Source organism: Lucilia sericata, unplaced genomic scaffold, assembly GCF_015586225.1.
Source record: "Lucilia sericata isolate MDLA Ls3-8-SP2 unplaced genomic scaffold, ASM1558622v1 Contig000177F_arrow, whole genome shotgun sequence".
In the NCBI taxonomy this organism is placed as follows: Eukaryota; Metazoa; Arthropoda; class Insecta; order Diptera; family Calliphoridae; genus Lucilia; species Lucilia sericata.
In genome coordinates, this window is record NW_023994205.1 from 488253 (window position 1) to 553846 (window position 65594).

Consider the following 65594-nt stretch of genomic DNA (forward strand, 5'->3'; position numbering starts at 1 on the left):
TTTTACCCAGCTTCAAAAAATCTTTGTTAAGTTTTATAATGGTTCCCAAAATATTTCTAGTCTATCGATGGCCATTCGTGAGCTAAACCGGTTACAAAAAAGTCCCTTTTTAGTTATTTTTTTTAAATTATACAGCATTTCTTAAACAATATATACAGTATGTGGTATCATTTGAAAGGTTTTTTGAAGCCAAGTCTAATTTGCAAAATTGTGCATACATTTTATTTTTCTTAGTGAAAAACCTAACAATTTTAGATATTTTGGAATATGACAATTATAAGCAGACGGTTATTTATGATTAATACATCATTGGACGCTGCTTTAAAATACCTTTTAAACGATACCCCGTATTGGATGTTTTGTTTCAAAACAAACAAAAATTTAAAAAAAATAATTCCAAAATACCTTTTTTTAATTTGGTCCAGCTCACGAACGGTCATCGCTAGACTTAAAATATTTTGGGAATCATCATAAAACAAAGCAAGGTAAATTTTGAGAGGGGTAACAAAAACACGTTTTTGCTTTCCATAGTGAGTGAGTCCGTCTAATGTACATATGTATCAAAAATTTTGAATTATTACCTTATAATAAGATAACTTTCAGGAAATTTGTATTAATATTCCTACTGTTGACTGGTATACTTCCAAAAATTGTAAAACGTTGGACTCTAAAATATTTTTGTAGTGCTTCATAAATTTTATGATCAATCCATCAAATTGTAAGAGTTATGTTTTGGAACGCATTAATCCTTCAACGAAATAAACAAAAATAATGTTATAATAAATATTGAATATACATACTTTTGTATTTATTGAAATTACCTGTTATACTTTAGGAAGCAATAAAAATAGGATTCTCTTATGATCAATACATTTCCCACCGAAATTTAAACGTTCAGATCCATTTTTTACAGATCATTATTTTACAAATAATCGACATTTTTAATGGAACCGCGTGATGAAATAAGATGAAAATATATAACTTACCAGATCCCATTTTTATATTTTAATTCGGTTAGAAGTATTTTAATAGGGGGTACAATATTAGCTACTGCTTTCTAAAAAAAAAAATAAAATAATTAAAAATTAATTAATTTATTTATTTATTGTTTTGAATCAATAAAACGTTGCCTTTCATGAACATTTTTTAAATAACTTGGAATTAATTAAACCGTCTATAAAGATCTGAAATTACTAAGTCATGGATTATTTTTAAAATTATTTACATTTACTAACGATAGAAACACCTTAACGACCCTAAACGGGATATTGCTTTTGACACTAATACTGCAATACTATTTTTTGTTTGCTCTCTTCTAATTAAGGAGTTATACACTTTCAACAACTTAAGAATATTAGTATCATATAAAGGTCATAGAAAGACCTGGTGTTAATAACTAAAAAAGTACCTATAATTAGAATAATTAAATCCAAAGCTATATGAAAATTAATAAAATTGTATTTAGAAAAGGTGGTTTTTAAAATATTTGATTTTAATATTAAATATCTTATATGGGCAATTTCGTGTCAAGTGACCTGACCCAAGTCAAAAAATAATTTATGTATAAAACAGTAGTATTCATTTGAATATAATGATTCCAGCTAGCGTTTAAATACTTAAGTAAAATTTTAATGTATTTTTTTTTTTTTGTTACGATAATGAAATACAAATAAAATTTTAGCTCAAAGTGATCATACGTAATCTAGAAATAGGACCTAAACGCGCAAATAGTTAAAAAAATATTGAAAGTTAAGATTTAACTCAAATAAATCTAAATAGGTTAAAAATGTAATATTCATCAAATGAAAGCCGAAACGTGCAACTTGAAAGTCTTTAAATGCTTATAACTCCTAAACCAATTAAGAGAGAGACGAAATTTAATATAAAATCATTTTTAATTAAACATACATATTAGACTTCGTTTAAAAATAATGGAAATGGAAGCCGTTTAGAGTTGTTAACTTATTCCTAAAATAGTATTTTAATGTAAAATATGCTCAAAATAAAACTGTACCGATAAAATGACTGCATATTAAGAGTATATGCAAACTGTCAAAGTTTCTCAACAAAAGTTTCCTAGTGTGGACCAGGTCTGAGTTGATTTTGTTTTACAAGTTGAGAAATAATAAAGTAACACATGCTCAAATAAGAAAATACACAAGTAGGACCTGGTCCACACTAGGAAACTTTCGTTGAGAAACTTTTTCTTAATTCTCTTTTGAAGTTTCCTTAATGTCCACACATAGAAACTTTTGTTTCAGAAACTACGTATTAATTGCATTGATTTTTTTTCTTGGACCAGCACTCAGGGGATGACCCCTACTCATGCAGTGCATTGTGCTGGAACTAGGAAAATAGGTTGTGGGAGGGAAGATAGAGGGAGTAGTGTTTGTGGATATTTGATTTAAACCCTTTAACATCGAAAGTGGCGGGGAATATTTCTGCAGGAAGTTTGTTCCACATACGAACAGTGCGGCTGAAGAATGAATTTTCCCTGTAATGTGTTGTGCGGTCCACTGGCCAATCAACCACAAATGGGTGTGTTCTTGAAGACAGTCGTCTGCTACGTCAAAATATACTGGTATCGGGAACGAGTTCCCTAATTTCAGAGGAACACATTCCATTATAGTATCGATAGAACAGTGAAATACACCCCACATTGCGACGGTGCTCCAGTGAATCAAGAGAGTTGGATACCCTACTGTCGCAGATAAGTACCTTCGCCCTCTCTTGTACGCGGTCGAGTAGCTCCAAAATAGACTTCGAAGCTCCGGCCCATACATGGGAGTTGTATTCCATTTTCGGTCGGATATAAGTGGTGTAAATAGTGAGAAGATCAGATGGATTGAAGTATGTCTTACACCGTTTCAAAAAACTGAGACACTTGAACGTTTCTTTCGACAGTTGGAAAATGTGTTTAGTCCATCGGACATCGCACTGTATTTTCATGCCCAGAACATCAAGAGTTTCTGATTCCTTAATATTTACACCACCCATAAATATAGATGGACTAACATTATCTGCCATACGTTTATGTGTTAAAAAACAACATTGAGTCTTGCGGGCGTTAAAATCGACTCTGTTTATACGACCCCATTCAGAGATTTTTATCAAGTCGTGATTAAGCGATTCATTCATATTGTGCCTCATTGCCCCAATCTCTAGAGGGCTTGGCCTATATTTGAATGAATAGGAATGGCAGATATTGCTGTCATCGGCAAAAGAGTAGATAGAGTTGGAAGTAGATCATAGAAGGTCATTTATGAAGATAAGAAATAGGGTAGGAGAAAGAACGGAGCCTTGCGGTACCCCTGAATTAATCTTGAACTCGTTTGAAGCGATCCCATCTATAACAACTCGTATAGTGCGATCACTGAGAAAGTTCGAAATAAATCGAGTGAAGTTATTACCGACACCAAATGCAGTAAGTTTTGATACAAGTGCACCATGCCACACTCTATCAAACGCCTTGGAAATATCTAGAGCCACCACTTTACTTTCGCCAAAATGGTGAATGGAATGACACCATTTTTCCGAAAGGAATGCCAGGAGGTCTCCCGTAGAGCGACCTCTACGAAAGCCATACTGGCGGTCGTTAAGTAAATTGTTGGTCTCTAGATATTTGACAAGATGGAAATTAACCATACTTTCCATAACTTTGGAAAGTGCAGAACAAATTGCACCTTTCGAGCTCGGGCAGTGGTTGATCGCTTTCAGGTAAGCAAGAATTACTTGCGAATAGCTCAGCTAAAAGGTTAGCTTTATCAACCGGGTCGGTGAATGTTTGATCATCCCAGAAAAGCGTCGGAATTGAAGAACTAGCATTATCCTTTACACTTTTAACGAACGACCAAAAGGTTTTGTTGCCTCTAGAAGCAGCAAGAACCTTAGCACGAAAGCGCTGCTCGTATAGAACTTTTTCGCGTCTAAGTACTCTCGCACACGAAGACTTCGCCTTTTTGCGCAGCGTGTCAGTTTGGGCGTTTTTATTATTGCGTCAAATTCTGAAAGCTTCCTCTCTGGATCTGAATGCACTTTTGCACTTCTGATTAAACCAAGACTTTTGCCTAGGTCTAATCGACGATTTTTTTGAGGGAATGAATGTTTTCATTCCCAGCATAATTATATTTTCAACCATTTTCGACATGGCATTGACATTATCGTCTAGGAAACAAAGTTTCCAATTAAATTGCCGAAAGAATTCATTGAGCTTAGCCCAACGAGCCTTTTCGTAGATAAAAATTGAACGTTTCGTAGCTGGTTGTGAGACGTTGCGAAGTTCCGAGAGCGAAAAGGAGGCGGAAATGGTGCAGTGATCCGAATTTCCGAGAGGTGCAAGAACATCCACTTCATACTTGTCAGGGTGTGAAGTGAGGAAAAGATCGAGGGTATTATATTGGTTCCCTTCAACACATGAGATATGCGTTGGTTCATTCACTAATTGCGCAATATGGTTGTGCGCGGCGAATAGTTCAGCATATTGGCCTTCTGGAGTTGTGTGACTTGAATGGCCAAGCCATAAGGAATTGTGAACATTAAAATCACCAGCAACTACAATTTCACTGTTCGGACAACTCTCAAGAATCTTCAGTATGGAATCGGAAAGGGCATCGAAGTTTGATATGGTAGTATCCCTTCCCGTATTTGGACTTCTGTAAAGAAACCCGAAGTGCAAATAGTGTGTCCTGACTTTGAACTTGACCCATAGACAGCAAAATTCGGTGGTTGCTGGCACTGGTACACAACTTCATTGCGGATGTAAATTGCAATGCCCCGATGGAAATTAAAAAGCGATAGGAGGTGATACCCGGGTATATAAAAATCCTGTGGATCAGCATTCTCAGATACCTGGGTTTCACATAAGGCGAAAACATTCGGCCGATGGAGACAAACGTGAGCATATGCAGAGAAAAAATTCGCTCTTAAACCGCGTATATTGCAGAAGTCTATGCGAAAGCGTCCCATCATTACGATGAAAAAAAAAATCAATTGTCTATTTCCTATGATTCAATGTTCCCATATTTGATTGTTGTTGATATATCTGTTTGATGGCCAGTGCTATGCCTTCGCCAACAAAACAGTCATACAACAATCAATATAAGAACACCAATATCACAGGAAAATAAGGGTCAGAGGCTGGGGGAAGGATTTCACAATGACACTAATAATTGGGGCCATAAAAGCCCTGATCTGGTCATTATGGTGGAGAAACGGCCCGATGTGCCAACACTGTTGCTTTGTGCCAGCACTATTAAATTGTTTTGTTTATTTATGTTGTAATTATTGTTGGTGTGATCTAGCGGTTGTTCTTATTCTCGTTTCACTTCTATATTGTGTTTTTGTTGCACTTAATTATTATTTTGTATAAGAGTATTGTTTCTTTTTTTGAGTATATTGTCTTTTTCCTTCTGTATTGTGTTTTGTTTTTGTTACTGTTTTAAGTATTTTGTAATATTATTGTGTTTTTCTTATTGAGTTTTTTTTTATTTAATTTATGTTTGTCAGGCGTGATAGGGAATCGCGATTGTGGGCAACAACGTTTTATGCCATAGTAAAATTACATACATATTTATATAAAAAAGTTTGTTGCGGTGAGGTGAAGTCATTTCATTTCAATTTTTTATATATTTGGCAGCGTCGGGTTTGAGAGAGAATTTTTTTATATGGAGTTTGACAACTTCGGGCTTAATTTTCATGGACAACAAAACAATCAGCTGTTGAAATGACTTCACCTTATTAGTTTCACTATGGTACACACTCTAGAACAGAGCAAAGCATTTCCCATTCACGCGTGATTTTCGGTCGTTACTAAATTTACAACAACGTACTTAAGGTATATTAATTTTATAAGGTAGTGTCATCGGAGAATTCAGAATACCGAGCGAATTGGTTATATTTTTTTATATGTAGTTTGACATTGTGCCTACACTTGAAGGCGAATTGGCTTCAAGTGTAGGCACAACGTCGGCAGAAAAATTGTCAGTTTTTTGCAAGGCGAATTCAGATAAGGTGGTGTTATTTAATCAGCTGATAATTTTTTTTCTTAATTCGCCTGGTTTACGTAGCTGTCAAAGATTGTTATTGTTTACATTTTTATATTTAAAAATGTCCATTAAACGGAGAAAAACTTCGTTAATATTTTGAATTATTTATGTAAAAAATCTAAAAATACCAAGCATCTCGTAAACAAATATCATTTTATTTAAATAATGGCATAATTGGTATGTATACAAATATGTTATTTAGGAAAAATATTTTTTTCTATTAAATGTTAACATATTAAACAATATTGTTTTATATTTTATATTAACATTGTGTAGATAACATGATTAAATAAAAAAATCTCTTCCGGAACACTTTATATAAAGAAACACATATGAAGAATTTAGCCGAACAACGGCAGCTTACTTTTTCATATGGCTTAATTTTGAAATCTATTAAATGTTAACAAATTAAACAATATTGTTTTATATATACACTATGTAGATAAAGTGATTAACTAAAAAAATCTTTTCCGGAACGCTTTATATAACAAAACCCATATGAGGTATTTACCCGGCCGTCGGCTGCTACATTATGGCCAAATATTGAAAATTACTCCGCCGGAGTAGAATTATCCATTCGCAACAAAGATTCATTCATTCGTTATATATATTTTTTCGTGAATATGTACTTTTTTATGTTTATTTTTCACAAAAATTAAGTTTTACTTAACTTTAGGCACTCACTTAAATTTTGCAAATTAATCTGCCGGAATAGAATTTTTCGTTTGAAACAAACATTATTCAATTCAGAATATATTTTCTTCACAAATTTTAATATCTTTATCTTTATTTTTAATAAAATATAATAATTTTACAAAAATTTTTCATGAAATGAATTCGCCGTACTTATGGTTTTTAACATCTACGTAAACCAAATGCAAAAACAAAATACATGTAAAATGTTTTTGTTGCAGAACTTCCACCACCTTATCTGATTTCGCCTTGGTTTTTTGTTTATGTTAATACATAGGGGTAACAAACGTTATAACGCTAATAAATGCCGCCTGTACCTGCTAATTTTTTAACATGATAACAATTTAACATTTAGCATAATAAATATTTGTCTAATATAGACACGGTGTAATGCAATGCATGGCACTATTCATGTAAGAACTAGAGGGGTGACTGACTTCATCACTAAAACAATACAAAACAACATGTATTTTGTTTTTGTACTAGAATTAGCTTACTGTCAAAAATGACATATTAAATGTAAACAAATAGCATTCATAGAATATTTTAACATTTGCTGTGTTTTGTTGCTATTATTGAATGTTAACGCTCAAAGTTAGCAACAAAATGAACATTACCTGACTTGGCATTACTTCAATGAAAAAATCAGCTAAATCTTGAAAATATTTGCAATTTCTTGAAAAATTTTCTTTATTTGTTAATTTTTTGTAATACATATAAATTTTATTTTAAAATATTTTTTTTATTATTTGACATCCACACATTCATATTTGTATTTTTTATTTTTTTGAATTGGTAGCACTTTTATCGAAGTTAAAATTAACTCCTAACGTGTATAAATTTTAAATTTATATGAAATTGCCTTTGAACGTTAGCAACAAAACACAACTATTGGTTTGCTGTTAATTCTATACTATCTAATTTGTTTTTCTCCTAAATTCGTCATATGCGTTCCATGGGATTAAGATCTCGACTCTGAGAATGGTAGGAAGTACTTCGTTGTCACGTAACCATTCACTTAAAATTTTCGACGAGTGGTTTGAGTTGTTATCGTAAACGAACTGAAAATCGTTTCCTATTCCTAATTTTACTGCATTGGCTTCGAAATGTTGTTTATAAATATTTAATTAATTAATTATCCATTGTCTTTCCACGAATATGAAGTTTCCGAAACTTGCTTTATGATTTTTTTAATTCACATGCGACACTTTGTTTACACAATACAAATCTTCGTCTTTTTGATCTGGAAATGTACTTCCATCTGTAACAAAATATAATTTTCCAGTTGTATTTTGCTTTGTTTGAATAATATTGGGATACTCCAAGCATTCTTCACATTATTTACAGAAATAAACACTTTCTTAGGTGGAACACATGCTTTATTTTGATTCAGATGATGAAAATTTTGTATAGTTTGTGCATTTACAGATAAATTTTAATATCTTGTACAACTCTTAGCTATTTCAATGGCACTAACATCGCTCCAACTGAAAATCAATAAATTTTCCGCGGCCCCTATATGTAGACGATTCCATTTTCCCCGGTTATTTTGTACATTTATACGATATATTAAACAGAAGATAGTGGCCTACATACAATTTGAGAATATTTTGTAAAAAACGTTCCTGAATTACTCATTTAAATTATTAATTCTTTGATTTATTTTGGATCTTTCGTACCGGCATTATTCTTACACTTATTTTAAATGTAAACAAAGTAAAAATTTAACCAAAAGACTTTAAAGCAGCCCTGACAACATAATAAATTAGAAAGTACCTCATTTTAATGTACCGTTATATTAAAGAGCTGTATCCTTTAACTGTTGCATTTAAAAAATAATTTACAAAAACATAGAGTATTTCTATTTCTATAAGAACCATTTTTTTTGTAAATCGGACAAATATTTTAAAAAATATTACAAAATATGTTTTTAAATACATGCTGTACGGACAATTGTTTGAGTCAGTGTATATTCTGTGTCCCGTTTCTGTAATTCTCGCATCGAGAAAATCTGTCGAAAAATTCATGATCATCTTGTGTAAAACAGGGTGAATACAAGGAATTTAAAAATTTCTTATTAAATTCTAATGAGTACAGTTTTAAAATAATCAGAGCCACACTGTTAAAAACTGGAAGACTATTATATTTTAAGTTTTTTCACGATTCAAGAAAAATAAAAAAACGAGGTACTGAATCCTTATAGGTAGCGGAGTCGATTAAGCCATGTCAGTCTGTCTGTTGAAATCAATTTTCTGTCAGACATGCATTCAAGAAGTTTCCTATTTTAATAGTTATAAGTCTATTTTGGACTTTTAAGAAATTTTTTAAAGGGGGTTTGTATGGGGTCACATAAGATTCGATCATAACAAAAATCGAAAATGATTTCAATAATTTTCAACAGGCTTGTGGTCCAACTTTTATCAATATATCTTGAAAAGTGGGAACAAGGTTTACATGGTCTTAATCGACTCGAAAGTGATTCTGAGTCGATCGGAATACTTTAAGGTTGGTATAGGACCAATATTTTCGTGCGTTACAAGCATTAGCACAAACGCATTATAACCTCCCCACTATAGTGGTGTAGGGTATAATTAACTTTTTTTTTCATACTCGGTTAACCGACAAACCGGTTTTCCAGAAATACCTAATTTTCGGTTAACCGATAAACCGGTTTCTCCAAAAGTCGTTTTATATAAACTCTAAGTAGCAGAAAATTAAAAACAATAAAAATTTTATTGAAATCAAACACACTAAAATTATTTTTCATTAAATACGATTCTGCATTTGTTTTCTTACTTAAAAAGTATTTGTTTTTGTTTAAGTTTTGCTCATGAACATTAGTATTAGTTTTGTACATTATAGAAACGTTTGCGAAAGGTTTCGTTTGCTTTCATACTCTGCAACGAATACTGGGCGAATGGTGTGAATGTTTTTAGTTTTTTCATGTGGCATTGAATTATTTCGTTGCATGACGTATAAAGGCATAAAAAAGAGATTGTAATAAAGACAGTGATTAAACAAACAACAATGCACCGTTCCCACGACAATTGTATCTTCGCTCCGGAACGACTCGAGTCATACTCGGCCAAAGATTGTCAACCCAGCGACAGCTGTATCAACCGAAAGTTTTTTCCCCAGGTGAGCAAAACATGTCGGCAATTTTGCTCAAACTCCTCTTAATTATAGCCGGCGTTGAACAAAATCCAGGTCCTGATATCTGGTTTTGTTCAATATGTCGTGAACGCATAAAGCGTAACACCACCTCAGTCCAATGCACTGTTTGTAATAACTGGTGTCACCTGAAAAGGTGCTCAGGACTCACCAGCCACCGCGACTGGTCCCCTAGCTTCATTGGAACATGTTGTAGTTCACAGCCCAAAACCCCCGCACTAATCCCCCCACAATTACGATCCCACAATCCCGTGTCCAAACTCCACCACTCGGACTGAATATTGTCCAAACAACATCCCCCGGACCAAATATTGTCCATAATAGAACCCCCGGACACAGCAGATCACAACAATTACGTTGGAGATGTTCTGTCTGTCAGGATGTAATTGGTAGGAACATAACATCAGTTCAGTGCAATGGCTGTAAAGACTGGTGCCATATGAGAAGATGCTCAGGTTTACGCTCGCACAAAGACTGGAGTCATAGCTTTTTAGCTCCCTGTTGCGTAAATAATCCCCCGGCGACAGTTGCCACCCCAGTCACACCTGTGCAAAACACCCCGCGCAGGACTGTGCACACTCACCTGAATCTTCCCCAACTACAACAACAACCCCCGGCAATAACACCATCACAAATGCCTAGTATATTAAATATACCACAACATCGGCACCCCCCCAGGCGGCAGATGCAATTCGGGGATTCCCAACAATCTTTTAAGATCATGCAGTTAAACTGTAATGGTCTTAGGAATAAGGTCGTGGAAATCACCAACTTCATGCATATGAATAACATCTTCATTGTCGCCATTCAAGAAACGAAGCTAACCAGGGATTGTAGACTCTCAGCTTCCAGTGACTACAACATCATAAGGAGAGACAGAGAACGTGATCATGGCGGTGGTCTAGCTTTCATCATAAAGCGAAACATCAACTATACGTTGACATCACCACCCGCCCCCCCCCCCCTCTCCTGACCCCTTCCTGGAAACAATGAGCATCTCAATAAATACTGGAGATATTGAGTTAGAAATCATCAATGTATATATACCGCCCGTTAACAGCATTGGGGCAAGTTATCATCCCAGCATTTCCCATCTTCTGCAAGGAGATAACAGAATAATACTTGGTGATTTTAATGCTCATCACGAGAGTTGGTACTCACAGCTACCAAACGATCCACGCGGTAATTCTATTTCTGACCAGATAGACGAATCGGACTTCGCTGCAATAAATGAAGACTTCTCTACGAGAATAACTCCCCGCTGTTCAAGCTCCCCAGACATTTCTATAGTCTGTATGTCGCATCTTGCCCAGACCACCTGGCAAGCCCAAACAGCTCTAAACTCCGATCATATACCAATCCTGATCACGGTAGAGAAGCCTAGCGACTTTGTGGAGCCAGATAAGCGCACGTTCGTAAACTACAACAAAGCCGACTGGCACGGCTTTACGAACTACATAGATGACTCATTACGTCACTTGCCGCCCCCCACATGTGTCAGAAGGGGTGAACCAATATTTAGGAAAACTGTCCTTCAGGCGGCAAGGCGCTTTATCCCCGCAGGAAGAATTCCGAATAGTAGACCAAACTTTCCATCTCAGGCAGCACGTTTGGCAGAACAACGCGATCACCTTCGTGCATGCAATCCAGCCGACGAGCATATTGAGCTGTTGACAGCACAAATTGACTCAATCGCCGACGAACATCGCCGCAACAAATGGTTAGACCATCTAAACCATTGCTCAATTGACTCTAAATCGCTATGGTCTACTATTAAAAGTCTATCTGGCAACAATAGGAACCAAAACCTCGCTGCTATTGCGTTTAACAATTTGCAGCATACAGATGCCAAAAAATGCACAACACAATTCTGCAGGCAATTTATCGAACACCCCGCCACGCAGAGCCGGGCCAAAAGAGTTATAGTTCGGAGAACTAAGAATCTCACCCGAGACTCTCAGACATACTCCTTCACCCCCCGTGAAGTCGAGAACATAATCTCCAAATCAAAACCATCTAAAGCTCTTGGTCCGGATGGCATCTCTATGTTAATGCTAAAAAAACTCGGTGTAGTAGGTCTGGAATATCTAACCCACCTTCTGGAACTATCTCTTCACCAATTGGTGATTCCTGATATCTGGAAGGTCGCCCGGGTATTCCCTATTCTAAAACCAGACAAGCCCGCTACTCAAGGAGAATCCTACCGCCCTATCTCCTTGTTATCACCTGCAGCAAAGATTTTAGAATCACTACTACTACCAACCCTGAAAGAGCATTTCCCTCTCGCCAATCACCAGCATGGATTCAGGGAAGCGCATAGCACCACAACAGCTCTAACTCAGATAACCTCACAGATCGCCAACGGCCTCAATCAGCAACGGCCGTGTCAGCGTACCATCGTCGCCGCCCTGGATTTATCCAAGGCTCAGAATAATGCACTTCGAATCGCAACCGGTTGTGTCAAGATGACGAATGTGGATCATTTGAATGAGGAGACCAGGTTACTGTCAGTCAGACAACATAATGTGTTGTTGACTAGACAGTTCCTGTTGGCATGCCATCTGCCTAGTCACCCCAACCATCAGATTCTTCTGGACTTCCGACGCTTTCGCAGCGACATCCAAGACGTCATACCATCGGACGTCAACAGACTGTCAATTGCAAGCGCCCGGGAAATGTTGCATCAAATGGCGGTCACCGAGGCCATTAATGGCTATAGATGCAACAGAGTCCTAAACGAACACCCCCCTGCGATATCGGATTGTGAGAGACAATTACCCAGGCACTCTAGAACCATCTTGGCACAATTAAGAGCCGGTTGGTGCAGTTTCCTCAACTGCTACCGTGAACGTATCGTTCCAGGCACTTTAAATCGTTGCCCAGCCTGCCATCAAAGTCCTCATGACACGGTGCATTTATTCAATTGTCCTGCTAGGTCTACAAATTTGCGCCCCATAGACCTATGGTTAAGACCGACTGAGGTGGCGCAGTTTCTCCAGCTCCCCCTTCCACCCACAGACACAAACTCAAATAATTAAGTATCTCTTATTCTAATTTCAGGAAAGAACTATCGGCCACAGTCGAACTGTTACAACAACAACAACAATGCACATTTGTATTAAGGTTAGATTTTGGGGTTCGGGAAATACCGTCCGCGAATCCTCGGGAAAAGTTTGTAGAGACTTCCATTTTTTAATCATTCCCGGGAAAAACGAAATTTAAAATTACCTTATTTTTTGGCTTCTAATAAGTTGTTTTGGAAGTTGAGTTATTTATAGAACAATTTATGAAAAAAATTAAAAAATAAAAAGTCGACACAGACGGGGGTTGAACTTGGACCCCATCGTCTGCCAGTTTGACACACTCTCTCTACACCACTGCTTAGCTGTTTCATTGTGCGTCAAATAATGATTTTCACATACAAATGCTATTTTCTTTTCTGTTTGTCTAAAAATAGATAAAAAAATGAAACAAATTGAGAAAAGTACGCACATAAAGAAAACAACCCGACGAACAATAAAACAAACCGTAACAGCTGTTTTATCAAAATAAAATTTTTTTTTGGTGTGGTGAGTTATTTTTGTTTACAAATATGTGTTTCTGCACGTGGAAAAGACGCAAAAACTCGTTTTCATTATTTACATTTTCAATATGTGTTTATGCACGTGGAAAAGATTCAAAAAAATTGATTTTCATGATTTACTTTAAAAAAATTATTATTGATCAATTAAAATATGTATATAAATGTGGAAGGGAGCAAATCAGATAAAATATAAATATATTTGGGATTATATCGTTACAGAATGCCTTTTAATAAAAAACATTCAAAAAATTTTACTATGGTCATATATAGAAAATGATATATAACTGCTATCGGACGATCTTGTGTACGATAAAAACCTATATAGAACTTTAAGTTGGAAGTGTAGAAATCGGATGACATAATTTTTTTTTGTAGATTTCATCGTTCTAGGGTGTGTACTACAACAACAAACTTTTTTACAAAAAATGTTACTATGGAAGTATATATAAATTGATATGGCATAATTTGTTTTGTGGATTTTATCGTTTCAGTCATCGTGTAGTACACACTACAGCAACAAACTTTTTTTTACAAAAAATGTGACTATAGCCGTATATAGAAAATTATATATAACTGCTATCGGACGATCTTGTGCACGATTAAAACCTATATAGAACTTTAAGTTGGAAGTGTAGAAATCGGATGGCATACATTTTTTTCAGAATTTCATCGTTCTAGAGGGTGTACTACAACAACAAACTTTTTTTTTCACAAAAAATGTTACTATGGCAGTATATAGAAAATGATATATAACTGTTATTGGACGATCTTGTGCACGATAAAAACATATATAGAACTTTAAGTTGGAAGTGTAGAAATCGGATGGCATAATCTGTTAGCGATTGTAGCTAGGGTCAACTGTGGACCGACCCTTACAAAATTCAACAGATAAATTTTTGTTTCATATAAAAGTTGTCATGTCGAATTTTATAGATATACATTTTAAGCCAGTTATGAGCGGTAGTAATTTTCCGAGGTGGACCTTATATCGGGGATAGGTTAAATTATGGACCGATCCCCTTAAATTAGACAAAACGATTTTGACTAATTTTTTATGTGGAATTTCTTTACTATATTGGTATTTTTATTACAATTATTGGAGTTAATATATTTTTCTGAAGGGGAACTTAATTTTGGACCAACCCAGAAAGGTTTTGGATCATAAAATTTGTCAAAAAATTTTAGTTCCTATAAAACTTGTTTTTGTCGTTTTCTTCGCTATACTGGAATATTGAAGCTCAATAATAAACTCCATCAACTAAAAATATTTTGGCAAATATTGGCTAAGATCCCAGTCTATACTTTTATGGATTTTAGACCAATATTTCGATGTGTTACAAACGGTGTAAAAAGTTCCTTGACTCCCTGATGAGTTTATCGTATACCGATATTGTCCATTTTCAATAAAAAACTACATCAACTAAAATTATTTTGGCAAATATTGGCTAGATGGTCTTAGACTGTAATGAGATCCCAGCATATACTTTTATGGACATTAGACCAATATTTCGATGTATTACAAACGGTGTAAAATGTTCCTTGACTCCCTGATGGGTTGTGTCTTCCAAGTGGTGATTTAGCGATCTTGAAAGTGACGAAACTAATAGGGAATCACATTGTTCGCCGGTCTCTGGTAAGATTTTAGGTTGATAGTCATGCAGCACTTAAAGCATTAATATGTCATAGCTGTATTCTTGCATAGTCGTAGAATGAAGAAAAGATCTGTTATTATGAGACCGTTTACAATAAGGCTGTGTTGGGTACCAGGACCCTGCAATATACACAAATGAGGTATCTAGCGATCTGATACGATGAGGCTCGAATCTTGCCCCGTATGAACGGAACAAGAAATTAAAGCCACCCCTTTTTCATTTTTTTAGGTTGATCTCCGAAGGATTCCGTGACTATCAACCAGTCATGGAATATAGAATGAATTGTACATTATATATGGCCGTTTTAAAAATATTTGATTCTAAAGAAACTGTGATTATTATTGGGGTAGATGGTGTACACCAAGAACAGTTGAACTGGCTATAAAACATTATTAAAATACATAAATTTTTCTTAGCACAAAATAAATATGTCTAGTAATTTGTTTTTGTTTCATTTGTTTACGTTTTTACAGAAACTCACCACACAACAATCAAGAACAGCTGTTAGGGTTTGCTGTTTTATCAAAAGGTTGTTTTATTAACGGGTATATAAATAGTAACTGTTTTACTTTTTTGTTTGTGTGTTTTGATTTTTTTAGATTTTACTTACAAGTAAGTCATAAAAAAAAATTTCATAGTAGCCATAGTAAGCGAAGTTTTTCCTGGGTTATTAGCCCAGTGAAAAAATTTTAAATACTTCCAAAAGAATTACAGCACTTCAAAAGTAATGCTAAGAAATTTTTTTTAGCATCTGTGGAAGTGATGTTTATTGACTTCAATAAAAGCGAAAATAATTCCATTTTTCAAAACTGAAGATATATTTTTTGTACTGACATTTTTTGGGTTAAAAAATTTTATTTCGAGGTTTTATGTTAAATTCCTTTATTTATGTTAATAATTACAATAATTAGTTGCAATAGCACAGACCAATAATCCCAATGTTATTTGGTGTGCTGATTCCGAATATGGAAATAAAAAAGTCGTATCGCCCACCAATTTTCAACATTTTCATGTTTTAGTACTTCAGACTGTTTACTTGAGTCCCAAATATAAAATTGTGTAATTTTACAGAAGTTGCGAACAGTGACCGTCTCAGTCTCTGGACTTATACTTTAAGTTATGGAAATGCATTCTGGAAAAATTTAGCATAATAGGATCATGTTAACTGGTGGCATTACGGCTCTGAAGGGGAAAACGATTTTTACGAACATTTTGGCAATAAATTTATTTTTTTTGGGTTTTAACAGCAAATAATTGGAATATATATTCAACTATCGTTCCAAAAAGATAAACAACTCAAAAATTTTAAAAGTTATTACAATTCCTCTGATCAAAAAAATTTTGGGAAATATTCTAATAAAACCATGTCATTACGTTAAATATATTCGTATTAACTTAAATGTGAGTTTTTATCCTTACCCAGATATGCCCATTGCTTAAGCTTGATAATTTTAAAAGTACTTTTATATTATTTTGGAAGCAATTATAAATTTTTTAAAATTTTTGGAAAAAAGTGTTTTTTGAAGTTCTCCTATATATAGAACAAAAGGATCACAACAACAAAACTAAAACACAATAATGAAACTTTGACCCATATAACAATCAAGCTACATAAATTGAGAAAAAATATAATATTAATTTACTTGTAAATGTACAAAATTTGACTTTCCGCACATATTCACTTACCGTACTTACCCGTACACTATCACAAATTTAAAAATTCAACAGAACAAAAAAGCTGCACTTTAATAAAAGTGACGGATCTTATAACCAAAAACTATATGTACTATTTATTTTTATTTATTTATTTACGAAAAACCAACCGAGGCCATAGGGCCATATATAGTTGGTAGACTAGCAAATATATATGTTAAAATAGGAACTTAAATCAATTTTACAGATAATTTCATTAATACATAAGAGGCTGACTACAAAAATTAAATGCTTATATGTACATATGTGTGTGTAAATAACTTCATATATGATAATATTTATTAGCGCTGTATAATTTTAAAAATTCATTGCAATCTTTAAGAAAAAAGTAATAATTACATTAAATCACATTAGTGGATGCATATTCAAAAAGCTGCGCCTTAAATGTTGTAAATTGTAAATCAAAACATCTAAGAACACGAGGAAGAGAGTTCCAATGTTTAGCAACTCGCACAAGAAAAGATCTTTCGTAAGTGGTTCGATTTATTATAGGAATTATAATTTGAGGATTTCTGTCAGAATGCAAAAATTCAAAAGTATTTCTAACATATTCAGGGCAATTAGCTATTACTACCTTAAAAAAGAACAATAACAAACGAATTTGAACAAAATTCATAAAAGAGCAACCCAAGAAATCTCTAACATACTCAGGCTTGCATCATGAATTTTTAATTGATAGACATAACGTATTATTCTATTAAAAAGTAGTAAACACTTATTAAACTCCTGAGCATTACATCCAGAATAAACTTCAATACAATAGGTTAGACATTAGCAAAGAATGTGCAATAGTTTTTCGAATAGAAAGTGGTAAATACAAATTTAAGGAATATAATTTCCTTAGAGTAAAATTAATTTTAGAGCTCAGAAAATTAATATGTTGGGAAAAATTTAGATGTTAATCCAGCTGAATAACAAGACATTTGATGCATTCAACGAACTCAATAGGTTCATCATCAACTGTAATAGATAAATGCACTTCGGAACCATGCGATTTAAAAAGCATAGCTTTAGTCTTTGCAGGGTTTATCTTCAGATTATTTTCTCTCATCCATCCAGAAACATTAGATAATATAAGTTTTATATCATATTGAAACACATCAAGAAGCTGAAGATGACCAGAAAATAAAAGTTGTATATCATCTGCAAAGAGAAAAGCCTCACATACTATATACATGTATACATAGGTCATAGGGCCGTATTTGGGATGTATTCATAAATGGGAAACCCATCAGACGACAGTTTCTAACTTTTAGCAATTTTGTCAAGCAAATTTTAAACTTTTAAGAAGAAAATCTGCATGTGACTTATGGACAATAAAGAAGTTAATAATATAGTAAAGAAATTAGGTGGATATCTCTTACATATTAGCGGTACCTGCGATTTGAATTTTAAGAATTTCGAAGAAGACAATTTTTTCAATAACTTGCTAGCACCTATGAAATTTGTTCCATTGTCAGAGTAAATGGCGACAGCTTTCAGAATATGACAAACCGTTCAGAATTCGCAAAATACCCAACCCTTAGTTTCTTACTTCAGTTCAGTCACGATTGATAAAGTTTTGACCAAGTTCTGGGAAATTGAAGATGTACTCACCCAACCTAAAGTTTCAGAAGAAAGTTCTTTATGTGAAGAAACTTTCATGACCACTACCCTTCGATTACCAAATGCCCGTTAACAGGTAAATTTACCATTTATAAACCCTTCTATTGAGTTAGGAAACTCTAGACACGTTGATATGGCTCAATTTCTAGGAAACGGGAAAAGTTTGATGAAAAAGCCAGAGCTTAAAATGGAATATGATAACGTGCTACAAGAGTATATCGATTTAGGTCATATGAAACCAATTAAATATAACCCAAACACGCTTTCAAACATCCATTATTATTTACCCCATCACGCTGTTGTTAAACTTGATCATGTTACGACAAAAGCTCGAGTTGTATTTAATGCATCTAGCAAAACCTCGAACAGCAACAGTCTTAATGATACCCTTCACACTGGTCCTTCCCTACAACAAGATTTAGTTGTACCTATCTTAAAATGGCGCTTTTACAAGATAGTTTGTAGTGCCGACATTACAAAAATGTACCGGCAAATTATGCTAAACCCTACCCACACACCCTTCCAACGAATATTATTCCGTAAAAGCGTCAACGAACCCATCCAAGATTATGAACTGCAAACAGTTACATTTAGGTTAGGTTAGGTTAGGTTGATAGGTGGATGTATACTACATCAAATCCGAAGAAATACACCTAGGCCTTTATCGGGCCTGTTGTGCGCTCCACTTCATGGAAAAAAATTGTTCACTGAATGTATTATTTTTCCATGTTCAGAAACTCAGTTTCCTGGACGTAATTCCAAAGAATCTTCCAATCAGTTCCAATCATCACTTCCAAGATACTTGGATCTATCTTCGACGAATGCCTGACAATGTCAAAGAAAGTGCTCCAGTGTTTCACTGTCCCCTCCACATGCTCTACATTCGTCTGAATCCGCACGTCCAATATTGTATAGATGTGCACGTAATCCTGTATGTCCACTCAGAATACGTACCATCATACTAACCTCAGACTTGCTCATTTTGAGGAGATTTCTCGTCTTGCTCTCATCAGGGTCACCCCATAGAATCTTTGTGGTTCTACCCACAGTTTCATTATTCCAAGAGGCCTTATGGGATTCTCTCATCCATATTTTTAATTCAGCTTTTGTTGCGTCGAATGGTTTTGCGTTTGTCAGGTTAACTACATCGAGCTCCCTTCCCTTTAAAGCTATTACATTCGCCCTTTCGTTGCCGACTACTCCCGAGTGGCCTGGTACCCATATGATGTAAACCTTACCTCTAGGAGAATATTCAGTTAAAGCTTTCTTACAAATCCAATACGGTCTTAGATTTAATTCTATCACCTGATATCGCCCTAATTGCCTTCTGGCTGTCGGTAAATATATTAAGCCCTGTGGGTGCCTTATTTATTCTAAACCAATTTACACATTCCGTTATTGCTCGTACTTCTTCCTGGAAGCTTGTGTTATGATTAGGTAAACGGTGGTATATTTTTGTTTCTGGATCTTCAATATAGAACCCCAGGCCCACTTTGTCCCCTAATTTAGAGCCATTCGTGTAGCAACGGATTCCTACTGGTATTTGCTCCAATGTTCCGCTTGACCAAGACATTATATCTGGGATTAGCGTTTCAAAGTTTCCAACATATTCTGCGTCTGGTATGCGATCAGGCACGTCCGATGAATGTGTATAACCTTCCAATGTGTCCAGTATATATTGATGACGTGTCCTATAACCGTTTTTGGCCAGTTCGCCTAAAGTAAAGAGCGGTTCGGCTGTAAGCGCCGCCTCATATCTTAAATATGTTTCAATGGGCCTTGGATGAAGTAGTACACATGGCACCACTTATACCCAAGCAGCATGTACGCTGAACTCCCTGTAGTAGTTTGATGTTACACTTTTTGTCCATAGCAGTCCACCAGATTATTGAAGCATAAGCTAGAATTGGCCTAATTACACTTTTATAAAGCCAATTTGTCATAGTAGGACTAAGACCCCATTTCATTCCTATGGTTCTCCTACATATCGCCCAGCACCGATGTGCCTTGTTGATCCTATCCTCTATGTGGTGTCTCCATTTTAATTTCCGGTCAAGTATTACACCTAAGTACTCAACTTTGTCTGTCACCGGTATCTTCTTGCCCAGGAAGCAAGGTTCAGTATACTTAGACAGTTTTGTCTTTCTTGTGAAAAGACAGATTTCCGTCTTCGCCGGGTTAACATTGAGGCCTCTCGATTGAGCCCAGCGCTAGGCCGTATTCAGTGCCTCCTCAGCTCTTCTACACAAGTAATTTGGATCCTTTCCCTTTAAAAGTATTACGACAGTAATGGTGACAAAATGCCACCCTGTGGCATACCGCGAAATACCTTTTTCCTGATAGTTATATCGTACATCTCGCAGCTTATCCATCTGTTGCTTAGCATGTTGTTGATCAGTTACGGAGCATCCGATCAACATAAAACTGATCTAGGGATTGGATAAGGGTATCAGTGTGCACGTTATTGAAAGCGCCTTCGATGTCAATGCATACCGCCAGTGTATACAGTTTGCTATCGAAAGATTCACCTATGTAGTGGACAACTTCGTTTAAAGCGGTTTCCACCGATCGTCCCTTTACATAAAGCATGCTGCTTATATTTAAGGTATATATTGACGATGTCTTAGCCGGAGGTCACACAATTGAGGAAGCTAAAAAAGCTCAATCCCAATTGATCGCGGCTCATGACTCTGCTGGTTTTCCTTTGAGAAAGTGGATTTCCAATACAAAGGAATTATTACAAAATTTACACGAAGAACATCTACTCGATGTTGATTTACTTACCCTACCCGAATCAAATAATGCTAAAACGTTTGGCATTCGTTGGAATGCTAAAGAAGATACGTTTTTCTTTAATGTACCCTTAATTGAGAGAAAATCAGCATACACAAAGCAAACTGTGTTATCAGACATTGCTCGTCTTTTTGACCCAGCTGGTTGGTTAGCGCCAATTGTTATATCTGCCAAGATTATTATGCAGCAAATTTGGCAAGATAATACAGCTTGGGATGAATGTCTTAACCCACTCACCCTTATAAAATGGCAAAAATTTTTGCAGTTCTACGATAATATTAATCGAATTCGTATTCCAAGATGGATTAACTTTTCACCTTCAGCAAAAATTGAGTTTCATGGCTTTTCAGATGCTTCTGAAAAGGTATACTCTGCATGTTTATATGCACGAGTAATTCCGTAACCCTACTCTTCGCTAAGACGAGACTTGCGCCAATCAAAGTAATCTCGTTGCCAAAACTTGAACTTTGTGGTGCAGTGTTGTTGGCAAATATGACACATAATTTACTCACCCAACTCAACCTACTCTTACATCATACGTATTTCTGGACCGTCTCATCTATAGTTTGGCCTGGCTTAGTAAACACCCTTACTCGTGGAACACATTTGTGGCAAACAGAGTTTCTATTATTATCCAAACAGTCGGTGTTGACAACTGGAACCATGTGGCTTCACACGATAACCCTGCCGATGTTCCTAACCGAGGATGTAATGCTGATGAGTTGAAGGATGACACTTTATGGTGGAATGGACCATCGTGGTTGAAAGAAGTCGCGTCGATGTGGCCAACAACAAATAATCCCTTTATTACTCAAGCTGAAGCTAAAGTTAGTCAGTCGTTTACTACGACCGTTAATACCCACTCTTCCTTGGTTAATACTAATACTGAAAACCCAGATATATTATCAAGATTTTCGAAATTGTCAAAAGCTCTAAGAGTAATGACCTATGTCTATCGATTTTGTGATCGCGCGTCCTACACCCGTAGAAATACAATTCGAAATGATAGAGTTATTCTGGATCGAAATAACCCACAACTAGTCAATGATAGACTACGTTTATTAACTACCTACCCAAGTATTGAACTTGATGCGTCAGAGATCAAATCTACCCGTGATATGTTGAGAATAATCCGATCAGGATATTGGATTCCAAAAATTAAGAATCTGATTAGTAATGTTGTTAACAAATGCTTACCCTGCATAAGATATAGGAATAGACAAACAACCCAATTTATGGCGGCGTTGCCACCAGAAAGAACCCAAATAGATAAAGCTTTTACAAATGTTGGAGTTGATTTTGAAGGACCATTTGACATCAAAGCATACAGTGGCAGAACTTGTAAAATAACGAAAAGTTAGGTTTGTGTTTTTGTTTGTTTTGCAACAAAAGCCATCCACTGGGAGCCAACATCTGATTTGTCTACTCAAGCCTTTATGGCAGCCTTCGCTCGATTTTTTTCGAGGCGGGGATGCCCTGTCTTCATTTACTCTGACAATGGAACAAATTTCATAGGTGCTAGCAAGTTATTGAAAAAGGAGCGACAGGAATTTATCAAACAGCTAAAAGGATCTGTAACGTGTACTAGCATTTTATACCCCCAGGCGCACCACACATGGGCGGTTTATGGGAGGCAGTAGTTAAAGGCTATAAAGCTCATTTGAAGAAAATAAATACCCTAAAATATACATTTGAAGAGCTAGCTACACTCCTTGCCAGAATAGAAGTATGCCTAAACTCGAGATCCTTAAGCCCATCAAGTGAAAATCCACAGGATCTCAACCCGTTAAAACCTGGACACTTTTAAATTGGCTCACCCATACTTACCCCTGCAGAACCCGACACAAGCAGTGATAATATAACCCTGGCAAACAGATGGCAAAAATTAAAGATAAAACATTACATCTTTAGTAAAAGATGGAAAGATGAATATCTTAAAGAGCTCCATAAAAGATATAAGTGGAAAAACCCTACCCGAGAAGTTGAAATAAATGATATTGTAGTAATTAGACAAGACAATTTAGCACCCAATGAATGGTTACTTGGACGTGTGACCAAAACACACCCTGGTTATGACGGTAGAAATAGAGTAGTTGACTTATAAACTTCAACAGGAACTCTAAAACGACCAATTACTAAAATTGTTGTTTTACCAGGTAATTAGTTTAATACTTTTACTCGAACCATAACCCAATATAACAACATCGTTAATTATTCCAACTAACCCATACACTAACCCAAATATATTATGAATAACATTTAACACTTCACCCTAACACACTAACTCATACATAATATTTAATTTCATAACCCATTTTCTATTTCTACACAGAATGGCACCCAACAATAAGCATGGTTCAAAGTCCGGACGTTCTGGCCATCGCAATGAGCGCTCCCACAAGACAAACGTTTCTCGCAAAGGAAACCGAAATCATCATCGCCATACCGAGCCCACAAAACATTTTGGTTGCGGCATCTGTAAAGCTGACCACCGTTTGACAAACTGCCATAAATTCAACAAAATGAATTTGGCGCAGAAGTATCAAACGGCAGTCAGCCTACATTATTGCGTGAATTGTTTGGCGAGAAATCATTTAATAGGCAGCTGCACCAGCAAGGCTCGTTGCCAACAATGTGGTGGTAAACACCACTCCACCCTGTATGGTCCAAATAGGATCTTAAAGAATTTGACCCAAGACCAATCCCCTCCACCAACTTCGGCACCAAGAACTCCACCCACACCAGCTCCACGACGATCATTAGACATCGTGAAAGTTACCACACCGGTAACAACGTCGATGATGAAAACGTTTGTTCCTACAGCAGTTCTGCAGTTAGGAAGTCGGCGGGCAAGTGCAATACTAAATCCTAGCAGCCGTAATAATCCCAGTAATAACATACAAAAAATAACGTATCAGAAATACATTTATTATTTAGTACCTTTTGAGTGTGTATTTTTGTGAATCAACTAACACATTCTCACCAGTTACCCCCTGTCTATATTAGACAAATATTTATTATGTTAAACGTCAAATTGTTATCATAATAAAAAACAAGCAAGAGTGCTATATTCGGCTGTGCCGAATCTTATATACCCTTCACCATAGTGTATTTAAAAAATATAAATTTTATTTTATTTTATTTTTTTTTAAATTTATGTACCTATTTAATTTTCCCGATTATATAATTATTATAGCAATAGCAAAACAAAATGAACAACAACAACGCTAAACGAAATAAACACTCAAAAAAGAAAATACACAAGGCGTAAAACCAACAGACATCCAAACATACGAAACGAAATACACAAAAAAACAAAAACAAAATACACAACGCAATGAAACCAACAGACATCAAACATACGAAACTGTACACCTACAAACAAAAATCATATACACAAGGCAATGAAACACACAGCCATCCAAACATACAAAACTGAATACACCAAGAAACAAAAACAATATACACAAGGCAATGAAACACACAGCCATCCAAACATACGCGAACGAAATACTCGGAAAAAAACAAAAACAAAATACACAACGCAATCAAACCAACAGACATCCAAACATACGAAACTGAATACACCAAGAAACAAAAACAATATACACATGCCAATGAAACACACAGCCTTCCAAACATGTGAAACGAAATACTCAATGAATAAGCAGTGTTGTTGTTGTTGCTTATTAACCAAAGCATGAAAAAAATTGTCTTTTTTATGAAATTTTCAGAGGTTGTCTCGGATTTTTGCTTATATCTCCGTCATTTACGGACCGATTTTGCTGATTTTAAATAGCGATCTTCTCGAAAGCATGTCTAACAGAATTATTGAAGATTCGGATCTCGCCGATATCTGGGGTCCTCTAAAAACTGATTTCAACAGACAAACAGTCGGACAGACAGACGGACATGGCTTAATCGACTCCGCTATCTATAAGGATCCAGAATATATATACTTTATAGGGTAGGAAAATTATATTATAGAAATTACAAACGGAATGACAAACTTATATATACCCTTCTCACGAGGGTGAAGGGTATAATTAGCAGGTATAGACGGCATTTATTAGCGTTATAACGCCGTTATGACAGTGTTGTCTAAACAATTGTTTAGACAACGATGTCTTGATAACAAACGTCATTTTATTGTAAAATTTGTTTAGAATTTTGTTTTTGTGCGATTAAAATTGATTTTTAACATTAGTTTTAGTGAAATTAGTGTTTATTTACAAAATTTGCATTTAATTTTAATTGTTTTTATAAAATATAGCATTATTTCAATAAAATTATCTGTGAGTTGTCGTGAGAAAATCAGCGTTTTGTTACCCCTATGTATTAACATAAACAATAAACTGACAATTTTTCTGCCGACGTTTTGTCAAGTGCCGTGATAAATATTTGTCTAATATAGACACGGGGTTAGGTTTTTGACAGGGGACTTAGGTCTCTGACAATCACTTTCGCCTAAATGCTACTATATGGTTTAACCCACTAAAACGTATACCTATAATTTAGAAAATACTAAAACTTTGAATATTTAAATCCCTAAATTTAACAGTAAAATTTTCAACCAAAATGCATTTTATTATATTAGTAAAAAATATTATATTTAACTAAAATTTTCATACAACTATTATCATATTGATCTCTTTTACTCTCTTTTCTATTAATAATCTAATATTATAAAATATAATAAATGCTTCCAACACCTTTTTATTGGCCGACAATATTATATAAGATTTAGCCTCGTATATAAATTTGTACTTACCTAAGTTCTTGTCTTCTGAAATGTTTTACAATCCCAAAAAGTAAAATTTATCGCACTATAGCTACTTGTGATGATAAATATGGATTATATTCAAAAATATGTTGAAAATATAATTTGCAGTAAATTATTATATTGTACGGAATACTGTAAACACATTTTCAGTAATCAGTAAAATACTGCATTTTTTTGCAGTAACCAGTAAATTTATTGCAATTTTTTGCAGTAATCAGTAAAATTTACTGAATACTGAAAATTTTTTCAGTAACTAGTAAAAACTTACTGATTTTTTTTTCAGTAATTAGTAAAACTTTACTGCCTACCGAAGTTTTTTTCAGTAAACAGTAAAAACTTATTTTTACTGCATTTTTACTGGTAGTGCAAAGTGCCCATCTATGCTTTTAGGGTAGCAAAGCACACTGGCTATAGCTAGTTAACTTATAAACACAAATATCGCGATGAAATTCAGCACAATAAAATATTATGTAAATATAAATATATTCACAAAATTTTATCGGGCTTGGTTTATATTTGCCCCTAGCCCCCATATAAAGCCTCTTTCAGAAAAATAGTTTTTCATCCATAAATTGCTTAAATGTATCGGAAAAAGGTAATATTGAAGATAAATGCTTTATTATGAAAAATAAATAAAATTTAATATTCATAACTGGTGTAGGGTATCATATGGTCAGCCACGCCCGACTATACTTTCTTACTTGTTTATTATGGATAAATTTTGGTCCCGTCCCTTTACTCAGGCGTGAGGAGTACTCTTAATTTTTACAGGGTAAAATAAATATTTTTATATAATACTAGCTGGCCCGACAGACGTTGTCCTCTCCAAATTAGAAAAAATGTTTATGTTCGATTTGTGATTTTAGATAAATCGAAAAAAGTGAGCTTGAAAGTGGGCGTGGTCAATTATTCTTTCAGTAAAACTTTAAATTTGATTACTACGAACATGTTTTAAAAAATTTAGCCAAATCGGTGCAGCCGTTTTCCGATTTTAGATAAATCGAAAAAAGTGGGCGTGGTAAATTTTTCTTTCAGTAAAAACTTAAATTAGATTACTACGACCATGTAAATAAAAAATTTTGCCAAATCGGTGCAGCCGTTTTCCGATTTTAGATAAATCGAAAAAAGTGGGCGTTGTCAATTTTTCTTTCCGTAAAAACCTAAGTTGGACTATGACGAACATTTCAGTAAAAAAATTGTCAAAATCGGTCTAGCCGTTCTCAACTGATGCAATTACCAACGAACGACAATTGATTTTTATTTATATAGATTCTTACCCCCTTATAAATGAACACTATTTTATTTTATAAAAGATTTATAAATCAAATTTCGTCTGGAAATTTTGTTTTATAAACCTTTTAAAAAATAAAATTTTGTTTATGCATAATCTTAAAATACAGATTATTTAAGTTATCCTTAAATTTATAAAAAAGTAGTCAGTTAAAAATTGGTAAACAATTTTGTTATAGTTATAAATTAAGTTTTACATAAATTCCTCGGATTTGCGAATGAATTTTTCATTCCCATTTCCTTTTAAATTAAAATGTCTGGGAATTCCCAAACACTAAGGTCGAAATACATACAATACTTTACTACGAACTGTGTTTAATTGTGATTTGTGTGTGTTTTCACATTTTTTAATTAAATATTTTTTTATATTAAATATTTTAAATTAAATACTTTTTATATTATTAAAACATATTTAATTATTTGTTCATACTGTTGGGCCACAATGGGTTTTTTTAATATTTATTTTGTTTACCCTTTTTCTCTTTTTAATTATAATAATGAATTGAATTTAATAATAATAATAACAATAATAATATAATAAATGAATTTAATAATACTTACCTTTACTTACTTACCTTTACTTACTTACCTTTACTTACTTACCTTAGTTTTAAGTTATGTAGTAAACCCTTACAGCTTACATGTTAACTGTAACGGGTTTGCTGAAAATAATGTATATAGAAAAAAGTAGGCTTTTTATTTTTACATAAAAAGCAAAATAAATACTTACTTGCGAAGTAAACATAAAACCTTACGGTCGTTTTTTATTTAGACAATTTTCACCAGTGCCCAAATTTTTAAATTATAATTTATTTAATTTAATTTTGTTTTTTTTTTTTTTAATTTCTTAAAAAATATTAAGAAAGAACACATACTTTATCAACGCAACGATTGGGTATCGCGTAGCTGTCTGTCGCAGTTCGTCGTAAAGTATTGTATGTGTTTGTACCTTTACCCGTGTCTATATTAGATAAATAGTTATTATGCTAAACGTCAAATTGTTATCATAATAAAATGCTGATTTTATCACGACAACTCACAGATAATTTTACTGAAATAATGCTATATTTTACAGAAACAATTGAAATTAAGGGCACATTTTGTAAATAAATACTAAAACTTATGTTAAAAATCAATTTTAACTGCACAAAAACAAAATTCTATACAAATTTTACAATATCAAGACAACGTTGTCTAAACACTGTCATTGTATCATGATAACAATTTGACGTTTAGTATAATAAATATTTGTCTAATATAGACACGGGCTTAACATAAACAAAAAACTGACAATTTTTCTGTCTACGTTTTGTCAAGTGCTGTGATAAATATTTGTCAAATATAGACACGGAGTTATTGACGAGTAATAGCAATGAATTCGCGAATGGTTAGAAAACGTGAATGGTTTCTTTCTGTTCTCTGGTACATATATCGATATTTATATGAGCTTAGGGGAACTTTTAGGAATAAGGTCATATATGGAAAACAAGATGAAAACAACATTTTAAGATTAATAGATTTAAACCGTTTGTAGAATATACAATCTGATTCTGGATTGAATCTGATAAATTACTAGTTTCTAGTTTAAATATAAAAAGCGTAATATACAAAATTCTTAAAAATATTGATAATCGACTTATCGACTAAATGTTCATCGGTTTAAATCGGGTTTTTTACACTGGTGAACTCGGTTTTTTGAAAATTGCCTTTTTCAAGATATCGAATAATTCGGTTTTTTAATTATAAAATACCGTTTTTATATATTTTTGCAATACAATAATAGAAATATTCAAATATTTTTGTAATATTTTTATATAAATACTAATTTTTTTACCTGGCGTTGCTCGGAGTTCTAAGTGGTTTCATAAAATTATACATATTTGTTCAATTCACAATCAAGTTGTATATTGTACCTACTAAAGTGTAGTAACAGTGATTGTGAACAGATCTTTGCAACAAGTCATAAGTTTATGTTCCTAATTAAAAAAAAAAACAATCAAAACAAATATAGATAACAATGTCAAAAGATAAAAAAAATCAAAAAATATTAAATTAATTAAACATGGGAAATAAACCAAATTAATTTCTTTGAATTTTCAATTCTTTTATTTTCTTTATTCCACATTTTAAACTAATAAATAAACTGTTTTTAATAAAATTTTAGTTTTTTTGTTTTGGTAAACAGCTGTTTGTTTTTGATTTCAGTGTTACCACTTTATTGTTTTTTGTGCTAAAATCGTTTGCATTTTTGGTTTATATGTTGAAATAAACAACTGGCAACACTAAAATTTCTTACAACATTCGAAAAACATATGAAAAATTGTCGTAGGAGTTGTATAGAGCTTTTGCATAGAAAATACCAACAACATTGTTATGACTATTGTAGCAGCTGCTGACATACAACGCATACAACGCTACAACATCGATTGTGAATTGAACAATTATATTTTTCCAACTTTCAAAACATTTATTTCCGAAAACAAACATTTTCCTTCCTTTACTCCTTACTAAGAGATTTTTGGAAAATACTTCACAAATAAATATTTTGTCAATTTATAAAGCTACAAATTTATTTGCTTTAGATCAATAGAAAGAATAAACAAAAAATTGCAAATTACAACTCTCTTACTATCCTCTAGTTATACTCTGTTTCCACTGGCTTGAAATCTACTAGATTTGCTTAAACCTCTTCAAGGTGTTTCCACCGAGCTTACTAGTTTTTGATATTCAAATTTTCGAACAAATCCCGTCATTTTATTTTGATATAACGACAGTAATGTTAATTTCTTTCAAATTTAAACATTAACCCCCTTATTCACAAACAACATTTTTATTTTATAAAAGGTTTATAAAACAAAATTTCCATAAAAATCTAATTTATAAACTGTTTATAAAATAAAAATTTTGTTTGTGAATAAGGGGGTAAAAATACAAAATTAAAGTTGTAAAAGTATAAATTTGTTTATTAAATGCCACTAATTTTAAAATTATAATTTGTTGTGTTTTTATTTCAAAATGAAAAGTCACTTTATCGATGAAAACATTCAACTTGAATGGATAGCCTATAGTTATATTTGCTTATCCTAGACACAATGCAGTGTTGTATAAGCAAGTCTTGTTCGAAAAAATACATTTTCGACATGTTTTAAATCAAATCTAGTAGATTAACTAGATTTGTATTTGTCAAAAATGTATGGGAAATCTACATGATTTCAACTGGTTTTGAACCAATCAACTAGATTTGCTCAAAACGCCTTAGTGGAAACATAGCATTAGCTACAAATAAAATATATTTACCCTAAGATAAAAAATATTTTTTTACTTAGAAGAAAGTGTTAATTTTTCTCTTTCTTTTCGAAAAATCTGTTTAAATGGCATTCCTTATAAATTCTATATGTCGTCCAAATTTCATAAAGCTCGATTTAACCGTATTGTTTGAATTTACCAATAGAAAAATATCAATAATTTCATTAAATAATTTATTTTTCACATTAAAAAAAAATAAATTAGTATGGAATAAGGATATTAATTCCTTTAGAAGAAAAAGTGGTAAGTTTTTGGCAGATCACGGAAAAATATTTATCAAGCATTTACATATTTATGAAATTTCATAAAAGTACAAAAAAGTAGCAAAAGAACACACCAGTTTTTGTCCGTTTAGTTTGAATTTGGGCTTTCGAAATATACATATTTCTGAGACTATAAAAATCATAGTCTAAAATACTAATTTTGTCCGTTTTTCGCCTTTGACCTTTTTTGTCCTCTTTTGTTCCAACTTTTGCAACGGAATTTTTCTAAACTTTTAAAAGCTTAATCGAAAATGTTTTCGCCTAAGTGTTGACAATTATCAGTGATTTTCCGTTTTTCAACAATTTTACCCTCTTTGTTCCCTTAAAGTCCAGGTTTGAAAAACAATTTAACTATGTTCCAAATTTGTGTAAAATCGGACCAGCCGTTTACTACAAGACTGACATTCAAAATAAGTTTTTTTGAACTATTATTTTCGGTGTGAGATTGATTTTTTGTTGTAATGGTAAAAACTAAAACTCATGTTTTCAAGTATATTAGATAAATAAAAATTAAATTTCGTTTCAGATCAGAAACATATTATCCTCTACCATCTAAAGCCCCGTTTAGACGAGCACACAAGTAATATGATCTGTCAAAATTTTGTGTAGAAGAGAACGGATAGGATCGTCTAATTGCAATATCATGATACAATTAATAAGGTAGCCTCGTCCACACAGCTGATCATCAGCTGTTACAATCTTATCTGTCAAAATTCCTGTTTTTACATCAAGAAAAAATATAGATTTACATAGTTAGTTTATTACCCAAAATCTTGGCAGCGGACCGCCGCTGTAAAAAGGCCCTTCTACCGGGAGTGATGTGACTGGGGGTCTTATCTGCCAAGATGGCCTTGGGAGATGTGTTTGAGAACCCGAGGCATTGGTAGTTCCCAAAACAGAGGGTTTTATCGGCTTTTTGCCAATATGGGCCTGAGCTGCTAGTGAGGTACTTGCGGAGAAGTCCAGAGGTACCTCGCTGCTTCTTTTACTGCATCCAGCTTTGGAGCTAGATGCTGGTTTTGTGCTGCGACTGACGGATTCAGGCTTCCCTAAATCCGCACTCACTGTGGCTTTGGCACCGGTAGCCTTTAGACTTGTCCGATCCGATCTGAGTGGCAGTAGAATTCGACTCACCACAGCCTGTCGCCGTCGCCTTAGGGGTAGGGTCTCCGGGGATTATGAGGCCCCTTGCCGGACATTTGAACGATTAAACAGTTGTGTATTTTATACTTGCTGCCAAGTATAGTGTTCTGCATTTGGTGTTATTGCAGACCACCTAGTCGCCCAATATGGGAAACAGACGCCGTTGGATTTTGAAAAATACGGACCATTGAGAGGTCCCATCACAATGATGAGGATAGCCTTCTGACAGATGCGAGAACTGATAACTGCCCCATCGGGGAGAAACAGACGCTACCAGTCGTGGGATGGGTAGTTCTTAGTATGTGCTCGTCATGAGCCCCTCTGGCATGGGTGGCCCTACCAGCACGGCCTACTTGAGTCATCACACATAAGCCATCGCATCGCATCAAGTCGCTCCATAATAACTTCCAAATATCTAAGGAAGATTTTTTAAATAGATATATTTCCATAAAGAAACAAATTTAAATCTAAAATATTTCATAAATTGATATTAGTAAAGTCTAAAAGAAATTTACAAATTAAAACTATTACTTTTAATTAAAATACCACCATTTCAAAAATAAATATCGGCAATTTTTTCCTAAAAAGTCGGCATTTGCCGGCACTTACATTTTAAAAATCGCCAATAAATCGGCAATTAGAAAAAACAGTATTTTGAACCAATGAAACATATCACAAATTAATTTAAAAATCGCAATATTGTTTTTACATAGTGCCGGTCCACACACAGCAACTTTAGTTAAGAAACTTTTTCTTGATTCTCTTTTAAAGTTTCCTTAATGTCTACACATAGAAACTTCTGTTTCAGAAACTACGTGTTAATTGCATTGATTTGTTTTTGTACGAAAACAAAACGCGTTTCCGAGTACGAGAAACTCCGTACCGCGAGAGAGATGAATGATATTTCTTTCTCTCTCACGCAAAATCAAAAGTTTCCCAAAAATAGTTTCCTAGTGTGGACCGGCAGATACATAACGCAGGGAATTTTTATTAAGAATTGGTCTAATAAAAAGGAAAACCGAAACTTTGTTTTACTGGAATAAACTCGATTAGAATTTGTATCACTTTTGTAGAAAAATTTTAATTTCTAATTATTTCTAGAATACTATCTTGTAAAATATTTTAAAATTTTGTTAATGAGTGATGTAGTTATTTCATATATTACTTGGCAATGATACATTGTTTTTAATAGGATTTTTAACCAATTGTCTAGAGCGTATGTCTAATAAAGAATTAGTTGGTGGTTCTAATCCTAATTGATATTAGAAGTTTTTTGAAAAAATATAGTTTTTTGCAGTTTTTTTTAAACCATTTCAAATGGCACGATAAAATAACTTGTTAATGGAGCATTGAGTAAGAGAATAGACTAATAAACACAGAAAATAACTGTAAAGCCGGCTTGAAATCCGGGAATGTTGTTGAAATTATTGAAAGATTTTTGTTCAAAATTAGCTTTTCCACAAAATGTGTAAATTTATTTTCGAACCTTAAAAAAACTTTAGCATTCTAAGATTAGACTTTTGGAAACCTATTAAGGATTTTCATATATAAATCGTGTTTCCTTTTCATAATATACATAAGTACATCTCGATCCAATTGACTTTTCTGATGTAGCATATTGTGTTTTACATGTCATTTTTGCTTTTGTGAAGTTTAGTTTTGACAATAAATTCGTTAGAATTTCAAAACAATCAATAAATATTACGAAATTACATTATTTTTTGAATTGGGTAGAAAATCGGCATTTTTGAATAAAAAATTGAGAAATCGGCACTCTAATATTTTTAGGGTAAAATATCGGCGAAATGCCTATAAATCGGCAAATCTGGCAGGCCTGTATGAGAGTACAAAATGTTCTATTTTCTTATTTTTTCCTTCTGCAACAACTGACCAATCATATTTGTCGCCAGGCTCTGCTCTAGAACGATGAAACTCACAAAAAAATTTATGACATCCGATTTCTATATTTCTAACACAAAGTTCCTTATGGGTTTTTATCGTGCACAAGATAGTCCGATAGCAGTTATATAAATTGCTGTAGTACAGAAAAAATGTATGACGTTCGATTTTTATATTACCGACTTCAAAGTGTCATATAGGTTTTTATTGTGCACAAGGTACCCTACTGGTGTAGGGTATCATTTCTTTTAATTTTATTTATTCTTTATTGAATATTTCTTAAGCTGAAATTTACAATAATTATTAAAATTTAACCTAAAACACAAGTTCTCGATTTGATTATCTGGCAAGATCTAGGGTTTCCATTCTCTTCAGTCGTCTAGGACCCTAAAATAGCAGCAACTCCCTGGCAAGGGGATTTGGGTAATCCAATAGTTTCGATAGGTAGGTTAAACTGGAGAGTTTGATCTCCTCACGTATAATTGGGACATTGAGATCCCTGTGAACATTACTATTGTGAATGTACCACGGGGCACCTGTTATTGTCCTTAACAGTGCTGACTGCTTTCTTTGCAATTTTTCTACATTAGATAAGAATGCTGTTCCCCGTATAGCATAAAGGTATCATATGGTCGGCCATGCCAGACTATACATTCTTACTTGTTAACCCTCGTCTAGATAAGATCAATTTTTATTATTCTAAACGTCAAATTGTTATTATGATAAAACATTAGCACATGCAGACGGCATTTATTAGCGTTATACCATCATTATAACAACGTTGTCCTGATAACAAACGTCATTGTATTGTAAAATTTGTATAGAATTTTGTTTTTGTGCAATTAAAATTGATTTTTAAAATAATTTTTAGTAAAATTAGTGTTTATTTACAAAATTTGCATTTAATTTTAATTGTTTTTATACAACATAGAATTATTTCAGTAAAATTATCTGTGAGTTATGGTGTTAAAATCAGCGTATGCATTAACGTAAACAAAAAATTTACAATTGTTCTGCCGATGCTTTGTTAAATGCTCAAATATGCAAATATTTGTCTAATATAGACACGGGATTACGGTGGAGGTACACAACTCGCGTTGTACGCGGCAACGCGTTATATGATTCTGTCAAAAAAAGTTGAAATAGTGTGTTTTCATTTAACAAGTTACGCACTGTAGTTTGTAACGCGTCTGCCGCGAAAAGTTCAACAACAACAACTTTTGACGCGTCGGCAGCTGATCAGGGTTGTATTTTGTTTTGTGTAGAATAAGAATAAATTAAAATGAAATAAATTTCATCAACAATGAAAGAAAAAATTTTAAAAATAAACAAAAACTTAAAATTTTGATTTTTAAAACAGTAATAGTTTTAAAAAAACGTTAAAAGAAAGATCAAAATGACGTGTGGCGTGTAATTTGCAGCTTGTAAAGCGCTAAAAATTTGAAAAGGCGCAAATCGCGCTGCCGCCCCAACGCGTGTTGTGTACTTCCACCTTTAAGGATAAATAAAGTCTTATTTTAATCAAATTATAACAAGTAGTCCGATTCTCACATGTAGGAAATTACTCTCTCACATCTACGAGTAACGTGTGAGTTCTACTCTCTTGTGAGAAATTTAAAATTGTCAAAACATTCGAAAGTTTATCTCACTTTTTTGACAGCTTTGAATGGCCGCACGCGAAATTGTAGTTATCCACAAAAACTACAATTTTTTAAAATAGTTTAAACCCATTTTCTGCTTAATATTTTGTTTATTTTCTTAAACTGGAAAAAATATTTTTTCTAATTATTAAAATTTAATTTTTTGTTGTTGTTGAATTTTAATTTACGAACAGAGTTTAAATTTTTGGTATTGAAAATTCAAACAAATTTAAAATTCTAATTTTTTATAGAACTCTGTATGTTGAAAAAGCACCAACAAATATACGTTATTGTTACTAACACATATTTAGAGTTATGTTCTTTTTTACAAACACATGTTTAGAGTTAGGCACTGATGTCGAAGAGTCGAACTACTTGTTATACTTTGATTTTAATAAAATTTGGTGGGAATATTATAGCCCATTTACACTACAACTAGTTGATTTTAACTAGATTTCCCATACATACATTACATACATAGATTTCCCATTGCATACTTCGTAATGCGACTGTTTTTTTCCTAAATAATACTAAAAAATACGAATGCATAAAAAAAAAGAAAAACAAAAAATTAAAATGTTGACAAAATTTTTATAAATTGAAAAACATGAATGAAAAGTTAATTTAAAATAAAAAAACTTTTTCGAGAAATATTGGACAAAAATTAAATCTTCCTAATTGTCAAAAATAGTAAGTGTAAACGGTTTAGATTTGTAAAAAGATTTTAAATGAAATCTATTAGATTTCGTGTATGTGTAAATGAGGTATTACTCTAACGGTCTTAACCGTTATGTCAATACCCACATACCCGGGTATGTTTTTCATTTTTGAAGTGATATATCTTGAGATCTATATATCGTATCGACTTGAAATTTCTATCAGGGAAATGTTTTCTATAAATTTCCAAAAATTAGCTAGATATATATTTTCTAAACCGATTTATGACTGATTTTCTACTTTTACCTCGTACATCAATACCCAAAATACCGGGGTATGCTTAAAATTATATGTCAGTTATCGGATAAAAATTAAGTTTCATTATAAATTTTAAGTTTTATAATTTGAATTATATATATCTTGTATCTTATCAAAAAAATTTTGAATTAAACAACAAACTTTGTTTAAAATACAGAGTAATATGTCATTGTTCATAAATTTGAATGTGAAATCCCTTTTTAGACTTGTAATATATACAAATATGAACCGATTTTAATGAATTGAATTTTTCATTGCATATGTCTTAGTAAAGTAAATTTATGCTTATTATAATAATTTTATTCTTATATAAACAAAAATATTAAACTTTGAATTTAAAGTTTTTCATTTTTGACCATGACTTAACAATCTTTTTCGCAAATAAATTCCCTACTAACGAAAAAAACAACAATTTATTTAATGATAATCGATTTTATATACCTCAATTAATAATATAGAAAAAATTTTGTTCAATTATCTTCCTCCATCTAAGAGTAATAGCTTCTTGAAATCAAAATTTTACAAAGTCAAATTCCACATAATGCATTATGTAGGGTTTTTTCTTGAGGTTTTTTGCATATAATATTTTTGTCAAGAGCAAAACAATGAGAAAACTTTTTAAAAAATGGCTAAAATTTAATGGTATGAGGTTAAAAGATATTTAATTTATTTTTACAGACGTGTTATTAAATTAGTTTTAATAATTATATAAATTATACACTAAAAATGTAAAAAAAAGATGGAACAGCCATACAATTGTATGACATGTTGGGTATTGATGTACGTAATTTTATATTTTACTAGCTATACCCAGTGTGCTTCGCTACCCTCATCGTAATGGAATAAAATAAATATTATTGTAAATGTATATATATCTGCAATATCAAAAAGTCCCCTATTTAAATTTATGTTTATATATTCAATATTTTAGAAAACTCAAAAAGTACCAATGAAGTACGAAAAAGTAACAAAAGACCTCTTTTATTTAATTTCATGTTCCTAAGTTCAATATTATAGAAAATTAAAAAAGTACCAGTTGAAGAACGAAAAATTACCAAAGGGTCCCCTTTTATAGATTCTCATTAACTCCGGGCTCCACATGGTTAATTTCATGTTATAAAAAACACAAAAAGTACCTTTTGAAGAACGAAAAATTACCAAAAAGTCCTCTTTTATATGTTCTCACTTACTCCGGGCTCTACGTACTTAATTTCATGTTTCTAGGTTCAATATAATAGAAAATTCAAAAAGTACCTTTTGAAGAACGAAAAAGTGCCGAAAAGTCCCCTTTTATAGGTTATCACTTAATCTTGGCTGTACTTGCTTAATTTCATGTTTCTAGGTTCAATATTATAGAAAATTCAAAAAGTACCTTTTGAAGAACGAAAAAGTACCAAAAAGTCCCCTCTTATAGATTCTCATTTACTCCAGGCTCTATATGCTTAATTTCATGCTTCTAGGATCAATATTATAGAAAATTCAAAAAGTACCTTTTGAAGAACGAAAAAGTACCAAAAAGTCCCCTTTTATAGGTCCTCACTCAATTCGGGCTCTACATGTTTAATTTCATGTTTCTAGGTTCAATATTATAGAAAATTCAAAAAGTACCTTTTGAAGAACAAAAAAGTACCAAAAAGTCCCCTTTTATAGTTTCTCACTTAATCCAGGCTCTACATGCATACTTTCATGTTTCTATTTTCAATATTATAGAAAATTCATAAAGTACCTTTTGAATAACGAAAAAGTACCAAAAAGTCCCCTTTTATAGATTCTCATTTACTACGGGCTCTAAATGCTTATTTTCATGTTTCTAGGTTCAATTTAATAGAAAACTCAAAAAGTACCAGTCGAAAGACGAAAAAGTACCAAAAAGTCCCCTTTTATACATTCTCATTTACTAAGGGCTCTACATGCTTAATTTCATGTTTCTAGGTTAAACTTTATAGAAAACTCAAAAAGTACCAGTCGAAGGACGAAAAAGTACCAAAAAGTCCCCTTTTATAGATTCTCATTTACTCCGGGCTCTACATGCTTAATTTCATGTTTCTAGGTTAAATTTTATAGAAAACTCAAAAAGTACCAGTCGAAAGACGAAAAAGTACCAAAAAGTCCCCTTTTATAGATTCTCATTTACTAAGGGCTCTACATGCTTAATTTCATGTTTCTAGGTTAAATTTTATAGAAAACTCAAAAAGTACCAGTCGAAGGACGAAAAAGTACCAAAAAGTCCCCTTTTATAGATTCTCATTTACTAAGGGCTCTACCTGCTTAATTTCATGTTTCTAGGTTAAATTTTATAGAAAACTCAAAAAGTACCAGTCGAAGGACGAAAAAGTACCAAAAAGTCCCCTATTATAGATTCTCATTTACTCTGGGCTCTACATGCTTAATTTCATGTTTCTAGGTTAAATTTTATAGAAAACTCAAAAAGTACCAGTCGAAGGACGAAAAAGTACCAAAAAGTCCCCTATTATAGATTCTCATTTACTCTGGGCTCTACATGCTTAAATTCATGTTTCTAGGTTAAATTTTATAGAAAACTCAAAAAGTACCAGTCGAAAGACGAAAAAGTTCCAAAAAGTCCCCTTTTATAGATTCTCATTTACTCCGGGCTCTACATGCTTAATTTCATGTTTCTAGGTTAAATTTTATAGAAAACTCAAAAAGTATCAGTCGAAAGACGAAAAAGTACCAAAAAGTCCCCTTTTATAGATTCTCATTTACTAAGGGCTCTACATGCTTAATTTCATGTTTCTAGGTTAAATTTTATAGAAAACTCAAAAAGTACCAGTCGAAGGACGAAAAAGTACCAAAAAGTCCCCTTTTATAGATTCTCATTTACTCTGGGCTATACATGCTTAATTTCATGTTTCTAGGTTAAATTTTATAGAAAACTCAAAAAGTACCAGTCGAAGGACGAAAAAGTACCAAAAAGTACCAAAAAGTCCCCTTTTATAGATTCTCATTTACTCCGGTCTCTACATGTTTAATTTCATGTTTCTAGGTTCAATATTATAGAAAATTCAAAAAGTACCTTTTGAAGAACGAAAAAGTACCAAAAAGTCCCATTTTATAGATTCTCATTTACTCCGAGCTCTACATGCTTAATTTCATGTTTCTAGGTTTAATTTTAAAGAAAACTCAAAAAAGTACCTGTGTAGAACGAAAAAGTAGCGAAAAGTCCCTTTATTATTAATTTCATGTTTCTATTTCAATGTCATAGAAAACTCAAAAAGGACCAGTTGGAGAATGAAAAGTACCAAAAAATATCACTTGATACCGGGGTTCCAAATAACACCCCATTAGGATATTTAGTGTTTCTAAATTTAAAAATTTTATCTAAATTGGATCATTGTGGTTGAATAAAATCAAATTTCCCGTTTTTACCCCTTTTGGTACTTTTTTCCTCCCCATTAACGAAATAAAAATTCTATTCCAAAAAGTTGCAACATCGTAGTGGGAGCCCGTTATTATGTATTCATATGTATAAGTTAATAAACCAAAAACAATGTTTTATGAAAAAAGTACCAAAAATAGGTACAATTTTAACCCCTTAAACGTCCGAATATCCAAAAAGTACTAAATTCATATTTTTATTTTTTCGTTAAGTTATGAAGGAGTCAAAAATATTTTTTGAATGTGCACTGGTTTAAAAGATACATGGGGTGCGAAAAAAGTACCAAAATACAGTTTTTACCCCTTTATTCCCTAAAGGGGCCGAATTTTGAAAAAGTACCAGACACCTGTCCGTTTATTTTTTAAATGAACGGCGATAAGCTTTAAACTGTTTTTGTATCTTTTCTAGTTTAGGAGATATAAGGTTACCGAATTTACCCGTTTTTACCCTTTTTTACCCCCTAAACATTCGAATTTCCAAAAATCCCGTCTTAGTGGATCTATTTGGCGGGAGACCAACCTCCTGTCCAAATTTCAGCTCTTTAGCTTCAACCGTTTAGGCTGTGCGATGATGAATCAGTCAGTCAGTCAGTCAGTCAGTCAGTAACGTTAGAATTTTATATATATAGATAATTTTATGTACAGAAACGGGGCACAGACTTAATAATATTTTATTTTTTTATTTATTTCAGTCTTTATTTAATCGAGCCCAATGGGCCATATACGATTAATGTAGTAACATAAATATATGTATGTAATGTACAATAAGATTCAAGAAATAATACATTAATAAATTAAATATATTTAAAAAGTAATAATAGGGGCTTTTTTTAATCACTGGATTTATTTTATATTTATTTTATTTCAAGAAAAAAGCCATCTTTGGAGGCTGAAATTTAGTTTTGGTCATCATTATCTGAAAATACACTGTATATGCTAATAGAATGTCAAAGAATGTTACGAGTCCCCAAAAGCACCATAACGAATTAGGTGCCGACCAGCTCACGTACATGATTCTTACTCTCGGTGTGAGAACCTCCCTTCGTCATGGCCCAAAGAACTGTCACAATAAATGTTCTATGAATCTGTTCACTAATATCAAATGAAACACCTATGAAGTGGAGTTAGATGTTCACTCCATTCTGCCCTATCCCTTCCATAATCTCCCATACCTATAACATTTACGGGGATCCCTTCAAAATCCTTTACCACACCACTTACCTTTAATAAACCACTCTGTTAAATGAGATTATTCCAGCATTTTTCTCTTTTTTCTAATTCACTTAATTCATAACATATTTATTATAACTATTGCTTAGGATATAAAACCTGAACAAATTATACAAAACTCTATAAAAAAAAACAAATTTAGCTTTTATATCTATTACAAAAATAAATGGTAACTCTGATTCCTCAATAATATTTCCCTGCCTCAACAAATACCAAACTAAAACGGACACAAAATTACAAGTTATAAAACAAATAAATTCCCTTTATATGTATATTGGTTTCCTCATCTAATTATGCCCCAACAATTGGTTTGGGAATTCACTCATTTATACAACACTACTATCAGCCTAAGAGAGCTCACTTAAACGATTTTTTTTCTGGCTACTTTAAGCCTGGCTCAAAATTTCACTACTCGGTTCGATGAGAAAACTATCAGGGAGATGTTTAACAAATGTTATGTACGAAACGTAAGGTATTTATCGAAGATCAAGGATGCCTAATAAATAGTATTAACACACAAAAAAAAAAAACAAAATAAAAAAAAATATAACTAAAACTAACAAACTTAAACTAGAGATGTTAAATAAGACTTATATATTAGGGATATCAAATTAGAGATAAAAGACTATTCTGTTGTTTTTCTTAACAGTAAGCACTTCCCTGTTCCGAATGGTTTTTCCGTTGATGATGTAATAATTTATTCAAATATAATTTGTTGGGCAGTTGTTGAGCTTTGTGCCTTCTCCCAAAAAAAATTTTGTAGTCCCCGTATTTTGTTCTGGCCCTGCTCCAGTTCTGGGGGACTAAGAAGTTTAATTGCCTTATGTTGATTAAGTATTGCAGGGATTTCCTTAGTTTCCTATCACAGAATCGAAACTGCTATAAGTAATAAACTTAATCAGCACACTAATATTAATTAGGCTAAGACACTCTATATTACCTTATATTCTTCGATAAGTTTATTTCAAATAGATAACTTTAAATCTTCGTTCTTATATTTTTTTTTGTATTTTTGTTCAATTTAAATTGCACTTTCTTGTTTATATTATTTTGTTTAAATTTGAAAAAATATATATGTATACCGTCTGGGCTGCTTATTTTCTTCTATCTCTTTAAGATGGCCGAGCAGAAACTTATATTTATACTCTATATGTTCCAAGAATTTCTATTCCAATTGGGCCTATTATATTCATGCTCCTTTAAATCCTATAGTCATCACATTCTGACATTTCATAACACAACCATCCTTTTCTAATTCTTCCTCAATTTGTATCTAAACATTGAATAGCTTTATTTGAACTTAACGAACTATCAACATTCATATTCATTCATAAAATCCTACGTACACATTTCTCTCACACTGTGTCTGACCACTCTCATAATCTCACATCTGGCAACCCTTTTTACTACAGATGTTCGAGGCGAATTCAATACATGTGAGAACTTGACACAAATTGCATTAATTAATTAAAACAAAGAAGCAGACAACATGTAAACTGAGGTAAGTATTTATTGAAATTATTGTAATTTTTAGATATTAAGTTTTTTTTTCGTTTCAGGAATACTGGTAAAACTGTATCGTTTCATTATCACAAGATTTCTAATACTAATTTGTTTCTTTTCTTCTTTCTTTCAGCTATTTGAGTTTGGGAAAGGTTGTGGCTTAACTCCACCACATGACTCTAGGCCCTTCCCAGGTTGGTGTTTCCACTGCGAGCTGACCACTCGCATACTCTTCTGGTGGAACCCTAATCAAATAGGCCAATGAGCCAAATTACATCTCTGTAGTTAGAAACTAATAAACTAACTTAAACAAAATAAAAACTACTAACCTTAGTTTACTAACAAAGCAACATGAAATTATTAGGGTACGCCCACGAGCAAGGCAGTCAGGACTGCTGGGCAGCAGATATTGTACCCCCTCAAAAAGGCACATTGTAGGTACCCCCACGCAAAATTTTTTTTTCAAATCCCCATAGGAGTAGTGTCAAGGGGGTATAATTAAGGAGCACTGCAACAAAACTCCGGGCTTATCAAGATTTCCGTAGATAAGAACGGTGTGCCAGTGCCATATGAGAAACTCATATGAGTTGACGTGGGGAACTCCCACACCCTGAGATCCTCAGCCGGGCCTACATTTATAAATTTTAATACAAAAAAATCTAACGTTATTCGCTGTAGACCATTAATTGATGGTTATTTTCATCATTTTATTTTCAGATTCGGTTCGGATTGGCTGTTTTTAACCATGAATAGGGGTTCTTTTCAATAGGTAGATGCTACTTAATAGATTCCAACTGTTTTAGGGAAGTATTTGAGATTATAGAATTTACTATAATGAAGTTACTTGGTGTTTTGTTTTCCAATTTATAGATTTCACTGGCAAGGAGACTTTTCTGAAGCCAAACAAACTTAATACTATTTGTTATTGCACGAAGTTCCCTACTTTATGGTAAGTACATGTATATGAATCAAAACACATGAATGCAAAACATAATTTTAGAATCTATACATAAAAATTTGGACATATTGTTACAATTATTAGGACGAAACGAAAAACACTAAAAAAATTATTATATAAATATTAAAAATATATTGTTTCCTATGTCCTAATATTGCACGTTGTTTATCACAGATTCTACCACAGCTTCTAAAACCATATTATTGCACATTTAAACTTTAATATCTTTTGCGTGAAACACCCCTATCGGTTTTCCACTCATAGATTCTAACTCATACATGTTATTACCAATGGGTTTCAAAATTCGGCATTTTATGAACTTTTTGCAAAATTTTGCATTTATTTTCTTCTTAAAGTCACTCAATACCGTGTTCCGTCTATAAACTTCTTGACCTGGTATAAACTTTACAATTCTAGCCCTTTGGTTATATCTTTTAGCAGATTTCTCATAGGCATCATGCATATTTTTCCTAATGTTTTCCCGGATAATTTCGAGTTTTTCATTCCTATCAAAATTTAGAATTTCATGATCGCTTAATGACGAAAGTTTTCGAGCTAATTTGTAGTCAGCGCCACTCGAGAACATGTGAAACCCAAATAGCGCGAAGAATGGGGAAACACCAGTCGCAGAATGAATGGATGTTCTTAAGGCACATTCAATTTCAGATAAATATAAATCCCAATCTCTATGATCATCATCTAGATATTGTCTAATTGCAGCCAAAACCGATTGATTCACCCTTTCTGAAGCATTAGATTGAGGGGCATAAAAGGCTGTTTTTATATGGTTAATTTTATATGTTGCTATCATGTTCCTAAACGATTTTGATACAAACTGGGCCCCATTATCGCTATGGATAACTTCTGGAACACCGAATTTATGAAAGATCTCGGTTACCAGAAACTGAATAACGTTATTTGTGGTCGCTTCTTTCATAGCCTTTAAAAATATAAATTTTGAAAAATGATCTACTACTATGAATATAAAACAATTTCCATTTTTCGACCTAGGATACTTTCCGAGAAAATCTATGTAAAGTTTTTGGAATGGTCTCTCTGTTACAACTTCTTCCCCAATTCCTGGCATTAAATTGCGATTTGCAGGCTTAGTCTCCTTGCAAATTTGACAATTTGAAACATACGTTTTTATCTGACTAGTCATCTTCGGCCAGTAGAAATACCTCTTCACTCTTTCTAAAGTTTTCGCAATACCTCCATGCGCTACGTTATTTGGAGCATGAGCTTTTTCTACAATAGCCATGGTTATGTTCTCGGGAATCCACAATTTCCATTTGTATTCATCACCAAGTTCTTGATTATATTTAGTTCTCTTGAAAACCATGCCATCAATGACCTTGAGATCAGGCAATTTTTCCATATTTTCTGTAATTTCAGTAATAAGATTCCGGTATGTTTCACTTTCGAATTCTGTGGTCTCAAAATCTAGCATTTCATCCTTATTTATCTCATTCACTACCATTTCACGCGGTGCCCTAGACAACATGTCAGCTACAACGTTATCCGATCCCTTTCGGTGTTTTATCTCGAAATCATAAGCTTGTAATTGTAAAGACCATCTTGCCAATCGTCCACTAAGATCTTTTAATGTCATAAGCCATTTCAAGCTGGCGTGATCTGTTATGACAGTAAATGGCATCATTTCTACATATGGTCTGAATTTTCGAATAGCTAACACTGCTGCCAAACACTCTTTCTCTGTAACGCTGTAATTCTTTTGACAAGAATTCAGCTTCTGAGAGTAAAATGCAATAGGATGCTCTTCTTCTTTTTCGTTTAACTGAAATAATACTGCACCTACACCATAATCAGAGGCGTCACATTGGACATAAAATCTTTTCGAAAAGTTTGGATGCCTCAGCACCGGAGCCGAAGTCAGCGCTCTTTTTAGTTTTTCAAAAGCCTCGACCGCCTCTGGAGTCATAACGAATTTCTTAGATTTTTTTAATGTGTCAGTCAAAGGGGCTGAAATAGTAGCAAAGTCGCGTATAAACCGCCTATACCACCCTGCGGTACCTAGAAAACTTCTGACCTCTCTTGTAGTCTTGGGTAATTTAATGTTTTTGATCGCTTCCACCTTTCCGGGGTCAGTTTTTAACATACCACCACCTACGATAAAACCTAGATATTTAAGCTCCCGAAAACAAAATTGAGATTTATTAAGTCCAATAGTGAGATTAGCTTCCTTGAGACAATTCGCGACCTCAGATAACAATCTTAAATGTTCCTCAAAAGTACTTGATATAACCAACAAATCGTCCAAGTATATGAATACGTTGTCTTTTAAACTCTGGGGTATCACCTTGTCCATTAACCTGCACAGTCTTTGAGCCGCATTACATAAGCCGAATGGCATTACTCTGAATTGATATAATGGGCGGCCAGCTACGGTAAATGCGGTATATTGCTTGCTTTGATCATCGAGTTTAATTTGCCAGAAGGCATACTTGAGATCCACGCTGCTTATAAAATAGGTCTCGTCTATCCTACTCAAGATTCCGTCTATATTTTGTAATGGGTAGGCGTCCTTTATTGTGAGTTTATTTAACTTCCTAGCATCTAAACATAAACGATTTTTTCCGGGTTTTCTCACTACTGTTGTTCTATTACTCCACGGACTATCGCTCAATTCAATTACATTAAGTCTCAACATATTATCAATTTCTGCGTAAGTGATCTCTTGGACAGCTGGGGATATAGGATAGTAGCGATCCTTTACTGGAACAGCGCCTTCCACTAATTTTATACTATGCTCTTCCATTGATGTAAGTCCCAGTCCCTTTTCCTCAAAAGTATCGAAAAGTTTTACTACTTTATCTAAATTTGCTTGTTGCTCAACTGTCAGATCATGTGGTTTCATCCTATATTCCCTCTTGGAATCACTAAAGTCTTCCTGTAATTTACTAATATCTAGCTCATCTATTCCTACAACCTCAGGAGCCAATCCAAATGCTCTCCAAAAATCTATTCCTAAGTATAAAGTTTGTTCCAATTCCGGACAAAGATACAATAACATTTCGTGTTGTTGCTCTTTGTACGTTATGAATATTTTTACTTTTCCTATTATACTATGTTGTTGACCGCTGGCAGTTTTCACATTGGTCAACATAGGGTATATGTGGATTTCGTTTTCCTCTACAAACTCTCTACAACCTTTTCCTAAAATACTAACGGAGGCTCCTGAATCCAATAATCCTTTCTTCATTGAACCTTTTATCCTAACTTCTACAAAAACTCTGGGATCATTCATATTTCTATCAGCTCTTTTTACAGAATCTACTACAAATCTTCTGATTCGTTTACGCTCTTTAAATTTCCGGCGAAGTTTCAATATTCGTTCCGACACCATTTTCGGTCCAAAAATTCTCGCCTTAACTCTGTCATAATTTTGTAGTCTAATTTCTAAAGGAAGATAATGTCGCATTTGTGGTATGTATTTACTATCGTTCGCATTGATAATATTTTGTGCTACTATGTTGCCTTTTTTCCTAGATTCACTTAGTTTCTGGGTGCTACAGGGTTCTCCCTGTGACGAAGGTCCCCTGTTGTTCCCACGCCGTTCATCAAGTTTTTTTGCTGACAAAATGGGCATTTTGGCGTAGTAACATTAGGTTTTCAGCATTTATAACAAAATAGAGCTCGTTGCTCAACTGGACATTCCATGAATACATGACCAGAAGCTTTGCAATTCCAGCAAATTACCGGTTGCTTTTGTTGTTGTTGTTGCCCAAAGTGCAACGCCTCTAAGTCAACTATTTCAGGACGATTTAGTTCATTTACTTGCCTAGACGTTCGTGTAGTTGGCATAGAGTTTCTAAATTCTTTTCTCGGGAAATTTCTTTCCGCTTCGTTGCACTCAATGCGCAACTGCTCTACTGAGGACACAGATATGGGGTAAACTATTCTCGCTACATTTAGATTAAGGTTTCGTTTCAAAATTTTTATCATATCATATTCTGGTATAGGCTGTGTCAATTTTGACCTCAGCTTATTCATTACATGAAAATAATCATCTATCGTTTCAGAATTATCCTGTTTTCTTTCCACTAAATCTCTCATAACTTCAAAATTTGACCTTGGTTTTTGATATTGTGATAATAAGGCTAAGCGAAGAACTGGCCATTCTGTCATTCCATGCATTCCTATGAAAGCCCAATACCAATCCTTTACCGAATCTGAAACTAATAAATGAAAATCACGAACAACTTCTCTCTCGGGGATATTATAATGGGCTCTCAAATGTTCCAATCTAAATATAAAATCATCAATACTAATAGATTTGTTATCAAAAACAATACCTAATTTATCAATTCTAATCTGTCTGAAATCAAATATGTCTTGATTTCCAGGTCCGGCATTATTCTCCTTTCTCGATGGACAATTTGCAGGCTGATTAGCAGAGAATTGGAAATTAAAACCAGAAGGATTGGGTGTTCGATATGAATAACGATCAGGTATGCGCATATTTGTGTTTTCTGCATTGACGTTTGTATTCAAATTACTATTGTTATTGTAGACATCCGCACTATGACCGTTTACTACATTGCGAATATGGTTATTGTTGATGGGAAAATTATTGGGAGTACTACCCGTTTGATTTGAGGCAACCACACGGGAGAGATTCTCAACAGCCTTGGCTAAATCACCGATGTTTTTTTTTATGTCTACCATCTCGTCCTGCACCATCTTCCGGACTTTATCCTCTAGAGATCTTTGTACCATCATGGCTTCATCTACGACCAAGTTTCTAATACCTGGTGCCAACCCCTCATCATTGCCCTCAACATTAATTGCCGGATTTGAAACTACTGCCTCCCCCGGGGCTCCTGCTATTATTGTTCCTGAAAGGTCAGTGATCTGCGATACAGTACCCCCATTGGAATTCGGATTACCTGATGTATTCATTATATATGTTTTTCTTTGTTTAGGTTCGGTATGGATGGTGGATCTATTCAAATCAAAATCTGGATTTCTATTCCGTTTTCTATTATTTTGTATTCTAATGGATGTACTCGATTCTATTTCACTCTGTCTAATGTATCTTCTGGTTTGATTTCTAGTGTTAAAATTCATACCTTGAACTTATCAGCATACAAAACAAAAGTAGACTATTAACTAACGCCAAAAACATATAAATATATATTGTACAGTATTACTAAAAAAACAATAACGAAATGTATGTATACAAATATCTAACCGAAATTAACGCAATTTGCAACAAAAAAATAATTTTTAAACTACTTAATTTACTAAAATTAAAAAATTTCCTAACAAAGAAAAAAAATCTAAACAAAATAAACTACACGTTATAATTAAAAAAAAATATATGTGTATATACCTAATGACAATAATCAAAACAATTTCCAGTAATTTAGAGAATTATTTAAATTTCCTAAATCGTTTCAGATTCAATATTTCTTTACTTTCAGAATTTTAATTTGCGAGTGGTTATTGTTGGTAGTGGTGTGTATATCTCATTAATATATATCTCTTTCGAGATCTACTTCACTTAGGTGTTCCCAGTCATTAAAAAAAAAAAACTATGAACTTTAAAGTTTGAACATTGACAAGTCTTAATGTATAGACTTTCAAAGGATCACAAAGAAATTATTCTGGTACTTCACTTCAGGATATTTATCCTGAGGGGCTATCAGATTAGGTTCATTGTGGTGACAAACTAAAACAAAAATAACTTTTCTTAAGAAGAATTTTAGTGGTAATTTGTACGAATAAAGTTGGCTTTAATTTGTGCAACTATTATGAACTTTATTTACCACTCTGAAAATCAAGAATTTACTTATATGCCGCAGGAACCATTCTCAACCTTTAAGCTACGTTCACAATGCTGGAGTACTCCACTCTGCACTCCAGCAAAAAAATGTTAACTGTTCAAAATACAGAGTGGAAAATTTTCAAAATAAATTGTCAAACATTTGACAAAAGTATAAATTTAGACAAAATATTTAAAATAATAAATATTTAGAAACATTTTTGTTTTTTCCTTATTAGAAAGAATACTTTTAATTATATTTAAACATAAGTGGCAATTGTAAGTAATCGTGGTTTCAACTTTTAAAAGAATTAAATGAAGAATGGTTTTTATATTTTATAGTATCTTTTCGTGCATGATGAATAAAAACAAGATTATAGTTTGCCATTATATATCACTTTTGCATGCTGTATTAGAGAATGAAAGGAAATCTAAAAAGCAGAAGAAACGTATTGTTTGGGTAAGGGACATTTTTAAAAAAAGGGAAGAATTAGGCTTTGGATCAAATTTAATCAAAGAGATGTTATTGAATGACCATGAGACATTTTTCAACTTTTCACGAATGACAAAATCCCAGTTTGAAGATTTATTGTTTTTAGTTGGACCATCGTTATCAAAAAATTCACTTCGAAAACCAATTTGTGAAAAAAATAGACTGTTAATTACTTTAAGGTAAATTTAGTAAATATTGTATTATTAGTTGTTTACAATAATAGATTTTAGATATTTAGCAACCGGGATGAGTTACTCCAGTTTATCATTCGAGTTTCGTGTTGCAAAATCTACAATTCACTATATAATAACGGAAACGACCGATGCCATATGGAACAGCTTAAACGATAAATATATTCCAAAACCAACAAAGCAAAACATAAAAAAAATGGCCGAATTATTTTGGATAAAAACTGGAATGCCTAATTGCTTTGGAGCCATAGACGGCAAGCATTGCACTATAACAGCGCCTGCTCATAGTGGTTCTTTATACTACAATTATAAAAAAACATTTTCTTTGGTCTTATTAGCTGTATGTGATGCAGATTATAAATACACGTATGTTAATGTAGGAGCATATGGTTCTGAGTCTGATGGTATGTATGTACATATGTACCTCTAAGTGGATTCTGTGTTAAAATTATTGTTATTATAAGGTGGAATTTTACGTCAAACTGAATTTGGTCAAGCCCTAATCAATAATGAGCTGGATTTGCCAGATGACTCAAATCTTCCAAACTCATCATTAAAATTTCCATTTTATTTAGTTGGTGATGAAGCATTTCCTCTAAAGCCCCACCTAATGCGTCCTTATGGCGGACGATTGCTACCAAAAGAAAAAGAAATTTTTAACAATCGGCTTTCATCATCTCGCCGCTACATTGAGAATACTTTTGGAATAATGGTAGCCAAATTTAGAATATTTCATACAGTGATTTCGGCCTCACCAGAATTGGCAAAATCCATTATAAAAAGTACCGTGGTTCTACATAATTTTATAAGAAGCTCCAAAAACAGTAATGAATTTCAAAAAGAGGAAATGGCAACAGGGGGATCATTAAGCATCGGAGGTTGGCGTTCTTGTTCTGTGTCATACACTTTTAATAACTCAACAAGTTATGCTCTAAATTTAAGAGATGAACTGTGCAGTTATATTAACTCTTTTCAAAATTAGTTAGTTAGTTAGTTAGTTAGTTAGTTAGTTAGTTAGTTAGTTAGTTAGTTAGTTAGTTAGTTAGTTAGTTAGTTAGTTAGTTAGTTAGTTAGTTAGTTAGTTAGTTAGTTAGTTAGTTAGTTAGTTAGTTAGTTAGTTAGTTAGTTAGTTAGTTAGTTAGTTAGTTAGTTAGTTAGTTAGTTAGTTAGTTAGTTAGTTAGTTAGTTAGTTAGTTAGTTAGTTAGTTAGTTAGTTAGTTAGTTAGTTAGTTAGTTAGTTAGTTAGTTAGTTAGTTAGTTAGTTAGTTAGTTAGTTAGTTAGTTAGTTAGTTAGTTAGTTAGTTAGTTAGTTAGTTAGTTAGTTAGTTAGTTAGTTAGTTAGTTAGTTAGTAGTTAGTTAGTTAGTTAGTTAGTTAGTTAGTTAGTTAGTTAGTTAGTTAGTTAGTTAGTTAGTTAGTTAGTTAGTTAGTTAGTTAGTTAGTTAGTTAGTTAGTTAGTTAGTTAGTTAGTTAGTTAGTTAGTTAGTTAGTTAGTTAGTTAGTTAGTTAGTTAGTAGTTAGTTAGTTAGTTAGTTAGTTAGTTAGTTAGTTAGTTAGTTAGTAGTTAGTTAGTTAGTTAGTTAGTTAGTAGTTAGTTAGTTAGTTAGTTAGTTAGTTAGTTAGTAGTTAGTTAGTTAGTTAGTTAGTTAGTTAGTTAGTTAGTTAGTTAGTTAGTTAGTTAGTTAGTTAGTTACAATGCAGCTAATACTTCCATTATAAAATAGAAACAATAATAATTTTGTAATACATTATACGTATGTATATATTGTATATTAACGTTTTTATATGAAGTTTTATGATAAATCTGAAATAAATTATGTGTTATATCTATATTTAAGAGTTATTTCCATTAGTTCTTTTTCTAGCAGGATTCGGGTGCTTTCACTTTGTTGTTTGAGAGTTTCTTTAATAAATTCAATTACTCCATCAAATGGGGTTGTATCTTCATTTGCATTTAATGCTTGAATAAGTTGCTGAGTGTTCGTATTTATGATTTCTTCAAAATGTTTCTCCTGCGTCAATTTCTTTTTTGGCGGCGATTTTATTATTAATTTTGGCATTTCAATTGATTTCGATGTACTAGAGGCATCCGATGAGTTTTGCGTTAAATCAAAAATCTCTGGAACACAATCTTCTAAGTATTCAATGTTAAATTCTTTGTTGTCCCATTCTAAGGAACTATTAACACTATATTTAAGAAAGATATGTACATATATGTGTGTACAAACGAACGTATGAAAATTTCGAATGTAGAAAAGTTTAAATACCTTCTTGACTTAAAAGCATCGCTTAAAAACTCTAAATGCTTTTTAAAAATCCAGTTCGATGGTTTTGTTTGAGAAGATGCACTTCGTTCTTGTAATTTATCTTTATTTGTTTCTCGTCTACATTTCTCCCGTAGTTTCCTAAAATATTTGTATGCTTCGTCCCCTAAATAAATACGTATATAAAATATGAGTTTATTTATGAAAAAATATGTATGTATGTCTAATCTCACCAGAAAGATTAAATTTGGACCCGATTTCGCTCCACAATTTTGATCGTTCTTTAACATTTTTGTATCCATTGGATTTAATATTCCAAAGGATATCTTCTCCTTGCACAATTTCTAAAAATTTAAACGTGTCTTCTGCGTTCATTTTCGATATTATTGAAATATATTTGAAAAAATTTGTCAGTTTATAATTAAAATTTGTCATGTTAATTATAACATTTTTATGTTAACTCTAGAGTGAAAATAATCTACACTCTGGAGTAGAAATTGTTTGACTCTAGAGTGGATTAGAACAAGACAGACAAATTTGAAATTCTATTAGTATGAAAAAGAAAGAAATACAATTTGCTGGAGTGTGGAGTACTCTGCCATTGTGAACGTAGCTTTAAGTACAACAAACTTTTGGATTTTCCAATTCTCCAAAATGGTTACTTAAAATTATTGAAATTAATTTCCTTCGAGATTTATGGTAATATTCATTGGCTATTGTGATTTTAAACTATTGGTCTATTGCTATGTGTTTTGATGTCGCTACACACTATTCTTACTATTTAAGGATATTGCTTTCCGTTTGGGCGCCATATTGTTACGAGTCCCCAAAAGCACCATAACGAATTAGGTGCCGACCAGCTCACGTACATGATTCTTACTCTCGGTGTGAGAACCTCCCTTCGTCATGGCCCAAAGAACTGTCACAATAAATGTTCTATGAATCTGTTCACTAATATCAAATGAAACACCTATGAAGTGGAGTTAGATGTTCACTCCATTCTGCCCTATCCCTTCCATAATCTCCCATACCTATAACATTTACGGGGATCCCTTCAAAATCCTTTACCACACCACTTACCTTTAATAAACCACTCTGTTAAATGAGATTATTCCAGCATTTTTCTCTTTTTTCTAATTCACTTAATTCATAACATATTTATTATAACTATTGCTTAGGATATAAAACCTGAACAAATTATACAAAACTCTATAAAAAAAAACAAATTTAGCTTTTATATCTATTACAAAAATAAATGGCAACTCTGATTCCTCAATAATATTTCCCTGCCTCAACAAATACCAAACTAAAACGGACACAAAATTACAAGTTATAAAACAAATAAATTCCCTTTATATGTATATTGGTTTCCTCATCTAATTATGCCCCAACAATTGGTTTGGGAATTCACTCATTTATACAACACTACTATCAGCCTAAGAGAGCTCACTTAAACGATTTTTTTTCTGGCTACTTTAAGCCTGGCTCAAAATTTCACTACTCGGTTCGATGAGAAAACTATCAGGGAGATGTTTAACAAATGTTATGTACGAAACGTAAGGTATTTATCGAAGATCAAGGATGCCTAATAAATAGTATTAACACAAAAAAAAAAAAACAAAATAAAAAAAATATAACTAAAACTAACAAACTTAAACTAGAGATGTTAAATAAGACTTATATATTAGGGATATCAAACTAATTAGAGATAAAAGACTATTCTGTTGTTTTTCTTAACAGTAAGCACTTCCCTGTTCCGAATGGTTTTTCCGTTGATGATGTAATAATTTATTCAAATATAATTTGTTGGGCAGTTGTTGAGCTTTGTGCCTTCTCCCAAAAAAAATTTTGTAGTCCCCGTATTTTGTTCTGGCCCTGCTCCAGTTCTGGGGGACTAAGAAGTTTAATTGCCTTATGTTGATTAAGTATTGCAGGGATTTCCTTAGTTTCCTATCACAGAATCGAAACTGCTATAAGTAATAAACTTAATCAGCACACTAATATTAATTAGGCTAAGACACTCTATATTACCTTATATTCTTCGATAAGTTTATTTCAAATAGATAACTTTAAATCTTCGTTCTTATATTTTTTTTGTATTTTTGTTCAATTTAAATTGCACTTTCTTGTTTATATTATTTTGTTTAAATTTGAAAAAATATATATGTATACCGTCTGGGCTGCTTATTTTCTTCTATCTCTTTAAGATGGCCGAGCAGAAACTTATATTTATACTCTATATGTTCCAAGAATTTCTATTCCAATTGGGCCTATTATATTCATGCTCCTTTAAATCCTATAGTCATCACATTCTGACATTTCATAACACAACCATCCTTTTCTAATTCTTCCTCAATTTGTATCTAAACATTGAATAGCTTTATTTGAACTTAACGAACTATCAACATTCATATTCATTCATAAAATCCTACGTACACATTTCTCTCACACTGTGTCTGACCACTCTCATAATCTCACATCTGGCAACCCTTTTTACTACAGATGTTCGAGGCGAATTCAATACATGTGAGAACTTGACACAAATTGCATTAATTAATTAAAACAAAGAAGCAGACAACATGTAAACTGAGGTAAGTATTTATTGAAATTATTGTAATTTTTAGATATTAAGTTTTTTTTTCGTTTCAGGAATACTGGTAAAACTGTATCGTTTCATTATCACAAGATTTCTAATACTAATTTGTTTCTTTTCTTCTTTCTTTCAGCTATTTGAGTTTGGGAAAGGTTGTGGCTTAACTCCACCACATGACTCTAGGCCCTTCCCAGGTTGGTGTTTCCACTGCGAGCTGACCACTCGCATACTCTTCTGGTGGAACCCTAATCAAATAGGCCAATGAGCCAAATTACATCTCTGTAGTTAGAAACTAATAAACTAACTTAAACAAAATAAAAACTACTAACCTTAGTTTACTAACAAAGCAACATGAAATTATTAGGGTACGCCCACGAGCAAGGCAGTCAGGACTGCTGGGCAGCAGATATTGTACCCCCTCAAAAAGGCACATTGTAGGTACCCCCACGCAAAATTTTTTTTTCAAATCCCCATAGGAGTAGTGTCAAGGGGGTATAATTAAGGAGCACTGCAACAAGAAAAATTAATTTTAGTGCAAAAATGGCGGTTCTGCAGCTAAGTAAATCCAAATTGGATTTATTAAATCCAATTGGATTGGATTGCTATTAGTAGCATTTTTTAAACAATTGGATTTATTAAATCCAAATTTTAGTTCTCCCTTTTGCCTTATCCAGGTGGATAAGGCAAAAGGTTTTAATCGAGGCTAAACAAATTTCAAATCATAATATCAGCAGCAGCCAACAGATGGAGTTATTTCAAAATTAATATTAAAATTATAAATTTTCCATAAAATTTGTAACAATTTGTGGCAAAAATTAGTATTTGCACTGAAATATCATGTGTGAAATATTTTGGTTACATGAATTTTGTTTATTTTCCTATTTTTATACATTTAAAAAATATTTGCCATCAATTGGTGAATAGCAAAATAAAACAAATTAATTTATTTTAAAATTATTTTGGTTTTGTTCTATGAATAAAAGGCATTGCCATATTGAAATTAGCTAAATCCAACTATTTTTTTTTTGGTTTTAATAAATCCAAATTAGATTTACTTCTTTTAGCTGCAGAACCGCCATTTTTACACTAAAATTAATTTTTCTTTGACCTTATATTAGCTTATACAGTGTATTTTCAGATAATAATGACCAAAACTGAATTTCAGCCAAAAGATAGTTTTTTTCTTGAAATAAAATAAATAAAAAAATCCAGTGATTTAAAAAAGCCCATAATAACAATCCTTCAAAAATATATGCTAGTCGAAACTCATTTAATTAAATATTTTTCAATGTTAAGTATGTGGGTCTTGTGCAACTTATGTGTTAAAAGCAATCAATTAAAAATTTTAAAGAGCTTGTACTTAAAATTTGCCACAGAAAAATCAAAGGTTCTCAAACTAATGGGAAGAGCATGGTAAAGCCTACATGATCTAACTAAAAAATATCTTTCAAACGTAGAGTTGTTGATTTTAGGTATAATTAGATTAGGATTACGAATAGACCATGAAAATATAAATAACAGTGAAATTTAATTATATGATAAAGTGAGTTTAAAGTTCTTATTTTAATATAATCCAGAAAGGAACATTTCAAAAACTTTTTGATATAGTCAGAGGTATGATCAGATATCTTCAGGCTAAATATATATCTTATTATTCGATTTAAAATCAATTTAACTCGACGTAAATTTGATGAAGTACAACCGCTGTAAATGTCCAAACAGTAAATGAAATGTGTCATAAGTAGAGAATGAGCCAAATTACATTTTGTTCTCACCGGCAAAAAGCAATTATATAGGGAACGTAGCACAGATAACCAGATAAGAAACCATTGACAGCTGTCAAAAAAGTAAATTCGAACCGTATGGTTTTGTTTAGATTTTTTTTACCATTTTTGAGTTTCGCCATTAGGTAAAATTTTAGAGCAAAAGAAAAAATAAAATGTATTAAAAAATCGATGAGTGTGTGAGATGAGCTGTATGATTGTTTTCATCGCTCGTTTGAAAAAAAATAGCAAAAAATGTAAACATCGAAGAAATTGTATGTGAAGAAGAATTGCAAAAAAATAAGGTATTAAAAAGAAAACAATTATTTTATTAAATATTTGCTTAGATTCTAATTAAAAGTGTACTGGATTTGTTTTTTAATTATTCCTTAATGTTCTTTCATTATAAAACACTTTTCAATACACTATCAACACCACAAACAAATTTTTTGACTTGCATGTACAGTAAAACCCGTTTATTTGATTTCAACGCATATTTTTTGAAGTTCGATATAAAAAAGGATAAATGCATAAAATATTATTCATGGGACTAAATAGTAATTCGTTTTAACCAAGAATTCTTTATAAAATATGTTTTTGTATCAAAATAGTTATCAAAATTCCGGTAATTAAGATGAGTTTGTAAAGAGCAAAAGAAGTTATAAATGGGTTTGACTGTAATGCAATTTGTTTTTTATATTTGAAAAAAATTAAGTGTAAGGTGAAGAGAGATGGAAATATATATTTATATATTTGTCCCTCTTTTAAATCTACCGTGGTTCATTTTACATTTTCTTTTGTTGATTTTTCGTAAAATTTTTTTTGTTTGCCTCCGCCATATTACTAAAATCAGCTGATTCCAGTCTATGAGTAGTCTATGGAACGTAGCATGTTGTTAACTTTAGCAGAAACAGAAGTTATATGGTTGTCAAAATGTAAGATGACTATCAATTATTAAGCCCAGGCATTTCATCGTGTCCACAAAAGGTACACAGATGCCATTAAAATAAATTCTAAGTGGCACATGGTTACAAATACGTGGTCCAAAATATATCGCTTTAATCTTACTCGAGTTAAATTCAAGTTTATTGCGTGTACCCCAATCTGTAATGAGGGACAACACATAATTAATGCTGGTCTCATGGCAATCTAGAAACTGAGTGTCATTGGCAAACAATAAATTAATATCATCTGCAAATAAGAATGACTGGAACCAACAAAACTGATAAAATCATTCATGTACATAAGAAAAAATGAGGGGCCAAGAATTGAGCCACGCGTTACACCACTTGAACATAAGGCTAATGAAGATTTATTATGCTCTACACCAACAAACTGAATACGATCATTTAAATAGGAATAGAGTAATTTACACGAATGTGAAGAAAATTTAAACTCGGAAGACAATTTATTAATTAGGATAACATGACTTACAGTATCAAACGCTTTGCTTAGATCGAGAGATATTAATGTAGAGACTATGTTATTATTAGAGATCTGACGTACAGTGTCTCTCATAAGTATTCGAATTTAGGTAAACTATGAAAAAAACCAAATTTAATAATATATTTTGTGTTTAAAATAAATAAATAAATTTGTTATATTGTCTAGATAGTCCTTAGTTTTGATATCACGCCCCTTAAAACTTGAAAACTTTACATTTACTTAAATTAGTTGTGCTTTTTTAAAAAAAAGTCCATGAAACTACTTCACAAAAGTATACGAATTTTTCCTGTATTTCATATTTGATCATATTATACGATACACAAATTCTAGAATCGCATGGTTTTATGCTTAATATTGTTTTAAGGGGTAACTATCAACCGCATGGATATATTTTTGACCCATTTGGTCCACAATTTTGGGGGATTTGTACCCTCTTTTCATGTAATATCATTAAAATGGCGATTTTTGGCTATATTTGTAATGTTTTCACCCTTTTTCCAGAGATAAAACTAAAATTTAATATTGGAATTTAATAGAACCCATAGGGTATCTAAAAATAATATTTTTTGTTATAAGGATCTGTACTTAAACGTTCCAAGATGTATTTTTGGTATCGTTTTTCAGTTTCTAATTGAATTATCTGGATCATAAGTCCCTTTTCGTACCTCTAGGGACGATATTTTCCGACAAAGTTGTCTAGTGTATATTCATGTACATATTGGCACTAATATATTTTAAATTTTCAATATATTATAGCGGTATACAACCCCAAAACATGCCTTAATAAAACGTCATTCTATATAGTAGATTTCAGTTTTTACTACTCGTAACTTTCACGCTTATGTTGCCCGTTACAATAACACTGTAAGTCCAAAATTTTGGTTTTAATTTGATCATAGTAAATAATATTTAAACATATATCAATATTTTTGAGTTAGATCATAATGATATCGTGCCATGCAGCATGGAGGCCATTGGTATCTAAAAATAATGATTTTACTATTTTGAATGGTGTTTCTTCGAGGCATGTTTTGGAGTTGTACACTTCCACAACACATTGAAAACTTAAAATGTATAAAAGCTGATATCTAAAAGAATATATACCAGAAAACTTCCCCGAAAATAGTTGATCCTAGTATTATAAAAATGGACTTAAGTTCCAATATATTGAATTAGCGACAGAAGAATGATCCGAATAATTTATCGTGGAACGTTTTAATACAGATTCTTGTAACAAAAAATATTATTTTTATATACCCCAAGGGGTCTTATAAGTCCCAATATCAAATTTTTGTTTTATCTCTGGAAATAAGGAGAAAAATTTACAATTATGGCCAAAAATCGCCATTTTAATGATATTACTTGAAAAAAGGTACAAATTCCCCAAAATTGTGGACCAAATGGTCCAAAAATATATCCTTTCCGTGGATAGTAACCCCTTAAAACAATATTACGCATAAAAACCATTTGATTCTAAAATTTGTGTTGCGTATAATATGATCAAATATGAAATACAGGAAAAATTCGTATACTTTTGAGAGGCAATTTCATGGACTTTTTTTAAAAATCCATAATTAATTTAAGTCAATGCAAATTTTTCAAGTTTAAAAAAGCGTGATATCTAACATAACGACTATCTAGACAATATAACAAATTAATTTATTTATTTTGCACACAAAATATATTATTAAACTTGGTTTCTTTTTATAGTTTACCCAAATTCGAATAATTATGAGAGACACTGTATATTTTCTGTTAAGCTCAGTAATAACGAAGATGTGCTACTCCCAGAACGAAATCCAAAGTGACAGTTACTAAGCAAATATCTGGAGTTTAAATACTCTAGAATCTGTTCTTTTAAGACTAATAAAATGCTTATAGGTCGATAGTGTTCTAAGCAATTACTTGTACCCTTCTTTCTTATAGGTATTATCCTTGAAGTTTTCCAAATGCGAGGGTATTTGGACGTCGTTAAAATTGTATTTAAAATATGAAGTAGAAAACTTTCAATAAATGGGTATATTATTTTTATAAATTTTGCTGGAATGTTATCAGAACCTAAAGCATTTGACCTTATTTTAGAAACTGCAGACAAAAGTTCTTCACTACTTATGCTTCTAAAACCAAATCCCTCGGGAGTGAACTCACTGAAATTTGGAATAATGTAATCGGAAGAAGACTGAAAAAAATAAAATGCTTGTCAAATGATTCTGGATCATGAAAATCAAAAGGATTCGCACAGTCATTATTCTGGTCATTTATAATTTTCAACATATCGCTACTATTGCAATCTTTAAATCTAGAATTCCAATATTTTGTCTTATACTTCCGCATAATAGTCTTGACTCTATTCCTGTACTTGCAATAAACTCTCCAGTTTGCTTGACTCATTTCCTCTTTATAAGCCCTAAAAATAAAAAATAAATTAGCTATTTGGACTTCCCTTATTTTGAAAATAGACCAAAAAAAAAAAGAAGACGGTAAAAATTGTCCAGAGAATTGTACCGAGTTAATGTCACTAACAAGGTAGTAGTCTATTAATGATGTTGAGCAATGATGAGGATCAAAATGAGTAGGCTTACTGTTATGAATATAAAACATATCATTTACTTGACACAAGTCTCTTAATAATGAAGACTTCGAATCATCAAATAGATTTACATTAAAGTCCTCTAAAATATACACATATCTATAGCGACAAAACTTCATCTAGTCCTCGAATGTTTCCGTGGGGTGTATAAATAACACCAACCAAAATTTTCAAATCACAACAACACAACTCAATAAAAAGACACTCAAAGGACGATGGGTCAGACATTTCGAATGCAATTTTAAAGGAAATTCCATCACGAATATAAAAGGCTACACCACTGCCTCTCATGCCTTCTCGATCATTTCTTACTATAGAGTAGCCCGAAATACTTACTAAACCATCGGAAATGTGATGATTTAACCAATTTTCCGTTACTCCTATTACATCGGTAAGAGAACCATTGATGATATGTTTAAATTCGTCAAAATTTGTATTCCGTAATGAAGGATTCAAACTTTGAATGTTAATGTGTGCAAGTTTTCAACCCATTACTATTCTTAAATTGATTTCTTAAAATAGTATTGTCATGTACTACAGGACCCAAATTATCAAGCAAAGGATTATTAGAATTCATAATCATATGTTTTCAATTTTTACTGGAAAAACAAAAAAATTAAAATAAAACAAGTAAGAGTGTTATATTCGGCTATGCCGAATCTTATATACCCACCATCAAACCTCGTTTGACTTGAATGAAACTTACTTATGTCGAATTTCATCTGTATACTCGTATATTTAGGCCAGTTATAAGCGTTAAAGTAATTTTCTGAAGGGGACCTTATATAGGGGGGTAGGGTCAATTATGGGTCGATCCTCATAAAATTTGGTAGACAGAATTTGGTTCGTATTACATTTATTTGTGTCGAATTTCATCCCTACACTCGTATTTTTAAACCATTAATGAGCGTTGCAGTCATTTTCTGAAGGGGACCTTATATGGGGGGTAGGGTCAATCATGGACCGATCCTCATAAAATTTTTTAGATAGATTTTGACTCGTATGAAACTTACTTATGTCGAATTTCATCTATACACTAGTATTTTTAAGCCAGTAATGAGCGTTAAAGTCATTTTCTGAAGGGGACCTTATATGGGGGGTAGGGTCAATTATGGACCGATCCTCATAAAATTTTGCATAGTGATTTTGGATCATAATTTCATCGCTATATTCGTATTTTTAAACAAGTTATGGCTGTTAAAGCTGCTTTTCGAGGGGCCACTTGTATGGGGGCTATCCGAAAACGTGGACCGATATTGCCCATTACAAAACAAACCTTACCTATAAGAAATATTTATGTGAAATTTCAACCCTCTAACTCTTTCCATTCGGACTCTATCGTGCTATCAACAGACAGACGGACAGACATAGCTAGATCGTCTTAGAATTTAATGAAGACCCAGAATATATATACTTTTGTGGGTCTATGACCAATATTTCGGTATAAAAAATTGTACAGTGGACGTCCACTAGTACGAATTATATAGTGTCAGGCCCTTTCGTAATACCGAAAAATTCGTATTATTGAACAACACATTTTGTATGTTTAAATTCAAATAATACACATAAAATAATGGATTTTATTTATTTTTGTTTTATTTTTCATGAAAAATTACATAACGGAACAAAATATAATAAATGTGTATTATTTTAAATAAATTTCTTGTACATAAACAGGCATAAAAGGGACATATTTACGTATATGAATTGTTAATTTTGAAAGTATCGTGAGTCCAATGGTTGAAATGAGATATATGTAAAAGGTTTTAAATTTTAATGTTTTTAAAAAGATGTGTGCCAAAGACAATTTGCAATTTACATATGTGTTCTAAAATGTATTAAAATGTTCAGATTACATAAAACTTTTATTAGAAACTTGAATGGAATATACCACAATTCTCTAATTTATAATTTTCTCTTAAAAATTAGAATAGTTATCCTTAAACCCATTGTTTGGAATGTGGAGTCACACTACTTTCAAAATTAACAGTTCATACATACATATGTATATAAATATCATTTTACTTCTTAAAAAATCCATCATTTAACATCGATGTTTATTACATTGTAAAATGATTTTTACGGCCTTTTCAATAACAGCGCTTTTGAGGCTTCAATATTGTTCTCAGCAGAGTTATTGTCGGGAACTAATAAAATACTTTCCTCATTGGCGTTATCATCCAATTTAATTTCTTCTCTTGGGTCATCAAAATTCCAATAAAATAAATTAATAACACTAAATAATTGTTGATTTGTAAATATACATGCAGTAAATTGTATGTATAGGATTTTAAAAAATACAAAACACTTGTAATAAATACAAAAAAACTTCAAAATTACTGAGCTTAAGGTGAATGATACCGAAATAATAAAATAAAATATAATAAAAACTTCATTCATACGTAAATAAAACCAAAATTCCCATAAAAAATGCGTTTTTCGTACTATCGAACAGAAAAATTGTGACTTTATTCGTACTATAGAGTAGACAATGCAACAATTTTGCCATTCGTATTATTGGATATTCGTAATAAAGAGTGTACGTACTATTGGACGTCCACTGTATATATAATACGAATAACATTGGCTAAATAATTCACAATAATGTCATATAAGAATAATTCAAGAATTTAAATTATTTATAAAATCTGTAATGTCACTTAAAAATTCAATCTCTCAACATTAAAAGAAAGTTTCTAGCTTGTTATATATTCTTCATTCTTCGAGATATCTTAAACCTAAATCTTCGAACAATCATAAACTGACAGCCACCAAAAAATATGTCATTCCGTGTGTAACACATCGAAATATTACTCATAAACCCCGTAAAGTATATATTATTGGTGCTCGTAAAATTCTAAGTCCGTCCGTCTGTCTGCTGTTGGCACAATAGCGTCCATATTGAAAATGGGCATAGTCGGCCCATGATTTCACATAGCTCCCATACAAATGTGCCCCCGAATATTGTGCAAAAAGAATACCGTCACAAATTCGTTGATTATGTAGCAATTGCAACACATTTTCGCAAAAGTCAGTTTTTTACTTTCAGAAATAAAATTCTGAAATATGGCGGATAGCGAACCATAATTGACCCTACCACCCATATAAGATTTCATTCATAAAATTACTTGAACGCTCATCACTGGCTTAAAATACGAGTAGATCTATTGAGATATCGTCCATTAAAACTTTTGCAGTAAAACGCAACTTTTAAACGTAAAGTTAAAACATCTCGAAGAAAGAAAATATCAAAGATGTTAAACCTCTATTTGGTATTTCACACTATTATGTCTCAAAATTAAAAAAAAATGTTTTTAATTTAGGACATCTGAAAATCATGATGAGACAGTCTCTGATATTCTAAGGCCAGATTCAAGTTGCGACTTGAGTCAGTAAAAGCCGCTGGGTCAGTGGGTTTCGCCTTTTTAAAATTTCGTTGGCCTGTACATCTAAATATTATACCCGCATAATTTTACTATTTTTTCTACGAGAAAACAACGCGAATTTTAAAAAAAATAATAACAAAAAATCAAAAACAAAAATTGAATTTAGTGATATAAATATAATCTGAAGCATTCGTTATTCGAATTAATTTTTTAAATCCATAAAATAATTTAGCAAAATGCAAAAATTTTTTGACGCTACATTGAAATCTAAATCAAAAATATTTTAAAAAGAAAAAATTTATAAAAATCAAAAAGGAAAATAAAGAAAATTTATTTGTTTTGAATTATCGAATTATTTTTTAATTTCTATTTTTTAATTTTTTCTAATTCTTATGATAAATATGACCTGTGATACTGTCTAAAATTATGGATAGACACTACGGGTCATAGAGCGATTTTGAGATAAAACGTGTAACAGTTTATAAGCATATTAACTGCTTATGAACATCGTTACCGTTGTGAGACTAAAGTCGCAATTTGACCATTTTCAAGTGTCTTGCCCCTTGTCAAAATGAACTAAACATATTTTGATATTTATATACCCACCATCAAAAAAGATGGGGATTTTTGTCATTCCGTTTGTAACACATCAAAATATAGGTCATAGATCCACAAAAGTATATACAGTTGTGGTATCAATTATTAATATATTTTCTTAAAGGTTTTATTTTATTTATAACGATCTTGTTTCATTCAAATTATTTATTTAATATTTATAATATTTCAAAAATTAAGAATATAAAAAACAAAACTAATTAGATCGAAATTAAATATAATTTTATAAAAGTATTTCATATTAAATTTACTACATCTACCCCCCCTTCAGTTGATTAATTATGGTTTTGTATTAAATTGTTTATGTTAAATGTAACCTTTTTTTATCGTTGTCTGTTTACTACTTTCATTATGATCTTCTCCAATATCAATAAATGCAGGCTTTAATTTATCAATGGATGTAGAAATCACTGTGTTACCTTTCTGAATCTTAAAACACTTATCATTCCTTTCTAACACCTTATAAGGTCCTTCAAACGGAGGATATAACCCAATTTTTCTCTCAACTTTAAGAAAAACATATTTGCTATCATTAAATTAGGAGGAATATAACTTTTGTTGTTGCTGTGATGTGAAATGTAATTTCGTGTTTGTGAAAAATGTTCTTTCAATTTCTGAAGAATGAAATTGGAATTATTGTTTCCTGTTTGTGTAGATGGTATAACAAGTTCACCAGGAATTCTAAGGGTTTGACCGTAAACCATTTCTGCTGGTGAACAGTTCAAATCTTCTTTAACCGAATTTCGCAAACCAAGAAGAATTATTGGAAGTTGGTCTGCCCAATTTAATGGATCATTCGACGCATTTATTGAAGCTTTAAGTTGTC

The 65594-nt window shown here is 32.4% G+C and overlaps 3 protein-coding genes and 2 long non-coding RNA genes across 7 annotated transcripts; 4 read left to right on the forward strand and 1 right to left on the reverse strand.

Moving 5' to 3' along the window:
• The first annotated feature begins 22467 nt into the window (after window positions 1–22467).
• LOC119601605 lies at window positions 22468–33299 on the forward strand. The gene is made up of 3 exons (XM_037952638.1): window positions 22468–23410; window positions 23587–24143; window positions 33232–33299. The coding sequence occupies exons 2-3, from the start codon at window positions 23588–23590 to the stop codon at window positions 33297–33299; spliced, it is 624 nt and encodes a 207-aa protein (XP_037808566.1). The 5' UTR covers window positions 22468–23410; window position 23587.
• Window positions 33300–42577: 9278 nt separating this feature from the next.
• Window positions 42578–42997, forward strand: LOC119601611. Of its 2 annotated transcripts, none has more exons than XR_005231249.1 (2): window positions 42578–42680; window positions 42739–42997. It is a non-coding gene; the product is annotated as an uncharacterized LOC119601611 (long non-coding RNA). The 2 variants fall into 2 exon arrangements; XR_005231248.1 differs by having other exon boundaries at window positions 42607–42680; window positions 42816–42997.
• A 7311-nt stretch (window positions 42998–50308) lies between these two features.
• Window positions 50309–51094, forward strand: LOC119601606 (protein ALP1-like). The gene is made up of 2 exons (XM_037952639.1): window positions 50309–50516; window positions 50577–51094. Exons 1-2 carry the CDS (start codon window positions 50309–50311, stop codon window positions 51092–51094), a joined length of 726 nt encoding a protein of 241 aa, XP_037808567.1.
• An 831-nt stretch (window positions 51095–51925) lies between these two features.
• LOC119601607 lies at window positions 51926–52851 on the reverse strand. Its single transcript, XM_037952640.1, has 3 exons — window positions 52609–52851; window positions 52379–52541; window positions 51926–52298 (listed from the first exon to the last, which is right to left on the reverse strand). The coding sequence occupies exons 1-3, from the start codon at window positions 52808–52810 to the stop codon at window positions 51926–51928; spliced, it is 738 nt and encodes a 245-aa protein (XP_037808568.1). The 5' UTR covers window positions 52811–52851.
• Window positions 52852–54656: 1805 nt separating this feature from the next.
• On the forward strand, window positions 54657–55283 carry LOC119601608. 2 transcript variants are annotated; one of them, XR_005231246.1, is made up of 2 exons: window positions 54657–54966; window positions 55025–55283. It is a non-coding gene; the product is annotated as an uncharacterized LOC119601608 (long non-coding RNA). The 2 variants fall into 2 exon arrangements; XR_005231245.1 differs by having other exon boundaries at window positions 54693–54966; window positions 55102–55283.
• Window positions 55284–65594: the final 10311 nt, after the last annotated feature.

What these genes read in the sequence shown, in the direction of transcription:
- LOC119601605 (XM_037952638.1), top strand. Translation starts at nt 23,588, where the DNA reads ATGGCACCCAACAATAAGCATGGTTCAAAGTCCGGACGTTCTGGCCAT. An exon ending in TAGCAGCCGTAATAATCCCA is followed by an intron (nt 24,144 to 33,231) that starts GTAATAACATAC and finishes TGTTTTTAATAG; the next exon opens with GATTTTTAACCAATTGTCTA.
- LOC119601606 (XM_037952639.1), top strand. Translation starts at nt 50,309, where the DNA reads ATGGCCGAATTATTTTGGATAAAAACTGGAATGCCTAATTGCTTTGGA. An exon ending in ATATGGTTCTGAGTCTGATG is followed by an intron (nt 50,517 to 50,576) that starts GTATGTATGTAC and finishes TGTTATTATAAG; the next exon opens with GTGGAATTTTACGTCAAACT.
- LOC119601607 (XM_037952640.1), bottom strand. Translation starts at nt 52,810, where the DNA reads ATGACAAATTTTAATTATAAACTGACAAATTTTTTCAAATATATTTCA. An exon ending in GTCCAAATTTAATCTTTCTG is followed by an intron (nt 52,542 to 52,608) that starts GTGAGATTAGAC and finishes GTATTTATTTAG; the next exon opens with GGGACGAAGCATACAAATAT. An exon ending in GATGCTTTTAAGTCAAGAAG is followed by an intron (nt 52,299 to 52,378) that starts GTATTTAAACTT and finishes TCTTAAATATAG; the next exon opens with TGTTAATAGTTCCTTAGAAT.